General features: G+C 37.4%; 1 protein-coding gene and 1 pseudogene across 3 annotated transcripts; one reads left to right on the top strand and one right to left on the bottom strand.

The window, feature by feature from the left end:
* The first annotated feature begins 15225 nt into the window (after positions 1 to 15225).
* slc38a4 (solute carrier family 38 member 4) lies at positions 15226 to 60411 on the top strand. 3 transcript variants are annotated; one of them, XM_088348518.1, is made up of 16 exons: positions 15226 to 15370; positions 32214 to 32432; positions 32505 to 32604; positions 33151 to 33266; positions 33358 to 33431; positions 33499 to 33591; positions 33658 to 33739; positions 33831 to 33913; positions 34415 to 34473; positions 37151 to 37396; positions 38455 to 38534; positions 38619 to 38719; positions 38805 to 38929; positions 55116 to 55260; positions 55623 to 55720; positions 55836 to 60411. In XM_088348518.1, exons 2-16 carry the CDS (start codon positions 32308 to 32310, stop codon positions 55938 to 55940), a joined length of 1632 nt encoding a protein of 543 aa, XP_088204644.1. In that variant the 5' UTR covers positions 15226 to 15370; positions 32214 to 32307; the 3' UTR covers positions 55941 to 60411. The 3 variants fall into 3 exon arrangements, with proteins under 3 accessions (XP_088204644.1, XP_088204643.1, XP_088204645.1); XM_088348517.1 differs by lacking the exon at positions 15226 to 15370 and adding an exon at positions 26972 to 27098; XM_088348519.1 differs by lacking the exon at positions 15226 to 15370 and adding an exon at positions 26972 to 27098 and having other exon boundaries at positions 32508 to 32604.
* LOC148357322 (U2 spliceosomal RNA) lies at positions 50249 to 50426 on the bottom strand (annotated as a pseudogene).
* Positions 60412 to 72089: the final 11678 nt, after the last annotated feature.

Consider the following 72089-nt stretch of genomic DNA (forward strand, 5'->3'; position numbering starts at 1 on the left):
TAATAGCTTATGTAAAGAGGCCCCAGAAATTCATATCTGAAGCGGGGAAGCGGAAGAATGGGCAAATGATGCGAATGAGGTCCAACCGTGATGCCAGGGAGGGGGTGGGTGGTGGGGCCTGGGACTGCTGGTTTTTGACAATAATCAATTTAAAACTGCAGAAGCAACCATGGTTTGCAAAAATTAAACTGATACGAAGACAAAAAGTTTAAAAATATTATAATAGGAATTGTTTTTTGTGTTTTTTGTCAGACATAAGTCTCATGGGGGCATATCAAATTCACGGGGCGACACAACTAGCATTACTCCCCAAAAGCATTTGCACAGTACCATTTCCAGTGTTTTTCGAGGATGTATGTCAAGATTAGCATTTTTTTTAAAATGTATATTTTATTCTTGTATTTTGTAATTTATTTGTTGTTGCACTGAAAAGTCAATATGTTTAATAGACCTTTCGTTGTCTCATGCAGGGATTCCAGTTTAAAGTTGCTTAGAATAAAAATTAAATTGAATTAAAGTTTACGGCAGAGTGAAAAATACAGTAAATGTTCTTGTAATTTAATAGAATGATGGATTTTTTAAAAAAAACAATTTATTTATCAATAATAAACTGAACTAAAGGGTATTTTTCCTGCTTTTTCTACAGATTTTTTTTTCACCTTTTTCTTTTTCATTTTTTCCATTTTGCTTCGTTTTTCTTCTTTTGTTGATTTTTTCCGAGCTTTTATTGTTTTATCTTGCTTTTTCCTCTTTTCTTGTTTTTTCCAGCTTGTTTTCCTTTTCTTTCTCTCTTTCATTTTTTGGTCTTTTATTTTTTGGTTTCATTTTACTGAGATTTGTACTTTCTTGTTTCATCATTTTTTCTTCTTTTTTTTCTCTCCTTTTTTCCTCATATGTTTTATTTTTAATATTCTTTTGTTTCTTTTTGCCTAGCTTTTTCTTTTCTCTTTCCTCTTTTCTTATTTTTTTCTTGCTTTTTTCATTTCCTTTTTCTCCTTTTCTCTTTTTCCTTTATTCTTTTCTTCTTTTATTTATTTTTTCCCATCTTTTCACTCCTAATTTTTTGCTTCATTATTTTTTTCATTTTTTTCTCTCCTTTTTCCCTTTTTATCTTATTTTTTTTCTTCTTTATTTCTCTTTTTTTCATACTGCCCTTACCACTTTATTCAGCTTTCTTTGGGTGGGCAGAAAACAGACGTATCATTTCTTTCAGATTATGCAAACTTACCTTAAAATCGGTAGAAAAGGGTGTCAATTATTATATGCAGGGTCATATTCATGCCATCAAGGCGTCTAGAGATGTTAACCTTGTAAGGGTGAATGCACAATGTTGGAAATCTATGAGGAGGTCAGAAGCCCTGTACCAACTACACATAGAAACAGATTCAGATTTGTGAGGGATAATGGTGCTGTATATATAGGATATACATTAAGTGCCGGTTTCTTGAAACTTGTATTCCTTTTACATAATATCAGGCTTACCTAGAGTTAGCTGTCATGATTGTCCGCTATATTGCTGCTGAGGGCACCCCCAAAAAACAAAAACATTGTGAAAAATTGGGCAGAAAGATGAGAGGAAACATTTTACTTTTTGTTAACTCAAGATTTCGTGAACACACAAAATACGGAGAGCACACATCAATGAATTTTGTACTTGCAAGGAGAAACAGAGAGAAAAGCCTTTCGATAAGAGAATATCATTCCTCGTTTCTGAAGTTCTCTCCTGAGCCTCCTCTTTTGATTAAATTCAATGTTAAAAAAAACAAATTAGCCCTTAAGGGGTGTGGGATATTAAAGAATAGCAGCTTGATTGGCCGCTTGCGACAATAATGTAATAGTCAAAACAACGTACAACTAAATACTCAAGATAAAGAATTGGATTCCTATGAAATATTCTTTAAATTGTCCAACATTCAAACAGAATATAAATGATCACTTTTAGTCCACGTAGCATTTTTTTTCGGTCGCACTAAGCCATACCCCGACATCTAGTGGTCAAACAACACTGTACATACTGTCCCTTTAAAAAAGGGGGACATTTTATAATACTCTGAGTATTTCCAAAGCAATTTGATGAAATGGTCCATTTATAAACGTATGTAAGATGAAATATTGGGCTGGACAGGGATGGGTGCCACCAGGCTGTACTTACCCAAGACACACCACAGGAAATTATGCCCCTACGACCCTAGTGGTTAAGGGATCCAACCAACCAAGATGAAATAAAGTGAGTACATATACAGTAGATGTTTGCATGTATATTTATTCATAAATTCTTGTGAGAAAATTAGATAGGCCTACATGATATTTTTTCATTATATTATTGCTGAGGTATCAGATGTGACTGTGTTTCACCAGATCAAAAAAAAATGCAATAAATTATCATTTTTTCCGCTCCTGGCCTGGCTGCTCTGACAAATTTTCAAAACCAAATGCGGCCAATGACTCAATTATTTTGCACACCTCCGCGTTGGACACAAACGTAGGGTTCTCCTTTCACTTTGATAGGATGCTCCAGACTCATCCATCCTGTCTCAAATGTTGGATTGTTTATCATCCTGTACCTCGTAGCGTGGAGACAGGCAATGCTTTCTTGTTTTTTGTGTCGTCTTTAATAGGGTCTGCTTACTTCAACCATCAATCTGACTTGTTTACAGCTTGCAAACGCGTCCTGCCGGCAATGTGATATTCATTTATGTGGTTTCAATCAAAAGTTGAAGGCAGACTGACAAAAGGTGGAATGGACTTCTCTAATTTATCTTGTATCAGTATCGGTGACTACGGTACTCGAGAGCTGATCAGAATAGATCAAACATTTCTACATTAAATCATATATTTTTAACCATTCTTTTTAGTGATCTAATATTAAAGATGGCTGGTAATCATGTTAATTTAATGTACAACTTTACCAATTTATGAAAAATAATTCTTAAAAAACATTTTTAAAATGGAAAAACTGATATTTAAATTGAGGAAAGTAGGTAGGAATATAAAGTGATACATTCATTTCAACTATTACTTTTTTATTTTCTACAAAAAACAATTCAAAAATACAGCAAAAAAAGGATTGTTTTAGTCATCTGATGAAGCAAACAGCAGGTCATTTTGCTCATTTTACTGATGATGATAAAAAATTAAAAAATAGATGTGTAAAATGAGGATTTTTTTGTATTAGTATTGATTTCTTATTTTACTATATAAAATATAAAATGACTATATAAAACACAGTAAAAATATTATTTTTATTGATCTTTTTTTGCTTGTTTTTTATTTTGCGTAATTTTGTCAAAACAAGTTTTAAAATAGATCTCTAAATTGAATGTTTAAGATGGGCAAATTATCATAACAGTATTTTTATTTTACTCCAAAATTTTAAATATGTATTATTTTCTTATTTTACGAGAAAAAAAAACAAGTTAAAAACATTTCAGTTATTATTTTGTTATTTTAAGAGAGAAAAAAAAGTTTAAAATATAGTATTATATATTTTATTTTATTTTCTTTTTTTATAAAAAAAAAATCAAGTAAAAATATAGTAAAATAAATGTCTTCTTTTTAATTGTAGTTAAAAAAGATGAATATGAGCAATTTTTTTACCAGAAAATCGGGTAAACATTTTGAAAAAAAAATGAAAGAAAATACCAAAATGAGCAAAAAATTCTGTGTTAATGCCTATGTTAACATAAGACCCCCAGAGAAGAAGAAAAAAATTTAAATCAAGAGAGCAAAATTTGCTCTTAAAAACCCTTAAACAAAGACAAGCGAGCACCAATATGAATGTCGATACCAGCATTATTGTAGGTGTCAGTATATGCACTACCAATTTCGATTTTTTTTTTTAATAGCCATAGTGCGATAAGGAAATATGAATTTGATCAATACTAGTTAGTTAATTCCATGCAATTTTAAGAAAAATACTGTGGTGGGATTTGTAGTTATTTTGTTTTAATTTAGCATTCGTGTCGATGCCATGGTTTGGCGCCTGCAGTTCCTCTCCTTCTCAAAGAAATGGAATCATTACCCCATTTTTTAGTCCCCTTCATAATTCCTCTCCCCAGGTGCTTGCAATCAGAAAATAAGCCACCTCAACCATAAATACTCCGGGCTCTCTCCTCACCTTGCTGATCATTTTAATTCCTGAAGGCATTCACTCGCCAAGACGACAAGGTTTTCCTCGCACAACTTTCTTCTTCAGTTCTCTCCTCATTCGATGTTTATCCACTCCAAGATCTTCCACTCCAGGCATTTTTTTAAAGGTACCCCCAAAATCTGCCTTTAATGATTTTTGCCACCCTAAGACTCCGTCCCAAGTTTCCCTCTCAAGTCTCCCTCCCAAGTTTTCTACTTAATAAGTGCCCCCTATTGGGGTTTCATCACATCCCCGGGTTACGTCTTCTTGTATCTTGCATGTGGGTCTGTCTGACATCCCATGACTTCGATCTAGAAAAATGTGGTATTGCACATCCCAACTTTTAAAGTTTTCTGAATCTGCAACCAAGGTAAACAATTTAAAAATAAGCACCTGATTTAGGATTGTTTGAATTATTTTATTCTAAATGATTTTGATGCTTGATAAGTAAATAAACGATAACTTTAACGTAAAGAACCAGACTGGAGTCAGCCTGCGATGCTCTTCAGTCAAACACAAAACGGGCTTACATTTTACAGACAATGTCTTGAAATATTTACCGAACACAGAATCTTCCTGTTTCCAAGATAAGAAGGAATGACGCAGTTCATGCTCGTTTAAGTGTGAAAGGCCAATAACATTCCTGAGTGCCGAACATCCCAGATAAAGCCTCCACTTTCAAACGCCATTGGGCCTGATGCTGTGGAATGCTCTGCCCACTGAGATTCGATCTGTAACCTCAGTGGAACTGTTTAAATCTAGGCTTAAAACACACTTCTATTTTACAGCTTATGAATGACCTATATTTCACGTTGATAAGATCTGTGTATTATTTGTTATTGCAACCTCGGTTGCAGCCTGGTCTTTCTGGAAAGGGGGTTACCTTATGTGCGGTCCCTTCTCAAGGTTTCTTTATTTACCTCATGTTGAGGTTTTTGAGTGTTTCCTTGCCCTCGTGTAGGTTTTAGATCAGGGGATGGTGTAATGATAGTCTGTAGTTTGCAATAAGCTGTGGTCTGTGCAGCCCTTTGAAACTCCTTGTGATTAAGGGCTACACAAATTAACATGACTTTACTTTATTTGACTCTTTTACTTGCTCCCTTCAGCAACGATACATACATTTCAGAGATAAATACAAAATAAAGGAAAAAATTAAATCACAATTTCTTTAAGTACGTGAAAACCTGAAAAAGCATTTCGTTATGTCTGCAAAATTAAACTACATTTTTGTGAGTTTTTTTTTAAACCCAGCATTATGGGTTGATTGAACTCAGCAACATCCAAATGTGTTCTCAAGGGAACGGGTGAGTACCAGAAAGCGCTATCAGTGTCAAAACCAGTCTTTTTTAGGGTATAGGTACTCACAATTATAAGCAATTCCACACTCGTTAGGTTAAAAAATAGCTTAACTTGGGTTAAGTGTGGGCGTATACAGTAAATGACCCAAATTAATTTGACTCAACCCTAAAGTTTTTTTCATTTTTAAACATAAAGCATGGGTGGGAAAGCTACAAATCATGGGCCACATACGGCCCGCCACACTCGAGAAAATGTTGAAAATAACACTATAATATATTTATATATGGGTGGCTCCCTTAACCACAACAGGCGTGGGGCCACCATTACCTGTGGGGTGTCTTGGGCAAGTACAGCCTGGTGACACCCATCCCTTTCCAGGCCAACATATGTTCTCACCCAGTCTCAAACCAGGGATCTTTCACGTGTTAGGCAAATGTGCTAACCACTGCACTACAGAAACACTAAAATGTTAAAAAAAAAAAAGTACTGAACTACCTACAAAATTGTGTCCTGTCTCCAGTGTTAATTCGATACATGTTAATTGTAGAGTAGTTCATTTGTTACCTGGACACTCGAAAATCAAAAAGCTACATAAAAAGAGACATAATATATTACTTTTTTTAACTCCATATATTTCTGAGATATCGGATTTAAGATACTATATGGGCAATGTAGTCGTCAAATATGGCCTTAAAAAATCCGGCTGAAATGAAAAGATAAGTTTTTTTTCTTGGGTTTGTCTTTTAAAATGACATCAATTTGTGTAAGGAACACAAAAAAAATGAGTCTTGTTGTAAAATAAATAGCCCAAAAATCTGGTTTGCTTTGTTTCAACAGTTTTTGTGCACAAAGTTGAATCCAATTGATTCATTTTTTGACCAAATGTGTTTTCTAGAGTGCGGTAAATGATTCCTAAAATTAAAGAAATTGTAGACTACCATTAGATAAATGCAATATGAAGGACACATATTTTGATGGCACTTAAAAGTATATATTTTTTTAATATATCACTCGTTTTTTTGGAAGAGGGAAGTGATTTTTATGTACTAATGGTGCCATTACTGAAGATTTGGGTATCAGTCTGAAAAAAATGTGATGTCGAACATCCTTAAATTTTAGATAATAGATAAAAAATTGATTGAAAAAGAAAAAAAGTTGTCGCCGACAACCTGTAACAGTTTTGCCAATTTTGAAGTGCATTTTTAGAAGGTTGGTAAATAACCATGCATCTGGACAAACAGTCTTTTGCCGAAAGGGGGGGTGAGTCTTTGTTGGGTTCTGTGATCTTTCCAATTTAAGTGTGTCAAACAGATGTTGCAGATGAGAAAAACATGGATTCTTGCAGAGACGTCAAGTCAATGCAAAAACAGTCCAAAAACATGTATAAAGATATTTTGCTGGAAAGCATTGAGTAAGGACAATACATTTTTTGCTTCAGATGGGTTATATAATCTGTGCTTTGGAGATTGATCTGTCTGTTACAGAGAGAGGTCATTCCATGATGTAAAATCAAGGGTATATTCTGCTCTCAAGTTTATGCAAACAGCATGACTACAGTACGACTAAGCCAAGTTCGTCTGTGTTTGCTCGGAGTGGACACGTTTGCTGTTGCATTTGATGACATGTCTTTTTGCTGGAAATGTATTGTTAAATCAAATATATACAGTGCATCAGGAAAGTATTCACAGCGCTTCACTTTTTCCACATTTTGTTATGTTACAGCCTCATTCCAAATCGTATTAATTTAATCTCTCATCTCAAAATTCTACACAAAATACTCCATTATGACAATGTGAAAAAGGTTTTTTTTTTACTTTTTTTGAATTTATTAAAAATAAAAAACTAAGAAATCACATTTACATAAGTATTCACAGCCTTTGCTTAATACTTTGTCCATCCACCTTTGGCAGCAAATACAGCCTAAAGTCTTTTGGAATATGATCCCACAAGTTTAGCACACCTATCTTTAGGCAGTTTTGCCCATTCTTCTTTGCAATAAGTCTCAAGCTCAATCAGGTTGGATGGGAGACGTTTGTGCACAGCCATTTTCAGATCTCTCCAGAGATGTACGATCGGATTCAAGTCTGGACTCTGGCTGGGCCACTCCAGGACATTCACTGAGTGGTTCTGAAGCCAATCTTTTGAGATCTTGGCTGTGTGCTTTGGGTCGTTGTCCTGCTGAAAAATGAACCTTCGCCCCAGCCTGAGGTCAAGAGCGCTCTGGAGCAGGTTTTCATCCAGGATATCTCTATATATTGCTGCATTCATTTTTCCTGACTAGTCTGCCAGTTCCTGCTGCTGAAAAACATCCCCACAGCATGATGCTGCCACCACCATGCTTCACTGTAGGGATGGTATTGGCTGGTGATGAGCGGTGCCTGGTTACCTCCAAACATGGCGCCTGGCTTTCACACCAAAGAGTTCAATCTTTGTCTCATCAGACCAGAGAATTTTATTTCTCATAGTCTGAGAGTCATTCAGGTGCTTTTTGGCAAATTCCAGACGGGCTTCCATGTTCCTTTTACTAAGGAGTGGCTTTCATCTGGCCACTCTACCATACAGGCCTGATTGGTGGATTGCTGCAGAGATGGTTGTCCTTCTGGAAGGCTCTCCTCTCTCCACAGAGGAACGCTGGAGCTCTGACAGAGTGACCATCGGGTTCTTAGTCACCTCCCTGACTAAGGCCCTTCTTCACCGATCGCTCAGTTTAGAAGGCCGGCCAGCTCTAGGAAGAATCCAAATGTCTTCCATTTACGGATAATGGAGGCCACTGTGCTCATTGGGACCTTCAAAGCAGCAGAAACTTTTCTGTATCCTTCCCCAGATTTGTGCCTCAAGACAATCCGGTCTCGCAGGTCTACAGACAGTTCTTTTGACTTCATGCTTGGTGTTTGTGCTCTGACATGCACACTCAACTGTGGGACCTTATATAGACAGGTGTGTGCCTTTCCAAATCATGTCCAATCAACTGAATTTACTGCAGGTGGACTCCAATTAAGCTGTAGAAATATCTCAAGGATGATCAGTGGAAAAAAGATGCACCTGAGCTCAATTTTGAGCTTCATGGCAAAGGCTGTGAATACTTATGTGAATGTGATTTCTTAGTTTTCTATTTTTGATAAATTCAAAAAAAGTAAAAAAAAAAAAAACTTTTTCACATTGTCATAATGGAGTATTTTGAGTAGAATTTTGAGATAAGAGATTAAATTAATACAATTTGGAATGAGGCTGTAACATAACAAAATGTGGAAAAAGTGAAGCGCTGTGAATACTTTCCGGATGCACTGTATGTATATATATATATATATATATATATATACATATATATATATATATATATATATATATATATATATATATATATATATATATATATATATATATATATATATATATATATATATATATATATATATATATATATATATATATATAATAGATTTATGACTTATTGTGAGTGCATAACCAATGCTTCACTATCTTCATCTGTGCAAAGTGCCGGGAAGGCTGTGTATTTAAAAAAACAGGCGATTATTTCGTCTTGAATCCCGCATGCATTTAAAATGACCATGTAAATAGGACGCAATGCCATTCTCTTTATGGTGACCTTAAATGCTTCACTTCTCTGGAGTATGTAATCGCTGTCAGCTGAATGAGTGGTATTCTCATGTGAGATGGGTTTTTTTGTGTGGAGAGATTTAAAACACGAGACAACAATTATTCCCGATGTCAGTGCTCAAAGTTTAAAGCAGACTCTGACAATTTGTTGTCCCTTTTTTTTCTTATTTTTACTTAAGGGAGAATAACAGAAAACATCAGTTCAAAGTGTGCAATCATTTGAAATTGTGTGTTTCAACCACCAGGAGACAGCAAAAGTGAAAATTCAACAGAATTTTTTTCTCGCAACTTGTCCTGGCTGAGGATAAAGAATATAGAAGTCATTAAAAATGTAAACTGTTAAAAAGATTTCACAATGCACCACAACCAGAGGTGGGTTGTATCGAGTTACATTTACTTCATTACATTCACTTCGTAACATTCACATTGTTACATTCGCTTCGTTACATTCATTTAAGAAAAGATTTTGGACATCATGTACTTTTAGGAGTATTTTTAAATCACTAAACCTTTTAATTTTATATGAGTAGATTTGTGAAAAAAAAATGGTACTCTTATTCACCTACTTTAGGCTACATTGAACCCGTTACTTAAATCTCTTCCACGTAAGCACGCTTGTTTCTCCTTCGCTTGTGGAGAGAAGAAATTCCTGTGTCCCATGTGTGAGAGCCGGGCTGATCCGGTGCCGCCCACTCCCCTCTTAAAGGAGCCGCGTCACCAGCAGGTAGGTAGCAAACTGGCGCGTGAGTGTGTGTGATTTGCCATGGACCACAAGGGTGAAAAGAGAAAAATAACACAGAAATCAAACTTAAACTGTATTTATGTGATTTTATTTCCTTTAACTTTTCAAAAGATTGCCATTTTATTTTTATAAATGCATGCTGTGTTTTATTGCGATAATTTTGTTGCCCAGATAAAGGGGCATGATGCACGTTTGTTATTGTTTTTTCCAATCCTCAAAAAAAAAATGACATCAAAAATAGGATTTGCTAATTGCATTTCTTTAGTTTTATCAGAACAATTAAACATTCTGTAATTCATTAATATAGTAATGAAGTTAAACTTAAGGCGGTATCATACAACAGAGTAGTCACATCATTTTCCACAGCATGTGCTCTTTCCAATTTAGTCATTTTGATAGTAGGCTAGTAAAGACACATACAACATGTTTTGCGTTAATTATACAGTTCATACATGGCTTTTATTTTTTGCCGCTCCTGACAAATGTGTTTTTTGTTATATTAGGTCCAATTTGGCTCTTTCAACATTATGGGTTGCCAACCCCTGGGCTAGCATGTTGTTCTGCCTGTAGAGCCTGTTCACAAAAGTACTGAGGTTTCAGTGTGTTATTGTGCTTAATCTATTTATTTGATGTATATTATTATTATTATTTTATTGTTTATTGAAGTACTTGTATTTACCTTGTTTATTTTAATCTATTTTTAAATTAAATGTAATTTATTGTTGATTGGATGGACTTTGATGATTTGATGATCTAATTGATTGGTCGTTTGAAAAAAAAAAAACAATAAATAAGACGTTACCACAGTTACTCAGTCCTTGAGTAGTTTGTTTCACCAAGTAACTTTTTTACTTTGACGCAAGCAATTATTTGGATGGCTAATTTTACTTAAACTTGAGACATTTTATTCTAAAGTAACAGTACTTTTACTTGAGTAATTTTATTTTTTTGGCTTCTCTAACCACCACCTCTGACCACAACGCAGTATTTCAATTTTGTTGAATATACCTGACAATGGAATTTCCCAGTATCTGCTAGCATAAAGCTATTAGTGAGTTTGTCAAATATAGATGTTAAACCTTCGTTGTTCCACGTTTGCTTTTTGCAATAACATTTATCATAAAAAACACCAATAAAAGCATCTTAATGCTAGATGTTCGCTAGTAGTTCACCTATACAGTACAGATTTTGTTATAAATCTGCTCCACTCAGACTTTATTTTACCCCAAAATAGACATATAAAATCGGGTGTAATTTATTCCGTTAAACTTGGACCGAAATAATGCAAATATGGTCACTGTTGTGGGGCGGCAGGGCGGCTGAGTGGTTAGCGCGTCCGCGGCACAGTTCTGAGGTAATAAGATCGAATCCTCCTGTGCGGGGTTTGCATGTTCTCCCATTGCTTTCGTGGCTTTCCTCCGGGTACTCTGGTTTCTCCCACATTCCAAAAACATGCATGTCTTGTTAATTGTCCGGTCCAAATTGTCCCTAGGTGGGAATGAGTGAGTGAGTTGTCCGTCTCTGTGTGTCCTGCGATTGGCTGGCAACCAGATCGGGGTGTCCCCTGTCCACTGCCTGAAGATAGCTGGGATGGGCTCCAGCGCCGCCACGACCCTACTGAGAATAAGCTGTGCGGATAATGGATGGATAGTTAGATGGATAGTCACTGTTATGTTTAGCATGTATAAAGTCGTCCAAATTTAGCCCCAAAAATATTTTTGTTTTTTTCAACTTTCACTTTTCAACCAGGGCAGCACGGCGGCGCAGTGGTTAGCGCTTGTGCGGCACAGTTCATGTCATGGGAACCAGTCGTGGGTTCAAATCCAGCTCCAGACTTCCTGTGCGGAGTTTGTATGTTCTCCCCGTGCTTGCGTGGGTTTCCTCCGGGCACTCCGGTTTCCTCCCACGTTCCAAAAACATGCATTTCAGGTGAATTGGCCGGTCCAAATTGTCCCTAGGTGTGAATGAGCGAATGAGTTGTCTGTCCCTGTGTGCCCTGCGATTGGCTGGCAACCAGTTCAGGGTGTCCCCTGCCCACTCCCCGGAGATGGCTGGGATGGGCTCCAGCCCCCCCCGCGACCCTAATGAGGATAAGCGGTACGGCTGATGAGATGAGATGAGACTTTTCAACCAAAAAAAGACGTATTTTGGACAGAAGTCTTTTGTCACGTCTTTGGACGTTGTATTTTGAGCTCAATTTGGAAAATTTTAGACATGCTTTTGTCCAAAACAGATGAAGAAAATTGAGTTGTGTTTAGCCTATCAAAACGTAGACATATAATCCAAATATAGTCATTTCGTTTTACGTGGTCCTCCGAGGAGTCATCTTTTTAACGTTTCCAAAAAATTTTTTTTCTTTTTTTTAAGCTTTTTATATATTAATTAGCTGCTCATTGGGTATCACAGTACAGTATATTAAATACTTTTTTTGTTTGATGATGCTAAGATTGCACTTAAAATATATATATATTGTATAATGTGGTAATAAAATTGCTCAGAGTTTTGGTCGTTTGAATTAACTTTTTTTTTACCCAAAAAATAAAACAAGTTCAAATGTTGTAAAAAAAAACAAACAAAAAAACAGTTCTGCTGGCACATAATGTTTTGCTTCTTTTTAGTAACTTTTGTCACAGGGTCAAAATACAGTAAAAAATATTTTTTTAAAACGTGTTAACCAAGGTACCCTGTATTTCCTCCTTAGCCACACATTATAAAAAACGTATACTGACAATTAAAGCAACATGACTTTTTAAGCATGAATTTAGTGTCAGGAACAATTTCCCAACCTTTTCCATGGAAAGCGAGTGTCGAGATATTTGAATGAAAAAGTGTGCCTTGGCTCAAAAAGGGTTGAAAAAAAATCTATAGACTATAGGTCTATAAATCAGTTTGGAGGTTTTCTTCATGCAAGTCTGGCCAGGTCTGCATGTATCTGCAAAAACTTGTTTTTCAAGTATAATGAATGACCAAAGTATTTTGTGCGTAAAAAACACAATTTTTATTTTTTATAGTTATTGATGAACGTATAGAAATATTGTTTTCATCACAAAGAAAATTCTATCATTGAAGGCAAACTTGCTGTGTCAATTATCAAATTAAATATTTTACATTAAATTAAATATTTAATCTTAAACAACTAACTGTTTGGCTTTTTGTTTAAGCACGGCACTATAAAACAACAACAACAATGATTAATTAAAAAAAAAGAAAACACAGTAGAAAACAGCAGTAGAATACAATTATACAATACATTAACATGTGCCCAAAGGGAGTAGGCTGAAGCCGAAGCTTTTTCTTTGCAGGGAAGACATATTCGCAATCAAAACACTATTCCCCAGAAAGAAAAATTAGAAAACAAATGAATGACATTTGAGACTTACAATAGTATCACTAGTAAATCCTATAACATATAATACCTAAAAATAATCTTCTTTAGTACATTTATCTTAAATACATACAGTATATGTTTTTTAGATTGGTGTAAGTAAGGAACATTTTTATCATCTAAATTGTTTCTTAAATGAAAAAATCCCCTAAAATGAAACAAATGTTGAACAAGTTTTGGGAGTTGGTTATTACATGCTTTGTATAGAAATGATATGGATTTAAGTAACACTATGTCTTCAAATGTTGGATTTTATAAACATTTTGTTTACATGTTCTTCATACCCAGTGTTATCCACGCTCCTAATATCTTTCTTCTATAATCAAATAAGCGGTTCTATAAGGCTCTTATATGTATACCCTCAAATCTCTGTACAGTACCTCTATACGAGTGCTCCTAAAACTACGACCTGCGGGCTGGGTACGGCCCGCCTCTAAATTTGGTCTGGCCCCCTGAACAATACCAGAAAGCATTGTGATGCACATTCTTTTTACCTAATAATGAAAGCAATATATGGGTCGAGTCAAAGTCAAAGTCAGTTTTATTGTCAATTCTGTAGCATAAACAAATAATTGGAATCATGTTTCTCTCAGCCCTTAGTTACCAGAAGATAGAAAAACACGATGCTAGGACACATCATCATAACACACAAGTAGGCAGTGCGACACATAAATAGACAGTGCGGACACAAAAGTCATAAAGTGCATATGGTACCTTTGTATACAAAAAGTGCATGGGTGCACGTATTTGGTTGTAATGGTGCCGTGGTGAAAGAACCAATCTCATACCACTAGACTTCCAATGATATAGATGACATATGAAAAGGTAATGAGTTTTCTTTCATTATCAAACTATCTTTAGTCATGGTACCAGAGACGAATGCTCATTTCGTTGTTCCTTTAACATGTTACAAAGACAATACATTTGACACGGTGTTTGGAATAGAATAGAAGAATATAATTCATTGTCATTGCAACATATGGAATGCACAACAAAATTAACATTCATTTCTGGTACCATGACTAAAAATAGTGCAATAATTAGACAAAATCTACAGCTTTTTCTCATGTCATCTATACCAATGGTGGTCCAATGCCCTGAAAATTAAGCTCATCTTGAACCTTTGAAGATCTACAGCACAACAGAAAGTTGATGTTAAATGGACTATTTTTTCTGTGAAGAACCCAGAGTATTATTTGTTCATTATTAAATAAATAAATAGTGTTGTTTTTTTTTAAATTTTGTTCTGTGAAGAATCCATCCATCCATTATCTGCACCGCTTATCCTCACTAGGGTCGCGGAGGTGCTTTAGCCCATCCTTGCTATCTTTGGGCAGTGGGCAGGGGACACTCTGAACCGGTTGCAAGCCAGTCGCAGGGCATAGCGACAGATAACTCACTTGCTCATTCACACCTGGGGACAATGTAAACAGGATAATCAACCTGACATGCATGGTTTTTTTGGGGGGGAATGTGGGAGAGAACCGGAGTGCCCGGAGGAAACCCACACAAGCACAGGGAGAACATGTAAACTCCGCACAGGAAGGCTGGTAGCTTGATTTGAACCCATGACCTCAGAACCATCACCACCCTAAACAAGCGCACAAAATTGTGACATAAAATCTAGTGACTTATTTTTGTTTGTTTTTTCTGTTGCTGCTAAATGTTATTGGACAAAACTGTGAAAATATATACCACGGGCCTTGTTTTGCTTTTTTATGTTGCTGTCACATCTTATTGCACTTTTTATTGCGCTATTGTGACGATGCACTATTATTTTCAATTCACAAACCTTGCACTAGAATTATGACAGGGAATTTTGTATCAATCACAAGATAGACAATCCAATTCCAGGATGTGGTGTCATCCTTTTTTGGGTTCTAATAAAAAACGATTTTTATTGATAGTGATCTATTTTATTCCAACTGTTTTGGCTTGGGAGCAAAAATGAAGACCTTGACGACCACTTGAGGCTCATTGAAGGGGGAGAAGGGGAAGTTGGGGTGTCAGGTTTGAGCCCCCTTACCACTCCCCCACCCAGTGTAACAGGAAGCTTGACGAGCGCCACATGGAAATTTCCACTCAGTCTTCTTGCTTGTTATATGGGAAGGCTTTCCATCTCCTTTCCATAGTCCTCCTTCTCCTCCTCATTCACGCCTGCTGCTAATACCCCCGAACAAGCTCCCACTCTAACTTGGTAAGTCCTTTATCTAACATATTATTGTTTATTTGCTCCACTTCTATCCATCGTTCATCTTCCAATTTGAATGTAACATCTCGTTTCAATCGGCTCGTAATTTGTAAGCTAACGTTCTGGACATTTAATATCTATCATTAGAAACGTAACAAGATTTTTTTTTTTTGACGACTTGTTTGGATGTCGCCGTAAAAGCATCTATTTAGTCTCGAAAATCGTTTCCAATCACTCTATTCTAATGGTTTTTGTCTAAACCTATTCCTCATCTAGAGTTCTCATTTTTATTTTATTTTCTCCGCACGCGTTGCCGAACAAAACAATAAGCATCTTCTTCCGCGAGGCACGCTTGTCGAGAGCCGAGCGTGGTTTGTGTTCGAAACCAACAGGTTAGCCAATGTACAAACGATTCTTTTGCGTCAAGAAAGATAATAATTATGTTTTAAAAGCTAAAATTGTGTGCTTTCGTTGGCGGTTTTATTTTACTGTGACGTCACCCGTGTTTCACTTTTGCACACAAAAAAAAGTTGGCTAGGCTGGACGAGTTTGCTCACGTCTCACCTAGCCAAAACTGGTTAAAAAACGTTGACAATGTGTTCAAAAAGACGCCAACGTTTTATCAAAAAAATCATCTTTTTGGGGTTGAAAACTGAAAGTATTTCTCAAGCTATTGAAACGACTTTTGGGGGCCACTGTAGACAAACAAAACATCTATTTTACTTTGAATGGAGTTAAAAAGATGAATAATGGGTTCTGAATTAGAAGAGGTAAACACAACAACGTCTATTTTTGGACTAAATTTGTCGCACATAGATTGAGCTAAACACAAACCAGTTTTAAACGTCTACATTTTAATTTTAATTGTTTCTAATGTCAATCTAACGACGTGGTGACAGCGTAGTGTGGCACTTCATAATAAACATATAATAAATACTTAAAAGAAAAAATGCATGGCAAAATTATTTTCAAGGTTGTGCTTGGAGACTGGTTGTAAGTTGTAAGTGAATCAGAACAATACTGTAGTGCAGTGAAAAATACTGCAATAACATTAGCAGCAATATCTTTTAAAAATAATATTTATAATAAACCAGACCAGATTTAGTACAAAATTAACACAATATAGAACTTTTTTTTATAAATGCACAGAGAATTTCTCATAAAATTACGTTTTGTTTGGCTCTGAAGTTAGGATACGTAGCCCCAGCATTGGGCGTCTTTTGGATGTTGGAGTTCTTGTCTGGTCAGTTTTAAACTCGATTGGTTAAAGTAAAAATAAAAATTGACTTCTAAAATGAGGTTTGTGTTGATTATGTCCTGTATTGACCGTATGGATTCCAAATGTTGTTAATGTTATTTTTAAACCACCTAACATGGGTCAAATTTAAAAATTCAAACTTGTTGATCATTGCTATTTTAGCTGCTCCAGTTTGGTCTAAATACAGCCCAAATAGATATATTTTTTGTCCAACAGTGGGAAAATAGGCTTTTTCGATTGAGAACCATTTTGAACAACAATTGATCTTCTTTTTATTCGACTAAAATATTTACTTCTTAAGCATCTTTCCTGCCTTGAACATGACTTTTCAACCAAATAAAGACGTGATTTGGACGTTACAGTACTTAGATGTCTTCCCAACCAATTTGTCCTGGGTTGAATGAATTGATTACTTGCAACCAAAAGATGCATGTTATTTGGGTTTGAAATATGTATTCTTACTCTCAATTGTCTAAAAAGAAAACAAGTAAGCATAATTATCATGTTGGCTAAGTAAAAAACACAGACTAAAAAGTTTTAAGATATTTCACTGCATACATTTCCCGTAGCGTTGATTGTTTCTTATCGGCACTTTTCTGTTTACTATGGTCCTAAGCCTGCCAGTATGAAGCAACACCCTGAACAAGCATATGTACAAAGACTAGATTGAGTTTGCAGAATGTAAGGGACATCTCTGGCATATTTGAGTGCCACGTTCAACCTGTTATTGGCTCCCTGGTAGCTAAGAATACACGTCGACCAAATGACCGTGCTTACATTCCTGTCTTGTTATCCTTGACCACATATATACTTCTTCCAAATACAAGTGCGCAGAAATATCTCGGAACAAAACATCTGAAGCTTGGAAAAAAGGAAGGACATTTATTTCATCTGGTGGCCAGTATAAAATCAAATAATGAAATTACTTTGAGTAGGAACGGGAGTTTGTCTTCCCTTTGGTGAATAGTACTTATCGATTATCTATAATGGTGTACAGTGGTCAACAGAATTATGTAATAAAGTAGCTCATGAACCCACGGTTAATATTGTTTTTGGTTATGCAATTTTGTACACGCACACAAATCGCTTAACGCCACTAAATTGCATGGCTGTATCCAAGAAACATGATTGAAAATAAGGAGGAGATTAAGGCAAATAAATATTTCAAGGGAATGACAATCCTTGCAAATGGGCGGTTTTAATCACTTTCATTTTTATTCTAACATTGCTGTCTCTTCTGCCCTCTGCATCCACCAGTTAACCCCACTGTACCAGCTCAAGTCATGACCCTCAGAGTATAAATAAAATGCCATTTTGCATGCATATTTATTCATAATGTTATTTATTCATATGCATGTTAATTACACATAAATAGTTCTTGGTACATACCATTTTGTTATTTCAATATTTGTGTTGGGGGCAGCGGGGCTTTGGAACATATGAGCTAATTACCATAGGTTTCTATCTCCCTCTTTAGGGCAATTCCCACCTCAGAACAGATTAATGTCATATTCCAGGGATTACTGTAGTAAGAAAAGGTGTCTTGCAAGTTACCTGTCCATTATTTTGCAATCTAAATTAAAAAAAAATAGCTTTTACATACAACACAACTTAAGGACATCCAGCTTCTAGTGATTCAAATGAAACCCTTTCTTTTTCACTCTCAAATTCCCTATTGAGCAAATTTTCAATTTGTCAATTTCTGAAATAGGGAGCTCATTATTTTGTCCATAATTTAAACATGTTATTAATTGTTTTGGATAAAAGTGTTGTAGCACTGGGCATCATGTTAACACTCTAGCAATGAATTTAGCAGGGCAGTGTCAAGCTGATTCATCTGGAGACGGATGCACAACTTGTCAAGACACGCGTCCAGCTCATACGTCTCTGTTTCCCACCCCCAGTGGTGGTCCCCCTACCTGAAAGTTGGCCTCCTGTTTCAATGACAAGCAGGGAGCTGGGGAAGGATGGGTGGTTTGTGTTCCTCTTTTCCACATGGTGGTCTGAGGTCATGGGTCAGCCCCAAACATCTCATTTGAGATATTGTAAACATGTTGGGATGTTTGTATCTGTCATTAGTTGGACGATGTTCTCTTAGACGTACTGATACCACCAAAACCCTAATTAATTAAATACCAGACATTTTTCTCAAATTAAGAGAGCCGATGCTAACCATTATTTTGCAATTTTACATAATTTTTGAAGGCCTACAGAAAACGTTGTTCTGTACCTACAGTATATTGGCATATCTAAAGAAAGCTTGAATGTTGATCTTTCATTAGAAAAAAAAAGAATATTTGTAGCTTTTTCCATTTTATAGTAAACAACAGTCAAACATTGTTAAAGTTTTTTGAAAATACTCGTTTGCAAGGAAACTGAGAAAAGTGTCTTTTTGTGAAAAGAACTTTCACTTTGTTATTGTTAGAACACTGAAAAAATGCATGGACTTTGCAAGAACTCTTCAGTGCGCGGTCACCGTATCACGTTCCCTTGGGAAACCGCGTTCCTGCGGAGGTGCACAAAACATCACCCCTCTCTGGTCAGATGAAGACTATGAGACTTCCTCATATTTTTTTGAAAGGAATAAGCTCTCTTGCAAAGTAAACTGCTTAAAATCACACATATATATATATATATATATATATATATATATATATATATATATATATATATATATATATATATATATATATATATATATATATGGTCGCTACTCTCCCACGCTGATTCAGTATGCTTACTCTCACTATTTGGTGCCGCCCACACACTCAATCACTGAATACAAGAAGTTGGGCTTTCTTGATGTGTAGACTAAGAACTGATAAAAGTTACTTCTGCCATCTAGTGGTGATTTATCATACTGAAAATCATTCCCACAGACATGATACTTAACAAACCCTATATAATCTGTTTTTTTTTTTTAATAATGAAAAACTGATTTTTATGTTTCGGCACTCAGAAACAGTGATTCTGGTAATGTATTTATACGTCATAGCACTGAATTCAGTGTGATATTACTTTTATAAAAAGTTCCAAAAGCACTGGCGGTATAGAAAAAAGGGTAATTTTAGGTGGGGTTCAAATTTGGTTTTGTACATTTTTGCACCCATTCACATGAAATTGTGTTTCTGTTCTTTCCTAAGACTTGACTGCGTTGAGTAGAAAGTTCGGGTAATATTTCATTCTTAACAAGTTCGCAACATTGGCGTAATCAATTAATCACACGCCTATTATAACAATTTGTTTTTCAACAAGCAGGATAATATATACCCAAAATGATCTTCCAATTTCTAAATAAGGTCATTTAGCTCAACAAGAGAAAATATCTTAAAATCAGTGAAAAACAGACATTAAATGTGCAAAACAATCTATCATCTTCTAGTTAATTGGTCATTTAAAGTAAACAGTTAATTGTTCTACAAAAAATAAGAGAAATATCTTAACGTAAGACAAATAGACTTCAAATGAAAAATTATTTCATCAGATAAAATATAATTATACCCAAAATGAGGAAGATTGCCCTAAAATTAGCAAGCTGAGACCTGGTCTAAAAGGTACAAAATCAAACATTGCGTGGCTGTCTGTTGAGTCAATTTTTTACTTTTACAGCAATCTGCTAATGCATTTGTATGAAGCTCCCCTGCAGGATGAATTGAAAAAGCATTTCAAGTCGTACCTCAACAGTCTTGCCAGCTGAAAGGAAGGGGGTGTGGGAGCCTTGGGCCATAAATAATAAACAATATGACTTGTGATATGCACAAGCTTGACCAGAAGTTATACAAAAAATTAGGTCTGAGAATCGCTAAATGACATTAGGTCTGCAAACATGGAATTGGAGAATAGGAGCACAGAATATGTGGGTTTTTTTAATAGAAGAAAAAAAACAATTGAGTACTGTAGACCCCCAGTCTACAACATAAATTGGTTCTGAGGTAAGGAAGGTGAAATTGTTTTATGGCGGGGCATTGAAACCTATGCTAATTAGCTAATGCGTTTGAAGACTCGGTACCACAGATAAAAACATTGAGTGCTATTTATGTGTAATAAACATATGTGGGATTAAAAAAATCATTGTATTCCAAATTTTAGCTTGAAAATATCGTAAGCTAAAAACGCTGTAATGCGGGGGTCTACTGTCTGGCACTAAATGATTGTATTGTATCTGAATACTTTGGCAAAGCACTTTTCACAGCAATACGTCAAACAAATAATCCAGGGAGCATCAGGGTCTCCCAGATTGAACTGGCTAACCCTTCAGCTCCTCAATTCAACCCTACAAACAAAGCGTTGCTGTCGTCACGGTGGAGTTTGCAGATCACTTCAAAGTGATAAGAGGACCAGGTCACAAACAAGGTTAGAAGCTACGTACAAAACGTTTGTCTATATGTTTTGGCGTACATTTTGTTATGGTCGTCTCAATCACAACATGTGCTGTGACGCAAGAGGTGAGGTGGGAGTTTTTCGGGTCCATGATAGATTCCTCCCGGTGGGAACTCATGAAGACCGGAGACGCTTTGTGTTTGCTAATCTCCTTTCGACGGCGCTGAGCTCGGAAAGTACAATATATATTTTATTTTTAGTTGACTGTTGCGTCATCAAAGTTAACAAAATCAGTGGTCCGTAACTTTTTCTGTACCACAGAATGGTCTGACAATACTCTTGCAGCACAGCCCAAAAATAACATTAGTTATAATAACAATATTAGAAATAAGCCAAATCTACAGTATAATCCCTATAAAACTAGGGATTTAGATGGGAAAAGGCATTCAACTTTATTTCATTACCACACTTTTTTTAACTCATGGTACCAGAGACAAATGTTTGTGACTGGATTAAACAGAAAATCATCCTGTAAGTTGAGAATCGAGTAACTTTGAAGGACATTGAATCAATACATTGTAAATGTATGTTGGTGTTGTGTTCATAGTTTATATTGTCAATAAATGATTTTAATCATGACCCCACATATTCAACAATGTGGTAACGTGAGTAAAATAATTGTGATGATGAGATAAAATCGAATGCTGTTTCTTATGACGTCGACATCCCAAGTGGTTCTAGTGGTTAGGATTCCGTGCTTTCACTGCTGCGATCCTGATTTGATTTTTCTTTCATCCTATCATCAATCACACAGAAACTGCCTGACTTACGAACGATCGTTCATAAGTTGAATTTGTTCGTAAGTTGCTTAAGTGCTATATATTTTTTTGTTTGTTTAAGGTTGATATAAGTATGTTTAAGGCTTGTATAAGTAACGTGTATTGTTTTGAACTAAAAGAGAATTATTTCATACAATAATATGCTCTATTAACATAAATAAAGTAAAGTGTAACTTACTTTTGGAAGATGTGCTTCGAGAGGTCCTCCTCCGTGGTAAAAAGTGGCCGAAAAGCGTTCCGACCATTTTCTCAACGGTATCAAGCTTTCTTATTCTACTTTCATTTACACTCCACCAACCATATTGAATGGATGCACGAGATTAAACAATAAAAACGTCTAAGTTCTAAACGCGCTGGAGATTCAATACATGTAGCACTATATGTTTACATACGGACTGGAAGCGGATTTTTATTACTTTTGGGTGGATTCTGGGTGACCTCAAACAGCGCCACAAGCCGGTAGAGGCGGAAAAAAACACTAAAGTAATGTCCTATACTCGGAAAAAGGTGCACACCATATAAAAATCTAACATACAGCAATGTCCAGATATTTTTCAACATCCCGAAAAAAATGTTTGTATCTACCGTTTGACGTATGATGAATGGTCTTAAGTAATGGAGCGTCTGTACTATTGTAAAACCTCGTGTATAACGCACACCCAAACTTTGAGTTCTTTTGTGGGGGGAAATGTGCATTATATGCAGTATAAGCAAAAAATAAAACAACTTCTTCCCTTAAATTAGGCAACTGTTTTTTATTTCTGTGCGGCTTGGAACAGACACGAAGCCTGGTGGTTGCTGACCACTGAACTAAACTGATTATGTCATTGTCAGTTTTATGTCTCGTTTTTGTACAATCTGACTCACAATGACAGCATAGCTTTATTGACATAATATTGAAATATGAAAATTCCCCATTAACGGTTGATTAGTTGTTAATTGACGAATAGATGATGGTCAAAAAATGTTTTTATATTAGGGCAGGGCTGTTAATATAAATAATTTAATGTTTTAAATATGGTCAATTCCACAATCTGTTATTGTGATAAAAATTTAGGAGTTGAATTTGATGTAGTCAAACCTAAAAAACAAGATATGTCGTTTTTCACTTTTCAACTTTCCATTTAAACAGATGAAAAAGGATTTATTCTTCTCTGTACATTTTGCATGTCTTTTCTAACTTATAAGTTTACTTAAATGAACGTTTACCACGTAAGGTTTATCCTTTAATATTTTATAATATTGTAATCTTCCTGACGATACAATCAAGATTTAATTATTTTGCTATTTCACCTAGCCCTAATTTTAAATGCTTAGGCAAAAAATCCATTAGTTATATGGTAAGTCATTTTCGGACAAATTTAATTGATGTGTTTTAATTAATTCATAATTTAAAAACGGGTCAATTTGAAAATATGCCTAATCGCTTAATCACATTAGGAATATAAGTTAAATTAGGTATATTCAAAGTTGGTTACTAAATATTAGTTGGTAACTTGTAAATGTCGGCATTTAGTTAAATTAGTCACACGTTGCGTTTTTTGCACATTTAAACTCCGCTAAAATCGATTACAAATGACTTGTTCATGTCTCAACATTTTGCACAGGGTTTTTTCATCAATGATAGTTGTTTTAAATTTGTATCTAGTGAGGTTAATTGTCTAAAATCGATTAAAATTGCAATCGTCCAGAATTGCGATTTTATTTTCAAAATTTAATCTAACACCAACGATGATTAGTCAATAATTGACTAGTTGGCAATTGACAAAAGTACCATGAGTACCATGGAATGAGTTTTTAAGCTTCTGAGGTCCAGTTTCCACGGCATTAGCTCAAATTCTATCATTAAGAATAGCACGTTCACGTAACACGAGCCAGAAATATACGTCCTCCAGACTTGTGAAATTCTTCGACGCCCTGTCGGCACTGTCAAGTCTTCGATAGAGCTCTCAAGGATTTTAACAGTCGACTGGAGAAGTACTTTCAAGATCAAGTTCTTTTGGTTTTGGAAATTCTCGCTAGTATTTGTCTTGTCCAATGACTACTTAATAAAAAATGATTAGATTATTTGAAATGTAGTGGAAGGGACTGCCCTATTTACGTAGATCCAGGACTGACTGGAAATAGTCAAAGGGGAGTTGGGCTGAAAAGGGGATGTAAACACCTCTTTGTCATTGACAAACACTTCGCTCCTTGTTGACGGACTTTTGAAATTAGTAAATTATGTCAAGAGCGGACTACGTAAATTTTGAAACTATAAATGTCTTAAAAAAGGAACAAGAGGATAAACTGTCTTCTTGAAAGACTGTTTTGTTTACTCAGAACTCATCAATGGTGATACATTCCTTGGTGGTGTGTGAAAATACATATGGCAATACAGCCTTTCATAACATGGGGATGTCAACATAGGTGATGGTGCAGCCGTCGTTGTTGCTAGGAAACGGATCGCCAAGTGTACGATTATTCTCTTCGATTGGCATCCTTTACCATTTCTGTCTAACTGTAAATAAGATCTGAAATAATTTTGTGTACCTTTTCCTAGGCGCTTGTATTCTTTACAGCACTTAGACCCATCCCGCAAACGCCTAGATCTTTCCAGTCACAGCTTTTAAGTGGAGCATTTGTTGAAGTTATCTGAGGAATGTTGTCGGACTGACTTTCATTTTAAATTACTGCTGAGGGTCATTTTCGTGACTTATGGATCAAGTATAAGGAACCCTTATTTAGTGCGGTGTGACATCATTAATAAAATAACCCGTTAAGAACAAAGCTTTACTTTATTTTTATTTTTTTTTACAGTGACAATAGACGCATACAGCCTTACCACATTCTCATCTTATGGTGTGGAATAAGATATTTTTTGGCTCCTGTTTATGACGTTTCCGACACTATATGACATCAACAACAAAGTATTTTGAACAGCCAAAATAAAAAATTGCGGTGTTCGCGTGTATGACTGGTTACGTCTCTAAGATTCCTGTCCGCTATTTTTTGACGTCTTATAAAATGCTGGTCTGCTATTATTTTGTGTCACAGCATCTTGAAAATGCCACTACACCATTGACCGAACTACCCTCCTCAATGCCTTATCCTGCCATTCAGTTCAAAATCCCGTGTGCCTCGTAAAGTCTGTGAGCATCAGTGATAAAGCATTGTATTTTTTGTACTGTATTTGTTTGCTATGGGTCCTAAGGCTCCCAGTGATGCTAAAGTGTAAGCAAAAACATGATAACCAGGGTTATAAGCTTTCGGAACTATAGGGAACTATAAAGAAGGCACAGGAATTGCTACCCTAAGTTGTATAACCACAACCAATCAACGATCGGCCCCTTGCAAGGAAGGCTAATATTCTGCAGCTACTATCTCAATAAAACATAGTGCTCAAATGTTCATGGATGGAATCAGCAGTTTACCCCTAAACCTAATAGTGAGTTACCTTTGGCGGCGATAACAGAAATCCAACGTTTACGATAATTGGTAATAAGTCTTTCACTACGTTGTGGAAACATTTTTTGCCCACTTTTCTGTTCAAAATTTGCACAAATCTATTATATTGAAGGGTAGTTGCCCTTTACTATCACACAACAACATTTTAATTGGTATTAAATCCGGGCATTAACATGGCCACTCCAGTATCTTCTTTTTTTGTTTAGCTATTCAGAAGCAGACTTGTTTTTTGGATCGTTGTCCTGCTGCACGATCCAAGTTCCAAATTCCTTCCAGCTAAGCCTGGGCTATATGACAAAAATTGTTATCACAATATAAAACTTCTTATCAGTCGACATAGGTAAATATCACATCTTTTTTCTTTCACATTTCAGGTCTAATTTTTTTGCCCCTGAGTGAAAGGTGTCAAAACTAGATCCTGCTTTAACCAATCTTTAATGTCAGAACAAAGACACATTGTTGCAAACACAGCATTTCACAAATATGAGGAATATTAAACAAAATAAAAAGGTAACAGAATAAGGTAATCAAAATGCAGAACATTGCACATAACATGAGGTACAACCATTAACACAAAAATTTAAATTACCCTTTATTAACGAACATGTTAAAGCTTTTTTGTGCAAGAAGTCTTCAACTATCTAAAAACATTCACAAAATAAATAGAAACAAAGGAAACGGCATGCTGCTAGAAAATGCTGTAATGGATGTTAGTTGCTATTTGGAATCAACAACTAATGGCTTAGAGTTTGCCCCGCTAGTACTCGTCTGGGGTTGGATTGTTTTTCAATTTGTATATTCTAGCGAGTGATATTGTCGTTTTGTCTTGGTGGCCACACACTGTCGGCAAAGTTTTCAATAAATGCTGCTGCTGTTATTTTAATCGGACTCTATGTATCCAAAATACCTCCAAACAACTGAAGAAGGGCCTATCCTGTCTACGACTCAGTGGTGTTATCCTTTGTGTCTTTTGCTCATTTTGACCGTGCTTCACCCTGTGTTAGGAGCGCTATCGCCATTCCTGCAGAATGATTTGCCGGACCCCGTCATTTTCTTCATCTCCTGCATATTGGTCTGGAACTTGCGTTTTCATTGCATTAGCCCCGCCACCCATTTTCTCCTGCGTTACGGTGGTGTAAATACAGTTCAAATATACTGACTCTTATCGAACGTTTGTATTATTTAGCGTTGCAAAAACTATATCACAATAACTATCGTTCTCGTTTCATTGCCCAGGCCTATGTACAGATGTATAAAAAATTGCTGTGTATAAAAATCATTTTTAGTATCTGTTAATTGAAGCCCCCCCCCCCCCACCCGCCATAGTTTTAAAGTTTACCTTTGGCAATCGTCAAAGTCCATTTAAGTGGCGTCTGTTTGAACATGACCAACGGGTGAGATAACAAACGCCTCACATGTCCGCGACCTTGGGCACAGCGACATCCACTCGCTTCCGCCCTCTGATTGGCTGATGGGGGCACAGCCTACAGCCCTGACTGTCTTATGTGTGTGTGTGTAAGTGTTCATGCTAAGGTCATGTGAGTCGTCATTTCATCTAGATACATTTCATCAGGCAAGACACTTTACAAGCATGTAATGTCTGACGCTTTGACAATGGTTGCTATAATTCTTATTGTGCACTGGGGGGCGCATGGGATTCTTATAAGCGTGCTCAAAAGACATGCCCTGTCCTGATTGGTCAGCTTAAGTCCTCCCTTTCCTTTTTTAAAAGAACCCTCTTTCTCACCTGAGTTCTAAGATAGTCTGGGCTGTCCAACCCTTCACTTCTCTTGTTAACAGGCTGCTAGAAATTTTTTGGGGAGCAGTCAAGACTGTGATTTTGGGGGGGCTGGGTTGATTTTCAGCACAAGTGAGTATTTTTAATGTGTATGATATACTTTTTAGAAAAAAATGCTGCCTTGTTAGAATCTTTGAGTCTTATTTTGATGCATGATTCGGCTGCACCAAGTATTTACGGTGCAATTTTCATTATATTGTATTTTTGTTGTAAATATAAAATGTATTGTGCAAATAAGCAAAACTGTCTTATACAGCAAAAGTGGATTTTGATGCTCCTTTTATGTTTTTTAATCTTGATCAAAAATATTAACAAGCAAAATATCTACTGTCTGCTAGATCACTTAAGAATGATTTTAATTTTTTTATTGTTTTAAAGAAACAAGATAAAATATTTCAAACAAAGAAGAAAAATACCTATACAGCAAAATCTTTTTTAGAGTGCCGAGAAATACAGCTGTGCTACAAAAAGAAAAAAAAAAAACTAGCTCATTTTATATGTTATTTTTAAGATTTTGTCTTTTTTGTCCGATCAGATAAGTTTTTTATTATGTAAAAATAAACATAGAATATTTGTTGTAAATTCAAATAAAACATTAATAGCGCAATGAAAAGCTTTACAGGTAATAAATTAGAATTTCAACACAACTAACATAACTAATCTTTCACTCTCACACGACTAATAAGTGTGTTGGTTTACACGGCGAAATCCAATAATACCAAGGTCTCATTCACTAATGCGTCCTGGTTAGAGCAATCAGTGAACAACTACAAACAATAAACATGCATTGCCATAAGGCAATTAAAGCACATGGCTGATATTGTACTCTATATAAAGTCTCCTTGTGTATTACTAGTCGTGGTTGTGAACACTGGTGTAACCAGACGGTTTTTCGGGGGCTCAACGCCGCTAAAAAATATAGCATTTCTAGTCAAGTCAAGTTATGTTTATTCTTATTGCCCTTAATCACAGGAAGTCTCAAAGATGGATTATCTATAAACTATTGACTATTAAAAAATGATACTGAATTCCTATCTTCTCGGTAATATTCATCTATTTATTACTTACCTAAATAGCTAAATTAATATGTTTAATAACTGAAAGATTTATCTATGTTGGTGTAAAGGTAATGTGAAATGCCACTTTGAGTGCTTAGCACGCCCAATGCTCCGAACCTAAAATTTGCCCCTGGTCATGAATATTATAGTATCAAGTTACATTGGGTCGCCTCCAGTGTGAGTGACGTATTAAAGAGACAAAAATCGCTTTTTTTAATCACGACAATCAATATTTCTTAATAAACACATTATACAGACTATGCCTGTGACATTCGTTCTATCTTAAGGGCAGCGCTAAAGTGCGGATAATGGGTGGATGGATAATAGATCACAATGTTCTTCCAATGGGGTAATAATTCATGTTTTGCCTTGCAGTGTATATTTTTGTGATTCTCATCAATGTTGCTGCGAGAATTTTATGTTTGATTGGTGGTTGGCTAATGCAAGACTTGGCTTGAGCCACAAAGGAGCTTTTGTGGTCATTTCTTATAGAATTGAATCAAATTAAGTAATGTGTTACAGAAACAAAATAACGTAGTTCCTCTCTTAATTCAGTACCGACTTTCAGATGTGTACCTGTTTATTATCCAAAGCATGTTATATAACACCCTTCTCATCAAATGAAGTCAGTAAGCTGAAATTCTGAGAGAAAACTTTCCAGGAGAGCAGGATTGTGACATTTTATTTTTCTTTTACGAGCATTCGGGTTTCCCTCGGCTTCTTCCACCGCATTCTTGTGGCCTTGTGCACGTTTTTTTATGTGGCATTAAAATGTAATGTGTCAATCAGCAAACCCATTTATCCGTTTTTGCAAGCCATTGTTCTAAAAACGCTTCAGGCTAGAGAAGCAAAACAAATTGATACAACGAAAAGTGTTTCAAATCAAGTCACCAGTGCCAGCAAGGATCAGGCGCTTTTGTTTTCCCCATCTGACGTCAATTCCCGAAGGTTTATTGACAGTAAACGTATCATGTGCATTGTGATGCAAAGATCTCGTTTGAATAAAGTTGCCCAACTAGTCACCCAAGCACGTGACGCTCTTGTTTGTTGTGTTATACCACGCCATGGAAATTTCATGTGAAGAGTTTATCCTCCGATATGTTTCTAACAAACGGGGTGCAATATTTAAAACTGCAAACCACCCCCCAAAATAATTCGAATAACCAAGCATTAGCCGAGGCTTTCATTCCTATTGTTTTTATATTATTTTTATTTCCTGTAATTTACTGTATTTTTCTTTTTCTTTTTTTCGTATACTGAAGTAAATGCTCATATCGACACATTTGTCGCAAAAACACTATTGTACAAATTTTTAATTTTTATTTTTAGAATTAAAAAGCAAATCATTACGCAATATTTTTTTTCAACCAAATATGGGGCTAATAAAAATCCCCACAAATCCCCTAAAATCTTATTTGTTTGTTTTCAGACTCAAAGCTACTTTTTCAGGGCCCACCAAAGAAATTCTTAATCTATTCAAGATGAAAACATTTAATGATAACATAAAGCTGTCATGTGGAAAAAACTCAAAACAGTAATACTTTCCCAAAATGAACTTAAGTTTGTTTTTTATATTTTTTCAGGAACACAACAAATATTAACTTTGACCGATTTAGAAAAATTGCTTTAAAATGAATATTTAATAAGCCATTGATGAACGATTTAATTGCAGCAATAAACAAAAATTAATTTTAGCTACAAGTTATTTGAAAGTGATGTTTAACATCATAAACAACAACCAAAATCAAAAAACATATTAAAACAAACAAAGAGTCACGATCATTTTTCCACTGACTATATAATCTTTGAAGAAACAATATTGTTTTTTATTTATATTATGTAATAATGGGCTGGACAGCTGCACGGCAGCTGAGTGAGTGGTTTGCGCGTCCGCGACAGAATTTTGAGGTCATGGGTTCAAATCCAGCTACCACCCTTTCTGTGCAGAGTTTGCATCTTCTCCCCGTGCCTGCTTGGATTTCCTTCGGGCACTCCGGTGTCCTCCCACATTCCAAAAACATGTATGTCATGTTGATTGGCTGGTCCAAATTGTCCCTAGGTGCGACTGAGCAAGTCAGTTGTCAGTCCCTGTATGCGCTGCGACTGGCTGGCAACCAGTCCAGGGTGTCCCCTGCCCACAGCTCACTACCCAGAGATACCTGGGATGGGCTTTAGCACCCCTGCGACCTTACTGAGGATAAGTGGTGCAGATAATGGATAGATGCAATAATGGGTTGGATTTAAGAAACTGGTTTAAAATATTCTTTTTAAAACTTAAGTCAGTGATTCATACATGTACCTAATTACCCAACGCAGTGCCACTCTCACTCCAGTCTCTGAACTCTTTGTAGGTCTGTAAGGTAGCAATTTGTCTCACACTGAATGGCGACATTACATTACGTAATCGTGATGTTAAAGTGGAAAATGTGAAGCAAGCTCCCTTTCCCGTGCTTTGGGAAGTCCACCTATATGAACAAGGGGGCCCCTTGATAGCTGCTACTTGCTTTTTTCAGTGTTTGCTGGCTTTAGTCCAACAGAAATTTAAAAGTATTAGGTGTCACCTTAGGGGAATCGTCTAGCATAGACTTTATAAAAATGTTAGGAATTTGTGATGATTCAGAACATTTGCACAAGACCATGTTCAAGTCAAAAGAACTTTTATAAGACACATTATTAACTCAGCCAGGATTGGGACGAATGGCAAAGAACATATTAAACAAAACTACTATCTTGATTATATCAAGATTCTTAAATGTAAATGGTCTGCATTTATATAGGGCTTTTCAAGTCAATAAAGACCTCCCAAAGCGCTTTGCAATGTGCTTCACACTTTTCCCTTTCACACAATAACTAACCAATACCAGTGTCAGCCATGCAACGCAACTACCTGCTGTCGAGCACATTAGGGATTCATTGTCTAGCCCAAGGACACTTCAACATATAACACGGAAGAGCCTGCAACCTCTTGATCCCAAGATGAGCGCTCTACCTCCTGAGCTAATGCGATGATATTATCAGATTTCAGGTCATTTTCCTTTTATGCTTTACTAAAAGAAAATTTAACATTTAATGTAATACATGGGCAGCACGGCGGCGCAGTGGTTAGCGCTTGTGCGGCACAGTTCATGTCATGGGAACCTCCTGCGTGGGTTCAAATCCAGCTCCAGACTTCCTGTGCGGAGTTTGTATGTTCTCCCCGTGCTTGCGTGGGTTTCCTCCGGGCACTCCGGTTTCCTCCCACATTCCAAAAACATGCATTTCAGGTGAATTGGCCGGTCCAAATTGTCCCTAGGTGTGAATGAGCGAGTGAGTTGTCTGTCCCCGTGTGCCCTGCGATTGGCTGGCAACCAGTTCAGGGTGTCCCCTGCCCACTGCCCGGAGATGGCTGGGATGGGCTCCAGCCCCCCCGCGACCCTAATGAGGATAAGCGGTACGGAGATGAGATGAAAGATGAGATGAGATGTAATACATCTACTTTCTGGACAGGGTTTCAAAAGAGCATTTTCTTTCAATCAACATTAGTTATTATTGCAAAGACACTAGCATTAGCAGTTAGGGATGGGGTCATGTCCAGCTAGCATTGGTAGTTAGCTTTCATGAAACTGTGATAAGTCTTAGGTGTAGTAGACACTTAAAATAAGAAGAGAACACATCAATAACTTCTGAACGTCAAAGGAAAACAGAAGACGACTGCACACAAAAAAAAAACAATTCCAAATGTGTTCTAAAAGCCCTCCATTAGGCCTGGGGATGCACAATTTTGGAAAAAAAACCTAATTGCTATTTTTTAGATTTGTATTGCAATTACGATGTGATTTCAAATTTTACAACAAAAGTGCATTTCTGTGCTTGTTTTGTTTTTGGGGAGAACTTGAACATAGCGACATGTGAACTTACCTTGAGATGATGTCCTTAAAGATTGAGAGTATTCGACTGTAACAAAGTAACTATAGATCTACGAATAAAAATCGAATTGCAGTTGCATAAATATTTTTTATTGTCATTTTATATATGTATGTATCCCCATGACCCTAGTAAGGATAAGCAGCACAGAAATTATATATATATATATATATATATATTTGTTCCATGCACCCCTACTCTTACATTGATTCTCTTGTGTTTTTAGGGTCAGAAAACACTTTTAAGAAGGAGTAAAAGGAGCCCCTGGGAATCTGGTGTTTGCCAAAAATTTCATAAAACGGAACTAATCTAGAACTACAATGCCGGGAATGATTGAGCGCATGGAGTTAAGGAAAGTAGCCACGGAGGCCGATGATGACACAGGGGACAGTTTGGATGAGAATTTCCCTGAGACTATTGATTCTGAAAAGGCCACCATTGACAGGTATGGAGAAAAATAAAAACACAAAACCAGATCGGGAAACTGCCTTTTTTCAAATTGATTTGTGTGCATTAGCAGTCAGTTCTTGGATGACATGGATGACGGCGAGAGCCAGAAGTTCCTGACCAACGGAATGATGAAAAAGAAGAAATATGAAGAGTATCACGAAGAATATGTAAGAAAATTATATTAACGTACTTGGCTTGAAAGAACAGTGTGTATTATTTAGCTTTCCCTCGTGGTAAAAAACATCAGTTATTAAAAGTACCCATTTCTTAGACTATTAAGCAAAAATAAACACATTAACTATCATATAGACGTAAATTAAACTATTCGTAGGTCAATAAATTTCTTTCTTTTACGTAACATGAGGTGAACTTAGAGGAAACTGGCATGATTGCCTGCCAGCTTGCTGCTAAGGGTACCCCAAAAGAACAAACACCTTGTAAAAATCTCAGACAGAAATTGAGAAGAAAAATCATGTGGTTGGGTCACTTGGAGCCTCCTTAGTTTGTAATCTTCCTTGTGCTTTGTTGCACTCATTTTCGGTTGCACTAGATAGTATAGAGTATAATCATTTTCATATCTCATAGGAATCTTTGTCGAAAGAAGGCCTTTATGCAGAATTGCATCCTAGATAAATCATACAGCACATATAATTATCTGTTTCCAACACATATTTGATTGATATCCTCCCTTCTTTTTTGGGGGAAAAAAAAAGCATCCTGGCCACACATCCTTCGGAATGTCCGTATTTAACTTGAGTAACGCCATCATGGGCAGCGGGATCTTGGGCCTGTCATACGCCATGGCCAACACTGGCATTATATTGTTTACGTGAGTATCCAGGCAATGTGGCCGAATTGGATTAAGACTCATTTGCACTTAGTGTTCATAATGAACTTTTCTTCTTATTTCATACATGTAGACTCCTACTTATTGCTGTTGCTGTGCTCTCTCTATATTCTGTGCATCTGCTCCTAATGACAGCTAAAGAAGGAGGTAAGTATTCAGTTTCATATTCAATCTTTGAACAAAGATTTTTAATGACTGAACGTCAATTCCGCAGGATCTCTCATCTACGAGAAACTGGGAGAACGGGCGTTTGGGTGGCCTGGAAAAATAGCAGCGTTTGGATCCATTATCATGCAAAACATCGGAGGTATAATAAATGCCTATCTTTCTTCTCGATGTGAGACTGAATTTCAACTCTGATGTCATTTTGCAGCAATGTCAAGCTACCTCTTTATTGTTAAGTACGAGCTGCCAGAAGTGATCCGGGCCTTCTTGGGTTTGGAAGAAAGTTCTGGGTGAGTAATTTTCATTATTTAGCAAAAAATAAAAATAGTAATGGGATGAGTTCATTCTTTGAAAACGTTTTTTCCGCCACTGTTTTCGTAGTGAATGGTACCTGAACGGAAACTACCTGGTGGTGTTTGTGTCCATCGGAATTATTTTCCCCTTGTCGTTGCTTAAAAACCTGGGTAAGAACACAGATTGATTTTTGTGCAGTGGTGTGAATCTCCTTCCAGTTTACGAGCTGTTAAGTTGTTTCATCGGACTTGTCCGGGATCCACGTTGCATCCTCGCAGCTGTCTGCGATCAGCCAAAAGTTATTTAACACCATTTGTCAGTCAGCTCTGGCAAATGCGACGATCACGAAGCCCTTAAGTCTGCTCGATCCTTTACACCGCGTTTTATGGAATGGGCTGGGCTAATGTGGATCAGATCCAACTAACCCACTTCAGGAGTCGACTTCGTTGGCATAAAAGAGAGACTTGGAAAGTCGTACTGACCCTCGTATCTTTTTATGCTTCTATTTCGGGTTCTTTGACCTACATCCGTGACCTGTATTCTGCAATAGGCGTTCAAACACATTTTCAGCTCGGTATAAGAAGAACAAATCAAGATATATTGCCCATATCTATTTTGTCTTTCTTGGAAATGTCGGAGTCTATAAATAAGCCATTTTATTTTTATTGCAGGTTATCTGGGCTACACGAGTGGCTTTTCCCTTTCCTGTATGGTGTTCTTCTTGGGAGTTGTAAGTTTATTTTTTTCTTGATTCAGTGTAAACTTTATTCAGATAAAAGAAGATGACTGTGGCAAAAGGAAAAGGTTGCAGTCTAGCAGTTGGAGACTCAAAAATAGAAAACATAGGAAAGGTGACGCTCAAATTTCTCAGAAAATGCTAGGTCTAAGTTTCCCCCCTCATTGCCATGGACTAAAACATGTTAACATGAAAGTTGTTTTAATAAATCTATTGTATCTTAAATATGTTCACTGTGATTGTCAAACTTGTAATGTAAACACTGGAATTTTTAACAAAATCTTTAATAACAAAACATATTTTACAATGATGTGTGGTGAGGTTCATGCTTTGTGAGGCACAGTCAAATATCCCCAAAAATGATCCTACTGTACAGCTTATTAATCATTTGATTGGCAACATTTAATGGGTTTTGTTATAAAACAAGCTATTTTTATTTTTTATATTTCATAAAATCGTGATGTATGAGAGAATGTTGATAATATGTAAACACATTTAAAATCAAATAATAAATACACATACACACATAGAATTTTGTGAAAGCCTGCTGAAAGGACAGTTTAGGGGGGTCCGGGGGGAGGAAAATGTTTTACATTTTCAATTCAAATGCATTGATCCAGTACATTTTAGGACAAAATGAAGAAGATCCTTGTGTGCCATTCTATTCTTCCATTCTTTTTTTAGCATTGAAAGAGACAAATGTATTGCCATTGTTCACATTGTTATTGTTTTTTGACGTGTTTTTTTTTTCATGTACGAAACAAAGTTTCATACATTCATTCATTGTAACATGTGAAACGCACAACAAAATTATTTTATTTTAATGAAGCACTCGGTGCTTTCCCTTGGTGTACCAGAGTGTGTATGCCATCCCTTTCTTTAAATTTTCAAACCAGTTAATGTCTGTGTTTGAAATCCATTTTGGTTGTACCTGACGAATTTTCCCCTTATGTTGACGCTGCCTCGTTTTTGGTCCTTGTAGATAGACAGAGACTTTTGCTCTCCGTGTTGCTATCTCCTACTAACTACTAACAAGTCTCTTCATCTCGTCACGAATAGCGGTTTGGAATTTTGAAAGTAAAGTCACGCTCCTGGTCGGTTTTATAACCTTGGTGGCATATTTATGTTTCAATAGAGTACAAATAGGAGATGTTGACCCATCATTCTATGAAGCTTGATCACTCACACTAGCACTATTATTTCCTGCTTCACTAAATATTATTTCCTGCTATGTTTCAATTTACATCATTTTCCTTTTTTCTTAGAAAAGACCTTACCATTCCCTTTCCAGAACTCATGGCTAGGGTCACAACAAGGAGATGCAATACGTAAAAACAATCTTGCTGTGTAATATAAACTAGTGGGCAGGATCAGCCGTTTCGGTGTGGGAATGGCATGCGCCAACTCAACGTGCTAATGCTGACAGTGAGCGGTCTCAAGCGGTTTCTAGTGGGAGACTCTGATACTGCTACCAGCTTGGATTTACCCTTTCGTACCAAAAGCAAGATTTCTTTCTCCAAAAGAACCCTCGTATTCCGTAATTCTCGTGTCTGGGGGTGATCGTATAAGGAGGTACTACTGTATTTGAACTGTTTTATTTTATATTTCTGTGATCCTCCCCTGCCTCCCCTATTAAATATACTTGGGGTGCACAATTAACCAAAAGGTAATCAATATTGCGATGTGACGTAGTGCGGTTGTTTAATCATAGACACTGCGTTTTTTTAAGAATTATAGACAGCCACTCTAACAAAATTCCCCAGAGGAGGGCGCTGTTTAGTTAAATTAAACCCAATCAACAATCAAGTAAAATTCACCTAAAATCCCAATCCAAGACTCACCCAAAGTAAATTGAATGCTGAACCTTTTGGAAAATCTGGACAGTTTTGGTCTCTTTTGAAAGGTAACACTGAAGTTTTCTCCTCAACTAAAATAATCACTGCAAAGTGCTACTAACATTTAGTTATCTAAGTTGGAGCACACAGAAATAGTACTTTTTTATTCTCGCCTGATTATAACTTGTTTTTTATTGCATGCCTGCAGATGAGTTTAGCATGTACATCTTGGAAAACAGCTGGGACAATATCATCAAGTCTTAGCTGGTCAAAGTTGACCACAACTAAACATTATTTACATATTTTTCTATGGGTATGTCTGGGCCTGATGTCTCTAAAGTAGTGCCTGCGGGCACCAGGGGGAAAATAGCTTACGAGTGCTGGGTCATAGTGATTTTCTAGTAAAATGAATTTTTTTTTTAGTGCTTAACTGAGTCTATAGAACCCTGCTTCCTGGTAATAACACAATATGTTGTTTTTTTAGAAATTAATATCAAATTTGTTTGTTATTCTTGAAAATCTTTAAGAATAAAAGAAAACTAATATCATCATATTCCACGTATTTCTTATGAAACATGTTCATGACATGATGCCATTAGAATTTGTATTCTTTTGGCCACTAATTTTCGAACTCTCTCATGGAAGAGTGTATGTACTGGTATATAATGCATCCAAGGGTTAAGTACTCAAAAAAAGAGGATGCACTTTTCTTTTCAAATAAAAAATCGCATGGAAATTGCAATACTGGTCTTAAAAATTGCATTTTATTTTCCCCCAAATTGTGCAGCCCTAATATTTACACTTCTAACTTAGGTCTACTATGTGTGACCTTCTAGGTAATCTACAAGAAAACGCAGCTCCCGTGCCCCCTCCCGTTCCTGGATCACCCGTCGGCCAACCTAAGCGCTAACGCCTCACACATGCCAGGCCTGTACGCGTTACAAAACCGCTCGGCGCAGATGGACTTCTCTCGAGCTGATGTGACGCCGACTGTCACAGAAAGCCACCCTGGAGTCCACTTTGAGCCGCACCATGACGACGAGGACATGTGCACACCAAAATACTTTATCTTCAACTCACAGGTATGACTGACCACTTGAACAAATCAGATATGTATTTTCTTTCATCTATACAACTCAAATGTTTGGTTAAGGTGGTTTGAAGGGTGTGTCACATCTTTGGTACACATGTAGGATTTGTCTCTTTGTGAGGCACTGAGATATCAACTCCAGAATCTTTCACTGTGACTCACTTTATATAACAAAGCCTAGTCAGGAAGAATATAATTCTTAATTTTTCACACAGGAACTCTTCTCTGTTGATCATAATTAAAACTTCCCTGTTTTGCTTGAAATAGTAATAAAAAAAATTGTGTTTCCAATCATCTAATGCAGGGGCCAGGGACCCTCTTGACCCATGAAAGCAAAATAATTAGATTATTTTTTCTGAGAGCCACCCCATATATTTTAATTGAGACAGTATTGAACTAAACCTCTAAACCCGCTCTCCAGACAAAAGCTAATTCTTCAGCACATTTTATTTCACTGTGTGAGGTTTGAAAGATTTGATCAGATCTCTAAAATTATAATGATGACACAGTTTATGCCCCATATCAAGAAATATACCAATTAAAATTTGCCCCTCTCGCAGTTACTTAAGATCGTTGAGGCTCATTTTGAGCAACATTTCTGTCATAAATAATGGTTTAAAACAAGGTGCAACAGAGTTCTTTTATAAAAATGTCACAAAATAGTGCGCTATTGTCCAGAGATCCGCCCACCCCTACTGCTCACTCATTTAAATTGCTCTGCATGCCTAGCTGGCGTTTTCGGGTGTTTACAGTTTGTTTTTTGGGGTTTGTTGGTGTGAAAAGTGAACCGAATTACAGCAAGGGTCACAATATAACAAACCTTTAGCTGTTTGCCTTCTCTCTGGTGACCACCAGTTACACAACGTCAAATCTAGAACACATAGAATTAATTCATTTGAATTGGGGACAATGAATTAAAAATGATTTCAAATGTGTTATAAATGTAGTTGGGTCTATCTGTTGCCAGCTAATTTATCCTTTAAAAAGCACTGACTTGTAGTAGCACTTAGAGACAAACTTCCTCCCATAAACCTTCAATCTGTTCTCCAGACGGCGTACTCTGTGCCCATCTTGGCCTTTGCTTTTGTGTGCCACCCAGAAGTGTTGCCCATCTACAGCGAGCTGAAAGAGTAAGTCTACTCCTTTTTTTATTTGATTTTTTACAATGTTTAATTTCACAGAGGACATAATATCGAATACATTGTTTTCTACAGTCGCAGCAGGAAGAAGATGCAAAACGTCTCCAACCTCTCCATCATGGCAATGCTCATCATGTATATGATGTCAGCGCTGTTTGGCTACCTCACCTTTTACGGTAACTCCACAATTTACTCCACGTTCATGTTAAGTCATTCTAAATCAATCATTCTGAATAAAATCCGTTTTCTGACAAATCAAAGACAATGTAGAGGCGGAACTACTTCACACCTTCACCAAAGTTTACAAGTTTGACACCCTGCTACTGCTGGTGCGCTTGGCTGTCCTCACAGCTGTCACGCTGACCGTCCCCATTGTGCTTTTCCCAGTAAGTTATCTCATTTTACTCACTCAGGTGCAAAAAAACAAAACGAAAAAATAGTACACCTGGCTATATATTTTTACATCAGTATAATCAATTATGGACGACCAGAGCTACCAAAATAAATAAATAAATTCATAAATCGAGGTTTACGGATCCCTAGTACAGACAAGCGGCGCCCATCCTTCTCTTTTATGGGTATGGGTTTTCTCCCACTACATGAAATAGAATAGTTACCAGTAAGAGAAATCACCTGATTTGACTCAGATACAGAACCTTTATATCTGGTCACCGTTGTTTTTCAGTTTAGAGCGTCATGAATAGGGGGGAATAAAAACATAAAATAAGAATTCCAAAATTAAATAGAATTTTGATAAATACAAGAAAAATGCAATGTGTAAATAAAATATAAGTACGTGTAAAAACAGCTAAAAGACTATATAATTGAAATGATATTAATAAATAGATATGAGCGCAGATTGTTGTTTTACTGATTGGTATTTATTTGCATGAATGTATTTTTTTTCAAATTTATTTAAGATTTTGATTTGAGTTTTGTAGTTATTTATATATGCATGTATATATTTTTATATTGCTGGTTTAGATACATTTGAAAATGTTTTTCATAATATATACTCAGGATTTAGTAGTATTACTTTATCTCTGCATGCATACATTTATATTGCTATTTTTTTGTAATTTAAATGCTTATTTATCTTTACTTTCTGATAATGTTTGGATTTTCTTTTGTGTTTTTTATTTCTGCATGTGTATATTTATATTGTTGGTTTTATATAAATTTATTTTTACCTAATTTCTGATATGTATTTTTGTTTTCACTTTTTTAATTTGTTCATTTATCTAAGTATAAACTTTCCAATTATTAATTTTGAAGAATTTGCGCGATTACTTTATATATGTCAATTAAAGCAGCAGACTGCTATCAGAAAAAAAATTGGTGTGTTTTTTGCTTTAACCATTTTTATACATGTAAAACATAATTTATTTTATTCAGAAAATCACTCTGAAGTTTTGGTGTGCGTTGAACAAAAGTTTTTATGGTAGTAAATTAGCATATTTGAGTAATGATTGATTAGTCGAAGAATATCACTTACCACATTTGCACATATTGGATGCATCGGGAATTTAACCCAGATTGTGGCGTTGAGAGTGCTGAATTTTGACTACTAGCCACTAAAAATGTAAATGTATGGGAAAAAAAGGTTTCATCTCATCATCACACTCTTTTTACTTATGGTACCACATTGCTGAATAAGTGGGGCCACGATTAAATTGTTTTATTGACAACGTAAACTATGAACATAATACCAAAATAAAATATACATTTATTTAATGTATGTATTTAAAGTCCAATTCAGCATACAATACATTCGATTTTCCCTCATTGTGCTTTTTTGCGTTTATTTATATATGTCAGGACAGACAAAAAATCGTTTGATAATGAAACAAAACCTGATGCCTTTTTTATGTCATCTACATCCCTATGGTCTAGTGATTACACAGTGGATTTAGGCCTGTTATTATCCATCCATCCATTTTCTGCACCGCTAATCCTCACCAGGGTTCCTGGGGTTGCTGGGGCCCATCTCAGCTATCTTCAGGCAGTGGGCGGGGAACGCCCTGAACTTGTAGCCAGTCAGTCGCAGGGCACACTGAGACATACAACACTTTAAACTACGGGCTGGCAACCGTTGGATCGTGTGCCATACATGGCTCTTTTCATGAGTAAATCTGGCTCGGCGATAAAATAAAACTCTGTCAAGTTTCTCTGCAACGTTCCAAAGTCGGGTGGTTAAACCCCGACCTTTGTACATGTGAAGCCGAAACGATACTGAGGTGCTGATGTTTAGTCCAGTATATTAGGGCTCATTCTCAACTACAGTTCACAGTCAGGGAGTCACTCCAACATACCGCAGTTAGGCAGTAGGTAGCTAAGAAATCCTTTAAGTGGAAGCTCATTAAACCATGTGTGTTAAATGTTGAAAGACTTTGTGATGAAAACACACAGAATGAACTGTAAACACCCGAAAACGCCACCAGATCAATTTGATTGAGTGAGAGGTAGAGGTGGGCGGATCTCTGCACACAGCACAAGCGCTCCCTTTGCTCTCTCGCTCTCTGCAGTTGGCGCCGAAGGTAAATAGTACGCTAGCCTTATCTTTTACAGGATTTTTTGATATTTTTCAAATGTATATATTTATATTGATATGGACTACAGGCTCTGACATTATTATTATTATTATTAGTAGTAGTAGTAGTAGTAGTAGTAGTAGTAGTAGTAGTAGTAGTAGTAGTAGTAGTAGTAGTAGTAGTAGTAGTAGTAGTAGTAGTAGTAGTAGTAGTAGTAGTAGTATTGTTTCATGGATTTAATCAAATGACACTGTGAAATAAAGTGTGCTTAGCTTTTTTTTGAATAGCGGGTTTGGCGGGTTTGTTGAATTCTGTCTTAAAATATATGGTATGGCCCCCACCCCTAAAAAAATCTAAATATTTTTGCTTTTATGGCTCTTTGGTTCAAAAAGGTTCCCGACCCCTAAATCTAGACGCTCACTCATAGCTTGGGACACTTTAGATGCAGCAAGTAACCTGCCGTGCAAGTCTTTTGGAGTGTGGAAGGAAACCGGAGTGCCCGGAGGGAACACATGCAGGCACGGGAAGAACATGCAAACTCCGCACGGGGAGACCGGTAGTCGAAATTAAATCTTGAGCATTCTCGCCATTTGGCTGCGCACTAACCACCCGTTTGCAGTGCCTACCCCTTACTATTATTATTATTTTGATATTTTGTCTTATTTTTCTATTATTATCATTATTATTATTATTACTACTATTATCATCACTAATGCTATAATTGGGCCGCCTGCAAGAATATTGTCATACAATATTCCGGTCCGTGGTGCAGAAAAGGTTTCCGACCACTTATTTAAAATAAACACCAGGCAGTACTTGCCCAAGACACACCATGGGAAATGGTAACCCTACCAGTCAAGGGATCCAACAAACAAGGTGACTCCATTAACCTAAGTAATATTCATGTGTCTGTCCCATTGTTAGATATTCCTTCTAAAATTGGCATTTATAAATAACACAAAGAGAATCTGCTCAAAATATGATTTTGATGTCCTAATTCAAAGATCGCCTCTGTGCAGTTGCTTCAATGCCCCAAAAATCCGACAGGGCGTAAATTCAGACAAACACGATATCACCAAGGGCAGCACGGCGGCGCAGTGGTTAGTGCGTGTCCGGCACAGTTCTAAGGTCTTGGGACCCTCCTGTGTGGGTTCAAATCCAGCTACCGGACTTCCTGTGCGGAGTTTGTATGTTCTCCCCATGCTTGCGTGGGTTTCCTCCAGGCACTCCGGTTTCCTCCCACATTCCAAAGACATGCATTTCGGGTGGATTGGCTGGTCCAAATTCTCCAAAGGTGTGAATGAGCGAGCAAGTTATCTGTCCCTGTGTGCCCTGCAACTGGCTGGCAACCAGTTCAGGGTCTCCCCTGCCCACTGCCCGAAGATGGCTGGGATGGGCTCCAGCACTGAGGATAAGCGGTGCAGCTAATGAGACGATATCACCATTAATTCCCTGCTGCAGGGTCAGAATACATGTTGAGTAACAAGTGAGCCAGTGATTGTGAAGCACAACCATCCCCCCTTTGATTCACATAGTTGCTTCCCAAATATGGCTTGGGGCTAATTTTAGCTAGCTCTTAATCTGGAAATTTGGCTGGCGACAGAGAGGAAGTCTTATGCCCAGGCCCGATCTGGGTTTGCCCACCAGGCTGGGCACTAAGAAATCTTGAGGTGACACCCCCAATGCTGGCTTTTTTTACCTTATGTGTTTATCTTTTGTACAATTGTTGTTGCAGTTTATTTTAAACATAGTTTGTGATTACTTGTTTCAGTATTTGTTTGAGTTTAAATTCAGTACATTTGTAGCTTTGTTGTTGCACTTAATTTAAACACAAGTAATAAAGCAGGTTGTGTTTGCAGTAAGTAATTGGTTTATTTTCTTACTTTTAGATGGCCTACATGACTTTCATTCTTCCACTTTGTACTGTATCTCTTGGAATAGATAGTATAAATCAACCCCAGTATTGTAGTTTAAATTTGTACCATTTCAGATCATAAACAATAGGTAAAACGGGCCTGGCGGCCCTTTGAGATTTTATGTATTGATAACTGTGTGGCCTTTAGGGAAAGTTCACTTTGCCAAATATCAATTTTGAAGATTGTTTCTGTAAATTTCCAGATCTGTTGTTTGCTTCCATGGCTTTATTCAGTGTGGATTACAATCTAACTACAACAGAAACATTTTACATCTAGTATTTTAAGTGTACTGTATTTGCAATGGCAGAGTAGAACATCGATTGTTGCAATCCCTAAACTCTAGTGTTGAAGCGGGACCATTTACAATGGTGTGTCTTGGGCAAGTACAGCCTGGTGACGTCCATCCCTCTCCAGGCCAACCAATGTTTCCACCCAGGGACCCAGGCGGCCCCAAAATTTAATTCCGCTTAGGGCCTAGTGAAGGATATACATCATATATACATGCTGCATTAGTTGATTGTTATTTTATTTTAAGATTGTACAAGGTTCCTGCGGTTCTTTAGAAAGTCTTAAAAGGCATTGAATTCATTATATACCTTTTTTCTTTTTTCTTTTTTTAATTTTCCCCCCTTATCTATATATATGGCCTCTATTGGCATTAAAATGTCTTAAATCCAACTTTCAAAAGTCCTAAGTATGAGAATACATTAATAAGATTTATATCTGCTTGAACTAAAATATTTAGGAACATTTATCTCTTGTTCTTTTTCATAATTCACCAGTTCACTTATGTGCCAATTGCGTGACCACAGGAAGAGAACTATCAAAAAGGTGATGTGGTTTCAGTCAGGCCTTTCAGAGCAGTTGCCTGTCTTAGGTCTACCCACAATACTTATAGCACCTTCGGACAGGGACATTGGGACCATGGGAAAGTGGACATATCATACTAAGTTGCTGTCCGGCGAACGTTTTTCGCCACGGTTAAAGCTGTACCGGGTAATGTGTAGAAGGCACGACGTTTTGTGTGCAAGAAGTATTTGTGTGCAAGAAGTATTTGTTTTTTGTTTACTTTGTTTCGATTGCTTTTTTTTTTGGGGGGGGGGGGGGGGGGGGGGTTCGATATGAGTGATTTCAAAAGGCATTAAAAAGTCTTCAAAAGTCTTGAATTTAACGTTCCTTAAATTGTAGGAATCCTCTTGTATCAAAGGTTTTAAAAATATATTTAATTGTAACATTTGCTGGGTGGATTTTAGCGTTGGTGTGAATTCTTAGGCAATCCAGGTCGCCAAAAGTAAACGTTCAAAATAAATCTATTGCTATACAAAATGTTACCAAAAGATGACTATAACACCACAAAAACCTCCATCAAGCCAGGGGACCACCAATAAAGTGCATTCTGCTTAATAACATCCTGGAATTTACGTTATATACATAAAATGTACATGATGTAAATGTAAATATGTTTTTTTTTTTTTAGATTTTAACCATCTGTCCACGGTTGTGCCCCAATTTAGCTTTGCTTCTGTTAGCAATTTGTGTAAATGTAAGTGCTGTGATCGGCCACCAGATGGCAGCAGGAGCTTTATTTTAATGATGACATAAACTGGGACGGGGAATGATGCTGCAGCCTTTATTATGAAAACACATTTTCTGTTCCGCATGACTGAATGAGTCGGAAATTAAGCTTGCGTTTGTATTTTGGTCTTGTGACGGATCACCCCCATACAAATATTAACAGAGAGGAACATTCACAGTCAGATTGGAGATAGCGCGAGAGGGAGGGCGGGGGATATGACCCATCCCTCCCCCTCTTCCATCTTTGCAGTGGAAGTTTACTGGATAGGGGAGGACATTGGAAAAACCCTCACCTTGACCACAACATTTAGGGAAAAATGGGGGCGCTAGAGAACAATACAATATGCCATCCATTGATTGGAATAAAATAAGTATTTAGAAAAAGATCAGTCAGAGGCCAATTCTATTCTGTTTTAGTCAGATTTAGGGCATATTCATGCTAGCTGCATTAGCAAGTAGCATTGTATCAACAGCTAGCTTCACTTTAGCCCCTAGCATCACTTTAGTAGCTAATGCAAAATTATTTAGCAGCGAATGCGAATAGTGTGACGAAAGAATAGTGTGATAATGACATATATGTAACTCTTTTTTTGTGTCATCAGTATCACTGGTGGTCTAGCAGTAGAATGTGGCGCTCTCACTGTCACAACCCGTGTTTGATTCCCATTGCATCCAATGATTTGCCGTTAAAATCAGGGTTATTTTTTGGGCTAACAATAATAGCACAAATTAGTTATATACTACAATAAAACCTTGTGTTTAACGTGTAGCTAAACTTTATGGGTAAATAAAATGCGAGATCTATATATATGTAATGTCATATCTGCAGGTGCGTTGGTAAAGGGAGCCCTGACTAGCTTAGCTAAAACAACCAACTACCAGTCCAATATTCATAAATTGTCATTTGTAGGCCCTTCTGAATATACAGTATCACATACCGTGCCGTGTTCAGTGACAAGCTGGTCTTCAAGTGAGGACGTCAGCTGGACAACGGCGCCGTTCCTCTGTCCTGACATTTGAGAACCATGCCTTGATTTATTGCCGACCTTTATTTGGCTTGTCGACCTTCAGCTGGAGATAAACATTAGCTTGGTCTGCCGCTACGTGGCTCCTAGGGCCCCCACGGACAAGAAGACAAAGAATGTGTGTGCAACAGTGTATGGTCATGTGTGGCCAGATTAAGAAAAAAAAATCAAATAAAAGGGAGGCCGGATCACACAGAGCTTTGCCAGGATTGAGTGAGCTTTACATGTCCCAGTTCTCAGGTTCTTATTGAAGATATGGTTAACACTGACCTTTATGTTCATTTTTAAACATATTGGGGAGACTTTGGCATTGTAGATTTCTTGTTATGGCTACAGAAGAAAAGGTTGACTTGAGGAATGAACTAGAACTCAAAAATTGATGTAAAGACTATTTCAGATGCTCCCCTACTTATGAACAATCGAGTTACGAACAACGGTACATACGAACATTTTTTTGGGGATGCCAAAAAATATCCGGACATTACTGTTAGTTAGATTTGGTATAGTGTGCACCTTTATTTGAGTAGAGGACAGTGCTGTAGTGCTTCTTTCTGTCGAGTGGCGCTGTGAGCATCCACCCCGAAGAAGAAATCTGGCTTCTACTTCCTAGTTCGTGTGTAAACACACAGCACTTCATCTCTAGCACGCTAAGAACTTTGACATTTTAATTGTTTAATATCTCGTGCATCCATTTGATATGGTCGGTTTAAAGCTTATTTTGAAATGAAAGTGGAATAAGAAAGCTTGATGAGGTTGAGAATATGGTTGGATTGCTTTTTTTGGTCCACTTTTCACCACGGAGGTGGAAATCGCCTAACTCTTCCTAAAGTAAGTTAAACTTAACTTTATTTATTTTAATAGTCAAGTCATGTTTATTTGTATAACCTTTATTCACAAGGAGTCTCAAAGCACTTCACAGACCACAGAATGTTGATGCCTTTATGTGTAGCTTTGTTTTTCAGTATTATGCTTTACCATTCAGCCTGCTTTGTAACTTTATGGAACATATTATTTTAATAAACGCCATTTTTCAGTTTCAAGGCAATACAGGTTACTTATACAAGCCTTAAACATACTTATATAAACCTTAAACATTGATTTCATACAAAATAGAGCACTGGAGCAACTTGCGAACAAATTCAACTTACGAACGATCATCCGGAACCGATCTCGTTTGTAAGCAGGGCAGCGTCCATTTAGGTTATTTGAACTCCATTGACTTTCATGAACAGCTATGAAGTTTTACTGTTGACAGGGTTTTTATGGGTGCATCAAATCCTTGCAATTGTTTGAATGCTGTGTTAACTATAAAGTACTTGACTAGGAAGAAAGTTGTGGTGGGGAGTGATGTCTTCAGAGATCAACACAGATCAATCGCATGAGGTGGGAGCCCGGAGTATTTAAGTAGAGGTGGCTAATTGTCTGATTGGAACCACCTAGGGAGAGGAATAGTGATTGGCATTGGAAAATGGGGTCATGCGGAGAGGGACTGCAAGTGCCAAACCATGACACCCGGTGGTAAATTGTAACGGGAATAACTTCCTGCAACTGAAATTGTAAGCTACATTTTACCTTCATTTTACCCATCACCTATTTAGGGAGGGATATGTCTCAAAAAGATTTACACATGTATTGTACAGTTTAACAAATATATTCACAATTAGCTTAAGATCTAAAAATCTTTTGTCATGATAAGTGTACACGCAAGCTTAAAACTGGCACATGTAAATTGTGGATATACTTGTGGCTCTGCAAAATACAAGATTCACACCGGATTTCTTCTTTTAATGGTTCTGGAGAAATTGGTCTTAAAAAGTGGTTGAATTTTGCCATGAAAAGGATGTACTAACCCTGTGTTAATTTTTTTAAGTTTAATTTTTTCTGCTAAATATGAAACGTTTATGAGTTCATTTCAGGTAAAATGAAAAATGAGCTTGTGAATTAGAAAGCCGCCCACCAAATGAACAAAAGCCAATGTAGGTATGCCGTTTGCAAACACTCAACCAGTCAAGAACAGCAAATTCTAATTGTGACTGCTCCTCCTTGTCTGTTTTACCAGTCCGTCCACATTCACATTGTGTTCTTTTTTTTTTCCTTTTTTTGGCATGTGGGGGTAGTCTGACAGGTAAACAGCTCGAGTCAAAAGTGTGCAAATATCACACGCCTAACTCCAAAGGCTTCGCGTCGGGTAACAGTCGGGCGCCAAATAATTTGGAGCCTGTGAGAGAAATGCTTATTCCCTGTTGGAGTTTTCCGAGCTTCGTTACGCAACACTTGGCGAAATAGAGGTGAAAGAGGATGTTATAAGGACTGGGTCGTAAAGTTATTGTCATTTTGAATGACATTTTAAGCTTTGACTTTTGGCTCTAATCCCAGAAAACCCCATCACAACAAAGGTCACCTGCGAGAATATACATATATATTATATTGTGTGTAGTGTTTCCCATAGAATTTTGTGAGACTCTGGTATAAGGTAATCAGGGGGCAAGCTTCCCTGGAAGCAAAATTTTGTACATGATTGACCTGCCAGACTCTTTTTATGGCATGCATTTTTATTATAGATATATTATTTTAACAGAAAATCATTTCAATATATCACAATTAAAGCAGTCAATTCAGCAAATTTTCTTTTTTTTTTTTTACGGGTCAACTTGATCTTGATTTCAAAAGCCATTAAAAAGTCTTCAAAAGTCTTGAATTTAACTTTAACTTGAATTCATATTGTTAACCTTAATGACACAGCCTGTTTCAACAATTTCAATGCAAGAAAAAAATGAAGGAGATCATTTTAGGCAGTGTATTCTACAAACTGTTAAGATAGGAAGAATGAAGTTAATCAAACAATCAACTGTCTACGTGTTACAAAATCCCCCCTTCACTTTCTTGTGTTTCCCGTTCTGACCTCCATCCGCCTTCCTCCCAGTGGCTGACGCAACCTTGATTCGGCGTTACACTCAGCCACTTAATCCTTTTTCAAGCATGCAGGTGACCTTTTACCTATAACTTGGGCTCAAGCAGTACCGGCCTTCTTAGCCTGGGTGCGGATCGGTTTTTATCCCTAACCTAAGCACGACTTTTGACACCATTCGGTCAATGCCAAGTGTGGGAACGGTGCTCAGGACCGCAAGATTTCTTTTCTCATTCTTGACAAATCCTGATAAATTTAAAGTCTAAACAACAGGTGCTACTTTTTCATCACAAAACAGCCAAAAGTTTTTGCAGCCTTTTAGATTAGCGTTTTCAACCAGTGTGCCGTGAGACATAGTCCATTGTGCTGCAAGAAATTGTCCTATTTTATCTTTTTTTTAACTTTTAAAACAAACCCATGCCATTATTTAGTATATTTGATTTCTTTTTTGATCAGACGAGTAACTGTAAAATAGTCATCCATATCAGTAGGTGACAGTGGATTGCACTTAAAAAAATGTTGTGTACTAATTATCTGCTCGTGAGTAACCACAGTATATTTATTTACTTACTCTGTTTAACAAATCAGTTTAAGATTGCTTCGTAAAAAATAAAGATATACATCAAATAGAGTCAAGTCATGTTTATTTGTATAGCCCTAAATCACAAAGAGTCTCAAAGGGCTGCACAGACCACAGATTATTGCGAACCACAGACTATTATGACACCATCCCCATCTAAAACCTACATGAGGGCAAGGAAAATCTCAAAAACCTCAACATTAGGAAAATGAAGAAACCTTGAGAAGGGACTGCACATGAAATAATTCCCCTTCCAGGATGACCAGGCTGCAATGGATGTTGCAATAACAAATAATACACAGCACATTATTTTTCCTTTTTTTAAGTATTATTTTCTTCCTTTTCTATACATGTTATCTGCTTATAAGGTATTACAGTGAAATGTTTGACATGGCTTACTTCGTTTTATGAAACTATTTAAGATTGTTACTTAATTTGACATAGTATTGTTATTTTTTTCAGTGCAATCTTGACCAAAATGTGGCTGATTTACAATTATTAATTTCTTAGTTCTCCACTTCACTCGAAGAAAAAGTTAGTACGTAAAAAAAAATATTGTTTCACTGAATGATAATTTTTGATATTAATAAGTGTTATATTTTACATTTTGAAGGAATACGAGATAAAACCACAGTGAAACAGGTAAAAGCATATAGTAAAATCACATAATTACCGTAAATTCCGGACTATAGAGCGCACCTGATTATAAGCCGCACCCACCACTTTTTAAGTGATTTTCCACTTTTGTTCTTACACAAGCCGCACCTGTGTATAAGCCGGGTGCGCCCACATTGAAATTTATGACACAATCATGACACAATCACAAATTTAACCCAGACCGGGTGTGAGCTCCACGATTGTGATTTTGGAGAGATTAATTGGTCTATATTCTTTACCAATTGACAATTATTCAATTCATAATACACTACAAAGCCAATAGGACCGAGACACTTGCTTTCAGCCTAGCTGATTCAAGGACCTAGCATCCTACCAACACAGTCTAAGGGGGGGAGGGATTTTGTAAGGTTTATTGTTCTATATTCTTTATCAATTATCCATTATCCGTTATCGGTCAAATCATAATACGCTACAAAGCCAAGGGGCCGAGACACTTGCTCTCAGCCAAGAGGCTGAGTCAAGGTCCTAGCCACAGAGCCAAGCAGCGATCATTGCGAATGCACCGTTCCTGCAGGTACTGCAATACCGGGCCGATGCGTGGAGTGGACAGAGCAAGCTCTTATTCCATCTCCCGATTGCAAAAATTAAACATTATTCGAAATGAAGAGTCCTGACCAGTCAATAGTGCACAGACCTAGAACTTCAGTCAGCATCATAAATGCCAAATGATACCCTTAATTAACGTATGATTTAGACTTGTAAAGTCCGGGTCCCGTTGAAAGTAATCCAAGGAAACAAAATGTTTATTCCCAAAGTTAAAGGTGGGAAAAATATATATCCACTATTGTCCGCTGCGACAACAGACAATACCGGTTTACCGGTAACTCAGCTTTACCCCAATTCCTATCAGCCCGCGTTTGCTTCACCCCTTCTTTTTGATTGGCCCGTAGAACACATAACAGAATAAATCTCTAAAATAAATACATTACAAAAATATACAGTTGCAAATACATAATATACATTGTTACACAAATTTACGAAGTTTTCAAAGCTTTAATAATAATAATATAACTTTCATCCCAAACCGTGCCTTTGAAAGGTAACACGCTATTAGGATCACGCTCGCAAAGCATCAAATGTCCCTGTCATAAAAAGCATCCAGCAATTGTGAAATTCATGGTTGATAGTCCCCAACTTCCTCCTCATAACTATCGCCATCAAGGGCGTCTTCCTCATTATCGTAACGTATCTTAACTAAACAGACAATGTATGCATAAACTTAGAGGTTGCAGTCTTTCTTGGCGCCCATATTCTACTGGTCTTAATCTTCCCTTTTATACTCCAGCGCCGCTGGTGGCCGTTAGAAAAATTCCATATATTGGCCGCTTCACTGAATAAGCCGCAGGGCTGAACATTTGGGAAAAAAGTAGCGGCTTATAGTCCGGAATTTACGGTAGTTTTACCTCTTGAGCCACACTGGCCACAAATGATCAGAAAAACTGTCAATTTATAAAACACGATAATTTAAGCTTTACCAAATGAACAAAACATGAAATTGAATATTCATTTTTAAACATACCTCAAGTTTTTTTATGAATGAAAGTGTCTTTGCTCAAAAAAGTTTGAACAATACAGTTTTAGATTACCGTATTTTCCGCACCATAAGGTGCACAGGATTACAAGGTGCACCTGAAAAAAAAGACTTTTTTCATACATACATACATCCATCCATTGTCTTCCGCTTATCCGAGGTCGGGTCGCGGGGGCAGCAGCGTTAAAAGGGAACTCCAGATGTCCCTATCCCCAGCCACCTCCTCCAGCTCATCCGACGGGACCCCGAGGCGTTCCCAAGCCAGCCGAGAGACATAGTTTGTCCTGGGTCGCCCCCGGGGCCTCCTGTCGGTGGGACATGCCCGGAACACCTCCCGAGGGAGGCGTCCAGGAGGCATCCTTATTAGATGCCCGTGCCACCTCAACTGGCTCCTCTCAACGCGAATGAGCAGTGGCTCTATACCTAGTCCCTCCCGGATGACTGAGCTTCTCACCTTATCTCTAAGGGAGAACCCAGCAACCCTGCGGAGGAAACTCATTTCGGCCGCTTGTATCCGGGATCGTGTTTTTTCGGTCATGACCCAAAGTTCATGACCATAGGTGAGGGCAGGAACGCAGATCGACCGGTAGATCGAGAGATTTGCCTTTCGGCTCAGCTCCCTCTTCACCACGACGGACCGGTACAGGGTCCGAATGATGGCAGACGCTAAACTAGACTAGATGGACTACATGGTGCATGGATTTAAAATTAGAGTTGGAGCTACCGTAGTTATTTGTGTATCACCGTTATGCATTTTATATTCTTATGGTATGTATTAGTGCAAATGATTTATCAGTCAAAATTTGTTGCTGCCCAAGAAAAACTGACATCCGACAGGAATCGGACTTATTTTGTGGCATTGAGGACACCAAAACCTAACCACTAGACCACCAGTGATACAGATGTTACACTGTAAGGATTTAAAATCATTATCACACTATTTTACACACAGTGCCTAAAACAAATGTTAGAGAATTGAGAAAACAGAAAGTCGTCCTGAAAGATATAAATAAGTGCAAAAACTTTTTGTTTTGCTGAATTTAGATTAGAAAATATGCATCAATGTAAAGCAATTTATTACTGATTTATAATCCGCATAATAAATAACCATGATAAATTCCAAAAACAGTGATTTTCATGTTTTTAATGTTTATCTAAAATAAATTGACATTTTGTTGTAACATTTTTTTTAATTTAAATATATATTTACCTGCCTTATTGTATGTACGTTTTATTACTATTTTCTGCTTAACTTCTATATTTATGTAATAATCTTTTACATTTTTCACTTTTGTTAACTAAAATTCATAATCCACAAAAGTTTTTATGTATATTTTTGCAAAAAAAAAAAAGAAAGGATAAATAACCAAAATTTTGATTTACACCGGCAGTAGCTCGGTAGGTAGTCTTGGGATTGAGAGGTTGCAGGTTAGATTCCTCACAGTAAAATGTCGAAGTGTCCTTGGGCATGGATTGTGTTAAAGCACATTGCAGTGATCATATCCGGCCCGCAAGACCATTTCATGTTATTGTTATTAATGGCCCGTTCTCCACCTTGTTGAAAACTTGAACTAATAATCCTGTTCAGATACACGCAAAGCCACACCAAAGCTGAGTTTAAAGCAGTACTTTTCAGAATATATAGGGCACGTTTTCACTACGATTTACAGTCAAGGTGCCACACAAAAAAAAACGCTAAAGACTCCTTTATATAAAAGCTCACTATATCATCTGTGTTCCGTGTTCAGATACTTTTTGATGAATCCACGGAACAAACTGTAAATACGCCAAAACACTGGAAGAGAACTTAAAGTTATTTGATTGGGTGAGTGGGAGGGATGGGTGGAGCTATGCAAAAAGTGCAAGCTCTCCCTCCCACTCTCTCGCCCTACTCCGTCTGCGCCAAAGGTAAGCACATCAGGCTCCCTGTTCTCAGAATATTGTGACGTTTTTACAAAATAAATGCTTGCATCTGGTTTTGAAACTAATATGTATGAAAAAAAGGGTCAAAATGAGTTTAACCAATCTTGAGTAATTGCAAGAAAGAGACAAGTTTAAAGTAATATGTTTGTTGATTTTGAGACACGGGCTCTGGCATTATTCTCTTTTCATAATTTTTATTAAATCATCAAAAATAAATGTGCTGAAGACTAAGCTTTTGTCTGGGGAGTGGGTTTAGCAATTTAGTGAATTTGTCTCATAATATATGGTGTGGCTCTTTCCCAAAATAAAGTTAATATATTTTGCTTTTATGGCTCTTTGAGTCAAAAAGGTTCCCGACCCCTGCTATATACTATATACTATATATATATATATATATATATATATATATATATATATATATATATATATATAACCGGTGAAAAAAAAAAAAAAATATATATATATATATATATATATACCCTTTTCGCCGCGCTGAAAACACAATACTGCAAAGGACTACTCGGTGTCCGGCTGCGATCAGAGCAAATAATCAAAACAGAGTCATAAGAGCAAAGAAAACGGAATGATTAGATTTGTTATTTCTGAAAAATATATGTTTTATGTATATTTCCAGGTTTTGTAGCATTTTCATATTTCTACTTTTGACAGGAGATATATTAAGCTAAAGCAAAATATTTTGGGATATTTAAGTTTTTTTTTAATATATACATTGAATTCTGAATGTTATTTTAATGTTAAGTTGTTTAAGTTAAGTTCTAAGTTGTATAATTTAACAAGCTATTTTTATTTAGAGCAAAATAATAAATACTGTATAAGTGATTTAAGGTTTAAATTTAATATTCTTGTCTGTTTTTATTCATATTTATGTTCCAAAAACATTAAGTTTAAGTGTGTTCAATAAATGTTTATCCTGGTTGGCCCGCGACCGTAAGTGTGTTTTGAATTTTGGCGCCCTGTGCAATTGAGTTTGACCTCCCTGTTCTAAGGGATGGACGGAGCACCTGTATGATGCGTCAGGGGTAAACCGGTGAAAGGTGTCGGGCCCTGCTGTTGAACAGAATAGTGTGTTGTGTTACCCTGACCCAAATGACATGGCCGCTTTCTTGTGTCCCGTTTCACCTGGAAGGACGAAAGCATGACCAAGATCGGTGGCGAGGTGCATAACTTGTTTGAGAGTTTGGACATTTGGGTTGGCCATGGTTAAATTTTTCGTGTGTTTTATGCTACTTTTTTCCTTTTTTCTTTTCTTTGTTTTTGTCTATGTGTTTGTCTTGCTGTCGGTCACCCCTCTCGAGGCATATGACCAGGGTAGATAGATAGTCAGACAGACGGACAGACAGTCAGTCATTGGGCAAGACACTGAAACCCCTAATGCCCCGATAGGCAGGTAGGCGCCTTGAAAAGCTGACACCGCAATTGGTGTGTGTTTCTGTGTGTGTGTGTAAATGGGGAAATGTGAAGCACATTGTAAAGCACTTTGGAAGGTCTCCAGTGACTTGAGAAGCGCTATGTAAATGCAGATCGTTTACTTACTAATATATTCGTATAACATTAACTTTATACATAATGCAATCCTTTAGTTTCACTTTACCTTTTATTTATTTATTATTCATTTACTCATAACCCACAAAAGCAATATTTTATAATATTAACTGATACATTTTAACGGCACCACTTCTTCTGGTGTGTCTTAGGCAAGTACAGCCTGGCAGTTCCCATCCCTCTCTAGGACGTTTTTAGTTACCGGTAAAAAGAGAAGCCCCCTGATTTGACTCGGATAAAGGACTTTCATCACCTGTTCGCCGTTGTTTTTCGGTGTAATATTGTCAATAAAATATCTGTATTTTCCTGTCTTAAGATATTACAATGTGTTTTTTTATGCAGATTCGCTCATCAATCACTACGTTGCTGTTCAGCGGCCGAAGTTTCAGTTGGCCTCGCCACATGCTAATCGCAGCCTGCATCTTGTTCTTCAATAACATGTTGGTCATCTTTGTCCCCACCATAAGAGACATCTTTGGATTCATCGGTAAGAGGACACCTTTCCAAAAATACTCTAATCACTTATTTATGCGCATGTTTTGTGAATGTTTTTTGTCACACTTTTGTGTGTGAGTATATGTCAATGCCAATTTAATAAATATTAACTGCTGCAGGCACAGTCCACAAATGAGTGTTTCAATCTCAGCACAATGTGTTACTTTCCTGTACTGGACATTTCCCGACTTTTTTCGAATGTAAGAAATGGACGTGAAAGGTCATTTTTATGTGGCGGCGGCTTAAACTTTGAGTTAAGGTTCCTGTTTAAATTTCTACATGCGGATATTAATCAGGTGCGCTTTGTAGTCTGGAATTTTACCGTAATTTGCCTTCCCCCAATTTTTATGCCAGGTTCCTCTGCAGCCACAATGCTCATCTTCATCCTTCCCGCCGCCTTCTACCTCCGCCTGGTCAAGTCGGTCCCACTTCGCTCCCCGCAAAAAATCGGGGTAAGACCACACACTTTTTGCTTTTTTCTCCACTTTTTCTCAACATATCGTCTTTCCCGGATTTCAATGTTAGAAATCTCATCCTCTATTATTCCGTTGGGGTTTCTCTCGGCAGGCCGCCGTTTTCCTGGTGGTGGGAATCGTCTTCATGATTGGCAGCCTGTCGCTCATTGTCCTGGACTGGATCCACAATCCGCCCGGTTCCAGCGGGGGGCATTAAACGCATTGTCTCGAAAATCGATCGCAACATCTGGAGAGAAAACAAGCCCCTCCTGACCCCCTTCTGCATACATATCCACATTCCCCCTGGTTTCAGTGGGGGACACTTTACGCATCACCTCAACAGTCAATTACACCATCTGGAGACACCCCCCCTCTCTCTACATACATATCAAGATATTCCCCAGACTTTTTTTTGCTTTTAGTTGCGGCATTTTTTGTGCGTTTTTTGGGGTGGACAATGCACTGCATCATGGGATGTGACGTTTCCGGAAAGCACGCAGCATTTCCTACTACTGCTTTGCGGCGTTGGACTAACACACACACAACTAGTTCATCATTTGCTGCTTTTTCTCAATGTGAACGGCTGAGAAGAGATATGACAAAAGTCTGCTTTGATTTTCACTACAAGCTGCTCTGAAGATGCTTCCAGTATTACGGTCTTTGGGGGGTGGAGGGTGGTTAGTATGTGTATATATTTGTCTACTGAAAAAGTGAATGTTGTACATAATACAAAGAATCTGCGTCAGGCACTTGATATAAGGCTGGTTAGAAAAAAGCATGATTTTTAGATATATATAAAAAAATATAAATATATATACAGTGGAACCCCGGTTCTCGACCATAATCCGTTCCAGATCCCTGTTCGAAAACCGATTTGTTCGATCACCGAAAATCGTTTTTCCCATTAAAAATAATGTAAAATCGTTTTAATCCGCTCCAACACCCTGAATGCTTACTATGAACGAAACATGAAGCCAACCCAGGCTAATTGTACGTTCGCATTAGCGTAATCTTCCGTATGAAAGATTACGCTAACATGAACGTGTACAAATAAAAAATCAGGTCGTTTACACGTCATTTAGCACCCGGGTCTCCACAAAAAGTGGTGAGCGGTTAAAGGATAAAGAAAATAATTATGAATAGGATTTCTTACCTTTGTGAAGGTCTGCAGAAGCCATGCTCTATTCCCTCGAAAGAAGGGAAACTCGCACACCTTTTTCATATTTTGCTATTATTTCTTTCTTAAATGCAATAGTTGTACGCACTACTCTTCCTTTTTCACCTGTAGCAACTTTGCTGCTTGCAGCGACCTTCTTCGGAGGCATAATTAGGGGCTAAAACACTCCGTTCACCGATATCTAAAGCGAAAGCAAAAATAAATGATGAATGATCTGCATTTATATAGCGCTTTTCAAGTCAATGACTTCCCAAAGCGCTTTACAATGTGCTCCACATCTCCTAATAGCGGCCTTGCAGCCATGTAAGGCGCTAACCTGCTTATTGGGGGCATCAGGGGTTCAGTGTCTTACCCAAGGACACTTCGACATGTAACACGGACGAGTCGGGATTCGAACTGGGATCCCTTGATCCCAAGACAAGCGCTCCACCTCCTGAGCTAAGAAGTGCGCGCGCACGTCATAACAGTTCTTCACGAGGGGTGGGGGCAATCTACACCCGTATGCCGCTCAGCATCGCACCCTAGCGTACCGGCGTTCGAACTCCGTTTTTTTGAACGAAAAGCGAAGCAAGAATTTCTCGAAATTTTTGGTCAAGAACCGATTTGTTCGAACTGAGAGGCGTTCAAAAACCGAGGTTTCACTGTATATATCTGTGTGTGTGTATATATATATATATATATATATATATATATATATATATAAAAGTGAGTTTTTTCGTATGAAAGTCCAAGAGTGCCAAAATAGGATAAACACAACTTTTTGACAGAAATGGTTTTCAATAAATAACAGGCAATACTGTATGTAATATAGGTATTGATTTTCAAACTTGTGTGTGGCATAATTATGTACTTAGTATTTTCATTAAATATTTCATAATATTTATTTTTTAGAAAACGGTTACCAATGTTTTTTAATCTGAGAGCTATTTTTTGTGTGAAATATTGGTGCGATGTTTTACCAGTTTGACATACATTCATAAAATGACAATTTATGTTATTACCAGGTGGTATTTATTAGAAATAAAATGGACCAAGGCTACCACTACGTCATGCCAGTGAGAAATCGAATTTCCTAAAAAAATCCCAAAGTCTTAAAGATCGAGCACAGGCTCTACTCACTGACTTTGATTGACAAGAGGAGTCAAACTTATTAAAAAGCATTATTATATTCAATTATTTTAAATTATAAGACGGGAACTGCAGGAAAGACAATCTTAAGGATCGAGCACAGGCACAAACCAAAGATTTTGACTGACAGCAGGAGACATTCTGAATAATACACATTATTATTTTGAATAATAAGGTGGGAACTACTGGAAGGAAATGGACCAATATCCAGGAAAACCAATTGATCTTAAGGATCATGCACAGGCCGACCCACTTACTTGGAGTGACAGCAAGAGTCAATCTTAATTAAAAACATTATTTTGAATTATTTTATATAATGAGGCGGGAACTCCATGACAGAAATGGACCAATATCCAGGAAAGCCAATCAATCTTAAGGATCACGCAAATACCTGACCCAATGACTCAGATTGACAGCAGTAGTCATTTTTAATAAAACATTATTTTGAATCATTAATGAGTGATCAACCAATAATTGAAAAGCTCATTTTTATTTTAAATATTAAGGCAGAAACTACAGTACAGACAAGACCGGTCAATTTTAAGGACTGAGCACTGACCTGGCCCACTTACTTTGATTAACAGCAAAGGTCAAACCTTTTTAAAAAAAAAATGTTTTAATGTTGTGACTAGGGGCTACAAGAACAGACATTATCAATTGATCTGAAGGATCAAGTATAGGCTTTGATTGATAGCAGTAGTGATTCTTGATAAGAATATCTTAAATAAAGCCATGCAAATTAGATTCTTTATGAAGATTATGTTTTTCAAAATAAAAATTATGAGACTGAATTAGAGGATATTTTTATTAGCAAATTTCAAAGAACAGTGAGTATGTATTTCATAATATAGTCGCCATCTTACATAAAGTGTATTTAGCGATATGATTTGCCTTGTTTTTAATTTCAAAAGGCCAAATGTTGGCACTCTTGGGCTTCCATATTTTCGAGATGGCGTCAAAGTGTCAGTCATAACATTGTGATGAGTATTACGGTTAGATCTTTCCATCTAGGACATTTTGATACCATGAGTATTTCATTTGTTCTGTGAGATTATTTGTGTCAATCTGACAATATAAAATTACATGTCCCATTTAAAAAGGTCAAACAAGTCGAGTGTGCTCTGAAAAGTCAGCCATTGTTTCATTGATGAGCCCCGCCCCTATATGTAACGGTGCCTTGATCAAAATCAGCATTTCTAATCATTTAAATTTGTGCCTTGACCGACTCAAATTGGCTTTTATTTACTGGTGCCTTTGTTAAAATATCAATGACATGTAAGTGCCCTCTTTGATTCACGTCCATTTAAAAGGCGATCCTTTGATGATCTAAATTAGATTTCAAAAGGACATATTCTCTGTTTCTTTCCGGGAGCTCTTTTCCGGACACTTGTATATGCTCTGTAAATAATCTTTATTTTATTGTACACTGACTGACTCAGTGTCTGCGTTGTCGAGACTATCTTTTGAAATACCCATTATTGGTTTTAGTATATATAAGGATAGATATGTATAACAACAATGTAGGTTTTTTTTCCTCGCTGTATGACAGTAGATTTTTTTTTCTCCTTATTGTATATTGGTAGAAATATTGTTCCATTTATGCCTGTTTTCACGTTGTCAGACTGTCACGTTACATTACAAAAGTTTTCATTTTTATTTTATTTGATTTTACACTGGGTTCAAAATTGAGCAATACTGAGACGAAGAGTGAAAACAAAAAATCTGTGCATCAACTGCTGCCATAGAAACACATGAAATTGAATCACCGTATTTTCTGGACTATAAGCGGGACTGGATTTCAATCTGCACCCTCAAAAGAAATCTTTTATGAAATAGTTTTCTTTTATAAGTTGCAGAAAATTAAACATACTGTTTGGGCTTGGGTTGCATTAAGGAAAAAAAGCCAGTTTTTCAATTGCTGTAAAAGCTTAAAAATTGGCATAATAGATTTTTAATCATGCACAAAGAATATTTGTTATAAGTTAAAATAAAACTTTATTATTCTTGCCTTAGAGGCTCTGCCCCTGGTTTCTCATCCAATCATAAGGCATGGGGTGGGTAGTGTGTGAGACGGAAGGCAGGGGAAAGGGAGAGAAAGGCTCAACTGTATCTGAGCCTAAATAATCAGCCCCGTCGAATAAATAAATTGCCGATAACGTCAAATGTCCGAATATCTGTGCTGATAATTGGCTCGCCCAATAATTGGTCAACCTCGAGTTTTTATGGAATCTGGTTGTACCAATAACATGGATTTATTAAATCATATATGGTTACGGAATGCAGTAGCATTTGATTGTAATGATGCATTTTCATTTTTTTTTAGTATTTTCTGGCTATAAGTATAGAAGACCAATCATCCAATAAATGTATAAATTGCCAACATGTGCCACACAAACAAACGCATAAATAAATTATGTAATACCTTTATGTATGACAAATGCAATTTATTTCCTATATTTATTATTCATTTATTTTGTCGTGTATTTGTGGCAACAAAATGTTATTCAAATGAAGGGTCGGGTTAAACTGGCCGATCGCATATTGGTTGATCGAAGAGTGCACTATGGCTACATGGATGAGGAAAGCAAGACATTACTAGCCGATTGGCTAAGCACTGATCAACCAATAGTTAAAAAGCTCAAATAGGCTGCATCCTCATTTGAATAAGATTTTGTTGCCTCAAAATACACTACAAAATAAATATATTGAAGTAAATTAATGACAAAATGCATAAATAATCAAGTACATTGCATGTATGCCCTATATTGAGGTATTATGTATGGCATATATTTGTAAGAATTTATTTACTTATACATTTATTTCTACATATAACAGGATCAGTCCTTCATATATTAGATGCAGCGGATCATAAATCGCATTCATGTCTAATTTTGGGGGATTTAGCAGTGCCTTATAGTTCAGTAAATACTTTACTTGAAAGTTTTCCATTATAAGTCGACCAGTGTTGTTCCAGGCTGATGGGCACAGTACTATATCCTGATTTTCAATGTGTGATTGAATTTATTATTTTCCCATCGATTGGTTTTCACGTCTGCTGTGCCAAAGTAGCTCAGGTGACATTTGTACCCCGTTCAATGGGCATCATTTCGTATCCTTGGTGCTGTTGAATTATGATGAATAAAAATGTTAAAAGCCGTGCAAATAATTTGAACCTTTTTTTTTTCTATGTGGGATTATATAAAAGGCTTAAGTAGAATACCAAAAACTGACATAATCACTACTTTCTTGTCTGGATTGCATCAAGCCACGACTTGTACCACAGACTCATTAAAGACAAAGTGAGAAAATCGGTATTACATCATCTTATTGGATTGACTCCGATCAAGGTGTTGAATTTTGTATACATAGAAATTGAGCAAGCAATGTTGTTTTTAACTAAAATATCCTTTTGCGAATTTGTAATAGTTTTTTTGTAATATATACTTTGTGGTCACCGGGGCTCATGTACTACAGTTTGTTCATTTTGGTTTATTTTTAGTGTAATTTTGGATTTGACTATAATTTTAACCTGTTCTTGAGGTTTTACTATATTTTTTTTCTAGAAAAATAACAAATATACTTAAAATGATAACAAATGATCCACAAATTAACTTTTTCCTTAATACGTCCGAACTTTTAAAACTAAAATAGATCATTACAATCAGCAAAATATGTACAAGAGCTTTACTTTATTTGATGTATATTTTGCAGTGCAAATTTAAAAAGCTTCATCAAACAAAATAAGTTATTAAACATACTGTACTATCTCATGAACAGATAATTCATATAAAAAGAAAAAAAGTAGTCTCCTGCCACCTACTGATATGGATGAATGTTTCAGTTACTCAGGTGATCATTTGATGAAAGCAAAGATAGTGACCAGTTAAAAATGGCATTTTCCTGTGGTACACGAGTGTGCCCTGGCACACTGGTTAAAAACACTGTGTATGGCACTGTTTCTAAACTGGTTTGACTTCTGAACCAAGCATCCCACACTAATTACAAGCCACAACTCACATCAGGAAAAAATATTTTGACTTCTTGAATTCATTGAATGAAAAGATTGAGCATTTTAAATAGTCAAGTCAAGAAAATATTCACATGGAAAAAAACAACAGTAAAGCCAAAACAACTTTAAGTACCGTATTTTTGGACTATAAGACGCACCCTCAGAATAATCCTCTGTGACCTTTATGTTTCATATGCAATTGTCTCCTTCGACTCAATCATTGTCACTGTTTGCAACAGTCTGTGGTCTGTGCAGCCCTTTGAGACTCCTTGTGATTAAGGGCGTCACAGACAAACATGGCTTGACTTATCACTAACTTTTTTTGGGACTCATTATTATGGGCAGAATAAGGAAATAAAACAGAAAATCAAAATAACGTACGATGGGGTCCCTCTCAACACTCCGTTTGACTAAACAGGTAGAAGAGATCGAGCAGGGCATTATCGCCATCTACAGTTCATAAGTGTAATTGAACCCCATTTATTTTCTTCTTCCAAGCATTGTTTTACCAAGGAAAAGGCCCATGACCCACTTTTGGGTCCCGACCCACCGGTTGAGAAACATGGTAATAGCTGATCAAGGGACTGCAATATTCATATGTACCTGTAGACGACAGTAAATCGTTTTTGAATAATTATCTGCTCAGGAATAAGTAATGTTTTGTAACCGTAAATATTGGTAACTAACGTTGTTACTTAAATAAAAAATATATTCCACTGATAAATTTTGGTCAATTTAGTAATTCTTCCAGACAACAAATAATTTCAAAATTGTAGTACGGTATTTCTTTTCGTTACGAATACAGATAATTTTGTTGATTATAAGTATAATTTGTTTTATTTACTAGAAGCACAAGAAAAAATATATAGAGTAAAACATAAAATAGAAAATATGTTAAAGAATAGTGTGAGTTATTTGACCACTGGATGCCACTGTATTGTGTTGTGCAACTGGAAATGAGTGTGAAAAGTCATGAGGAAGAATGCAGACTACGGTTTATATTATATAAAATAAATACAAATTTCACGACCTAAAATATTTTAAAAATCGCTCTTTTATAAATAGTTCATCCGTACTAATTAAATCAGTTTTGCCACGAGGAGGCACTAATTAATACACACTTTTTGTACAAGATTAGGTTCCCTGAAACTCTTTTAAAACAGAAAATGCAAGTGCTGTGTAATATTCCTGTAAACATATTTATTTTTACATCCATCCATACATTATCTGCACTGCTTATGCTAAGTAGGGTCGTGGGGGTGCTGGAGCCCATTGCAGCCAACTTCGGGCAGTAGGCAGGGGAGACCCTGAAATGGTTACCAGCCAGTCGCAGGGCACACAGAGACAGACAACTCACTCGCTCATTCACATCTAGGGAAAATTTGGACCGGCCAATTAGCCTGTTATGCACGTTTTTGGACTGTGGTAGGAAACCGGAGTGCCCGGAGAAAACCCAGGCAAGCACGGGGAGAACATGAAAACTCCACACAGGAAGGTTCGATCTCATGGCCTCATATGTCTGCTGCACATGCGCTAACCACTGCTCCGCCGTGCTGCCCTTTATTTTTACATAAATCTCAAAATACAGAACGCAAAATGTAGTATTTGTAGCGGCAGATAATCTTATTTATCAGAATTACTAGAATCAAACAAGATAAAATCTATACAGTAAAATGAGAAGGGGGAAACGCATTTCCTCACTTTAGACACAGGATAAAGTTCCCAAAAGTACTTTTTTTCACACACACACAAAGAAATTTTTTTCAAGTCCAAGTAATGTATACTACACCCTCATAATAATTTTTTTTTTTTTTCATTTACCATTCTCCGAGACTGTTAAGCAAATCAAAATCATTTGTGGCCAGTAATTTTACGTAGCAGTTTATTTTATTTCACTAGAGAAAAGCAAGTAAAAAAAAATACAAGTGGTACAAAGAGAAGAAAGTCATGTTAAAACCATTTTTGGAATATACGGTATATATCCTCGTTTTTAGGCTCCCAAGAGAAATGTTTGTTTTTTAAAATAGAAAATAAGAAAATTGTACATGTTTTTCACAAATACAATTAAGTATGCAAAGTCCGATTATCATAGGATACACCAAAGAGTTGTTTCACCTTATGTTTTTTTTTTTTTTTTTGCATTTATTTATATCTTTCAGGGCACCGTGAGTAAAAATAGTGTGATAATGGGATAAAATCAAACGCCCTTTCGTGTGTAATCCGTATCACTAGTGGACTGTCGCAGGAGATAAGAAAAGGGCTAGGACCTTAGCTTGGCCTTTTGGCTGAGAGTAAGTGTCCTGGTTCCTAGGCTTTGTAGCGTATTATGAACTGACCGATAACGGATAATGGATAATGAATAACGAAGATAGAACAATAACCCTTAACCCCCCCCAACCCCCCCCCCCTTAAAACCCCCACCCAAAATCGTTAAAGAGTTACATTGGACAAAAAAACAAATTTGTCCGGAGCTGCAAAAACTTTAGCCTTTTATAAGTCTCATAATAAATGCAATACATGCTGTATGAATATATATTAGCTATGTTAGCCTAGCATCGAAATGAAATTTGTTAAAGAAATGCAAAAAAAAAAAAAAGGTGGATGGCGTTGGCAGTCTACAGCGCGCTGCTAACGGTAAGGCACGATCTTTTGGTGCTCCACAAAAAGTTAATTTTAAACGTTAAAACCACAGCTGACAAATCTCACAACATGTACAGTAATGTGATTAATGTTGTCAAGCTGTTTGGATTTATTTTCGTTTTGTTTCTGTCGCCATTTACGTTAGTTTTGCCGGACGTTGCATGTTGTGCTAAAATGCTAATTCCCCTTATAGTGTTGAAAGCCAGCAGAGAAGCTAACCACGTGTTGTGTGTGACTCATTCATTTGCAAGTAAATTGTACCCGTTTTTATACTCGTTATTGTTATTATTTCTATTTTCTCATATATATAAAAAGGATGATGTTGGTTAAAATTTAGTTTAAAGAAGAATATGTTGAATTCATTGTAAACGTTAAAAAACCACTATACGATCTCTTGTTAAAAGTATCTTGTTAAAATGGATGTAAAAATGTATTGTGATGTTTGATATTCTAAAATGTATTTTATGTAAACTGAAAAGAAAGCTATTTGATATGTTTAGGCAGTCTACAGCGCGCTGCTAATGTATTGAAAGCCAGCAGAGGAGCTAACCACGTGTTGTGTGTGACCCATTCATTTGCAGCAACTGTAATAAAAACCTCATCATCCAGTCCAGTGTGAATGTGGATCTTTGGTGGGACGGGTACACCGCGGTTACACATACAATGTTTTCCAATTTTGGTCAGCAACATTCTTTGACAGATCAATCATTGCCCTAATATATACCGTGAGTGAATAAAATAACAGGGTATACACAGTAGCCTTTACTGAAGTTCAAATTCCATGCACCTTATTATCCAGTGCGTCTTATATATGAAAAATATATGACATAAGATTATTTTTTAGCTTATAATATGGTGCGCCTTGTTAAAGGATAAGATGTAGGTCATTTTAGTGGCTGTTGAAGGTTTCAGCTTTATATCCGGTGTAGCTTTTCAGAAGCCAAAATTGAGTTTCATTGTTAAATTTATATTATTCAGGTGTGCTTGCTCTGTAGTCTTGTATTTACAATACGAAACTTTGCCCGTCATCAAAGAAACAGTTTGAATACATATTATGACTCCAATCCGCCAAATGAGGTGTTTATTCGATTCATTTTATTGATTTTTACATTCCGGCCTAATTTATAACGTTAAAGGTATTCCAATTATATATATTTTTTTAGTTTTTTCGATTAGGCACAGAAAGTGTAGCGTTCCTTCCAACAATTATACAAAATATTGCAAAATATTTCACGCATCGGGGGACACTGGGTTGTTTGCTGTAGAGATGTGACGTACTTGAAAGAACTCAACACTTTCAAAATGAGGACTCCCATTAACACAACAGACAGATATCGTAGTGAACAGGGAATGCATACTGCTCTTTTCTGCTTGGAGAAATTTGAACTTTGCTTACCCTGTCTTCGCCTCCTTTTAGGTAAGTGATTGTGGCTTTTCGTTTGTGTTTTTCGCAGTGTGTGTAGAAGCTGGTATCATTTTGTCCACCTATCTCCTAGTCGGGGATGCCGATGGCTTTTCTATTATGTTTTTTCCCGGTTGGCGTTCCTTGGCTGCGGGACGAGCGTTAACACTGGTTTTGCCGTGTCCCTTGGTTTGTTCCAGGCCGACTTTTGTAACCATTGCCAATTTTGCGTTGTTCCCCATTATCCTGGCTGTTCACAGCATGTTTTTGATTGGCTAGTCTGGTGTTAGCACCAGTTTTGCCGTTTGCTTTGGTTTTATTCCTTTGCGTTTGTCACTGTAGCTTTTTTGTTGTTTGTCCCGATTAGCCTGGGTGCATGTCCACTGTGAGAGAGATAACTACCAAAACTACTTTAAACGCTTGTTACTTTTTCGACTAAGTGACACGTAAAACAATACGGCGACTGGCTTGATAGGATCCCCAGCAATGTTCCCTCTATTTTCCACGGGTCTGAGCGTTCACACAAAGTCGGTGAGCAACGCTTGAAACAACAGTGAGCAACAGCAATCCCAAGTGTGGCAATTAATCCATTATCAAACATGTCCAAAACTTGACATCAAGTTACATTTTGCTGAGTTTCCGGCATTGCATAATTATTTTTCACTTTTGAATGAATTGACTAATGTACTATTGCAAAGGTTGTACGGCCTACAAACGTCATTTGTTTTTACAATTCTTTCACAAGATTTTCATTTCTTTTTTTTCCCTGGTATCTTTTGTCGCATAATACTAACATTTTTGAGGGCTTATTTAGACGGTTGCACGATACGGAAATTTATTTAATTACATTTTTTTAGTGGAAGTTCAATGTTGGCAACAAGATTGACTTGATATAATTGGAAATTATTTAAATGCAACACAAACTTTTTCTTATTTTTCCCATTTTTTTCTACTTTTTTAAAATTCCTTCAAAAAAAAACTATTGTGTTTATTTTTTCCCAGCTGTTACGTTTTTCTTGCTTTTTTGTTCTCTATTTCCTTTTTCCTTTTATTTGTTTCTTTTTTTTCTGGCTTTTTTTCTGAAATTTGCCTGCTCTTTTTTTCTCCTTTTGTTTCTTTTTTTTCCCAGCTCTTCATGACTTTTTCATTTTGGTAGTTTTTTTAAATTTTTTGTTCTATTGACCCCCCCCCCCTGTTTTGAGTCATTTTAGATAATATTTGGTCGTGTAGGGATTAAAGAAGCCAAAAACTACCGGAAGAGCTGTTTGGGACCCGAAAGAGCCGGTTCTTTTTAGTGAGCCGAGCCGAAGAAGCCGGTTCTCGAAAAACTCTACTGACTTTACTCAACTTCGTTCTACTTTGACCTTGACTTCCAAATACCGCATTTAGAACACAACGTCAGGGGAACCCTTGTATTTTTACCTTCATGCACTGTAACTTTGACTTAATTTGCTTCTTAATTAGCAATTTCGAGCCCTGATTTTTGTGAGCTGGCTAGATTTTCTTATGCGCGGAAAAGCTCTGGGCAGTGCGCAATTGCACACACACGCAGCTTAGAGGGAACATGTATCCCCAGTTTTCCTCCCATGACATCACAGCTCAGAATGATAACGACAGGACAGGCTGTCTTCACATGCATTATCTTGGAAAATATTTGGAATATACCATTCAATATATGGAGATTTTATGCAAAATCAATGGACTATTTCCTCACATTTTGCATTATTAAGAATTTGGGATTACCTTTAAATAAGCATCGCAAAGACGAGCACTCGGTCTATGAAATATTTTTTCCAGATGACCTTGGACGACCTCACCTGCAGAACTTCAGAGGATGATCCTGTTTTCAAAGTGAGTCACATATCGTCAGATAGGTGGCGGCTTCTCCGTCTCAAGGGCGGTCGGTGTCATAGATCAGAGCTCGGGTCGGATTGCGTGAGAGGATGGAAGATGTCGACGCTGTGAGAGAAACATCGTTTTACTGCGAATGCTCACCTCACTGACCTGAAGGGACACAAAAGAGAAAATGGTCAGAAAAGTGACAGAAAAAAACAAATATTCCTAAAAATGATTTAGAGACAGCCACCCTTATTATATACAAAAACATAATGTAATTTGTGATGAAAGAAGAGGTGATCTACAGCAGCCTTTGGGAACCACAGGCCCGTGGAGTGATACCATGGGTCGTTTGGTACCGGGCCACAGAGAAAGAAAAAATAATTTTCCTTAATTTTGCAACACCGTATCTATTCGTGTATGCACACATTTCATTCACCCCGAAAAATCTCAAAAGTTACACTGAGGTTGTATGCAACAGAAATCAATCCTGAGTCGAGCCGCAATAAGAGCGTTAAATTCTAACCATTAGGCCACTAGAATTTTGTATGACAAAGTGAAAGGCATTACACTTTATTTTATCATCGTACTATTTTAACGAACATTGGCGCTTAGATGTAATGGCGCATTATGGGAAAGAGTTTAGCCAAAACAACATCATACAACCAGTGAGTAAAAACAGTGGGTTGATGGTATAAAATCCAATTGCTTTTTCTATGTCATCTATGATAGTAATGTTAATATAGGGCCGGTCCGTGAGAATAGTCAGACAACAAACCGGTCTGTGGTCCAGAAAAGGTTGCCGACCATTGACCACTAGTGTATAAACATTATCTTAACATAAGAATCTTAAACACATTTATTTTAAATAGCAAAAAAAATAAGTGTAACGATTTCTTGTTTTGGGTAGCACGGTGGCGCAGTGGTTAGCGCATGTTCGGCACAGTTCTGTGGTCGTGGGAACCTCCTGCGTGGGTTCAAATCCAGCTACCGGCCTTACTGTGCGGAGTTTGTATGTTCTCCCCGTGCTTGCGTGGGTTTCCTCCGGGCACTCCAGTTTCCTCCCACATTCCAAAGACATGCATTTCAGGTGAATTGGCCAGTCCAAATTGTCCATAGGTGTGACTGAGCAAGTGAGTTGTCTGTCCCCGTGTGCCCTGCAATTGGCTGGCAACCAGTTCAGGGTGTCCCCTGCCCACTGCCCGAAGATGGCTGGGATGGGCTCCAGCCCCCCCGCGACCCTAATAAGGATAAGCGGTACAGTTATTGAGATGAGATGAGATGAGATGAGAGATTTCTTGTTTTTCTTTCAGAATCGTAGAATTTTTTGTCATGATTACTGAGCCTGCTCCTTTGGCGCCAACTGCCTCGGACGCTGATTGGCTACCTGTCACTTTTTATACCCCTGTCTTCCTGTCACCTGTTGTCAGTTCGTCTGCGAACCTCAGCTTACGCTAGGCAAGCTCTTCGACCCTGACTCTCTCCTGTTCTGATTCCCGTCCCGGCCCCGACCCCTTTTCCTATTTCAACTACGATTTTGCTCCCCCGTCCAGGCCATTGATCTGTTTTTTACCGCTCTCGACACCGCCGCCCCGCGACCAGTGATCTACGGATCGTGTGTACTATCCTTTCCCTTCTTCCCAATAAAACTAAGAGAAACGCACGCAAGTGGGTCCTGTCTCCGTTCTGGTCCTGACAGTACGGACTGACCAGCAAAGGACCCAGCGAACGCTCTCACAAGCGCCGATCGGAGAAAGACGGAGACTCCATCCTCCATGCAGCTGTCACGTCGAACTGAGGGGGAGGTCCGACGGATGTCGAGCGAAGTGTCTGCCATTCTTCGGCTTGTTTGGCAGCAACAACGGATGCTTCACCGCCAACAACAATGGCTGGACGCGCTCCCGGATGTCCTTGCCAGTCTGCTGCACGTATCGGCCCTGCCCCCGGGAATTCTACTCCTGCTGTGCCGTCGCACACCCTGCCCGTCCCGTTCACCAACGCGCCCGCCATTGGAGCGGAGTGGGCGCTCTGGAGAAGTTTTGTGGCGATCCCGCTCAGGTACGCGCATTCATTGTAAATTGCTGACTCATTTTTACCCTGCAACCCCAAAACTTTGAAACAGAGGCGGCCAAGGTGGCCTTTAATCAACCATCTGTCCGGCAAGCTCTTCGACCATGACTCTCTCCTGTTCTGATTCCCGCCTGTTTCCCGGCTCTGACCCCTTTTCTGATTTCGAGTACGCTTTTGCTCCCCCGTCCCGGTCATTGATCTTTTTTTTCCGTTCTCGACATCGCCATCGCTCGCCACGGAAATACCACTTTCGCGTCTGAGCAAGCGGCTCCCCGCAACTAGCGATCTATGGATCATGTGTACCCTCCTTTCCCTTCTTCTCCATAAAACTAAGAGAAACGCACGCAAGTGGGTCCTGTCTCCGTTCTGGTCCTGACATTTTGTTACTAGAGGGGCACTGTGGCCTCCCAATCATTGTATTACAAATAAAGAAATGAATAAAAACATTCTATATAAAATTGGAAAAATAAATGAGAAAAATTAGCTGCCAAAAAAGAAAAGTAAAAACAGATTGAAAATAGGATAAAAAAACAATAAATACTACATACTACATACATACATATAAACAGTGAAGAAAATAAGTGTTTGAACACACACAACACAGAGTACTCACCACTATACGATCATGGCCATTTTGCTATTTTGCAATTTTTCGCACTTAGAAATCATGGAGGGGTCTGAGATTTTCATCGTGGGTGCATGTCCACTGTGAGAGAGATAAACTAAAAAAAAAAATCAAAAAATCACAATGCATGATGTTTTAACAATTTATTTGTGTGATGCAGCTGCAAATAAGAATTTCAACACCTGTGCATCATCTAAAATTCTGACCCTGAAAGATCACCGGCACTCCATGTATCATCCTGAATCAGATGCACCTGTTTGAGGTCGTTAGCTGCATAAAGACACCTGTCCACTCCATAGAACCAGTATGACTTTAACTTGTAACATGACAAAGACCAAAGAGCTGTCCAAATACACCAGAGACAAAATGGTACAGCTCTGAAAAGGGCTATGGAGCAATTGCCATGCAGCTTGGAAAATAAGGTCTACTGTTGAAACAATCATTTGAAAATGGAAGAAGCTAAACATGACGGTCAATCTCAATCGGCGTGGAGTCCCATACAATCCGAAGAACACCATCCCTATTGTGAAGTATGGGGGTGGTAGCATTATGCTTTGGAGGTGTTTTTCTGCACATGGGACAGGACGAATGCACTGCATTAAAGAGAGGATGAATGGGGACCTGTATTGTGAGATTTTGGGGAACAACCTCCTTCCCTCAGTCAGAGCATTAAAGATGGATCGTGGCTGGGTCTTCCAACACGGAAACGTCCCGAAGCACACAGCCAGGAAAACCAAGCAGTGGCTCCGTAAAAAGCATATCAAGGTTCTAGCATAGCCTAGCCAGTTTCCAGACCTGAACCCAATCGAAAATCTTTAGAGGGAGCTCAAACTCTGTGTTTCTCAGCGACAGCCCAGAAACCTGACTGATCTAGAGAAGATCTGTGTAAAGGAGTGGGCCAAGCTCCCTCCTGCAGTGTGTGCACACCTGGTCAAAAACTACTGACCTCTTTAATAGCAAACAAAGGCGACTGTACCAAACATTAACATTCATTTTCTCAGGTGTTTAAATTCTTACTTGCAGTTATATCACACAACTAAATCGTTAAAAAAAAATCATGCATTATGATTTCCGGATTTTTCTTTTTTAGAAGAATTTACTTTTATTGTCATTCTTTATAACAATGCACACAGAACGAAATGTCAATACACCTGACCCGGACAGTTAAATTGTAGCGAGCCGATGCAGCTGCAGCCAAACCGGGCGCAGCCATTTTAGTCATTAGGTGACCAAACCCCCCAATTCCAACCCTTAATGCTGAGCGCCAAGCAGGGAGGCAATGAGTACCAATGTTGTAAGTCTTAGGTATGACTCAGCCGAGGCTTGAACCAGCGACCTCCCAGTCTCAGAGCGGGCGCCCTACCATCTAGGCTACAGAGCTGGTGGCCAGCTCCCTCACAGTGGACATGCACCTACGATAAAAATTTCTGACCCCTCCAGGATTTCTAAGTGGGAGAACTGGCAAACTAGCCAGGTGTT

The sequence above is a fragment of the Urocampus carinirostris genome, chromosome 11, assembly GCF_059441175.1.
Source record: "Urocampus carinirostris isolate Australia breed hairy pipefish chromosome 11, RoL_Ucar_1.0, whole genome shotgun sequence".
NCBI classification, from domain to species: Eukaryota; Metazoa; Chordata; class Actinopteri; order Syngnathiformes; family Syngnathidae; genus Urocampus; species Urocampus carinirostris.

Excerpts from the sequence above, each read along its gene's own strand:
- slc38a4 (XM_088348518.1), top strand. The coding sequence starts at position 32,308 with ATGCCGGGAATGATTGAGCGCATGGAGTTAAGGAAAGTAGCCACGGAG. Across the intron at positions 33,267-33,357 it reads ACTGGCATTATATTGTTTAC|ACTCCTACTTATTGCTGTTG; the intron begins GTGAGTATCCAG and ends TCATACATGTAG. Across the intron at positions 33,740-33,830 it reads GGTTTGGAAGAAAGTTCTGG|TGAATGGTACCTGAACGGAA; the intron begins GTGAGTAATTTT and ends CTGTTTTCGTAG.